The sequence below is a fragment of the Lolium perenne genome, chromosome 4 (genome assembly GCF_019359855.2).
Source record: "Lolium perenne isolate Kyuss_39 chromosome 4, Kyuss_2.0, whole genome shotgun sequence".
Taxonomy (NCBI): domain Eukaryota; kingdom Viridiplantae; phylum Streptophyta; class Magnoliopsida; order Poales; family Poaceae; genus Lolium; species Lolium perenne.
The window spans coordinates 293,787,307-293,858,883 of record NC_067247.2 but is presented as its reverse complement, the minus strand read 5'-3'; the positions used below and the strand labels follow the sequence as shown (position 1 = coordinate 293,858,883).

The window sequence follows — 71,577 nt, the reverse complement described above, 5'->3', positions numbered from 1 at the left end:
AATGAATCTTCTTGTGAGCAAGCATCTATTCTTGAGGAAAATGTTAGGCTAACAAAGGGAACTTGCAAAGTTCACCACCGCCAAGAACAAGATGGGATTGGATGACCTCTTGAGTAAGCAAAGGTCAAACAATCAAAAGTATGGACTTGGATATACTCCCAAGTCCCACAAGAAGAACAACTACAAGAAGGAGAAACCCGCTCAAGATAAGAACAAGAAGGTCACTAACAATGGCAAGGCCTCAAAGGGCAAAGCCACTAGTGGTGACCGCACGGGGCCAAACGATCACTATGCATTATTTGTTGATTATTATGGTGATGTCTATGCTAACTATGTTGGCCCTCCTAATGGCTATGCTTATAGAGAGTACTCAATTTGGGTACCAAAAGATATTGTTGCCATTGCAAAGGAACCCATTAATCGATGGGTTCCTAAATCCTCTACTTGATTTTGTAGGGGTATTCCTCCGGTGGTCCAAAATGGGTGTTTGATAGTGGATGCACCAATCATATGACCGGAGGAAAAGGTGTGCTTGATCAATTCATTGAAGATATCAACAAGAAGTCAAGCATTACCTTTGGTGACAACTCAAAGGGAAAGGTACTTGGGTATGGCAAGGTAGCAATCTCTAAGGACTTGTGCCTTGAGACGGTTATGCTTGTTGAACACCTTGGCTATAACTTACTTTCTATATATCATCTTGCCGATGCCGGTTACAATTCATATTTCACTAAATATTATGTGCAAGTCTTTAGGAGTGACAATCTCAAATTGGTCCTTGTTGGATATGTGGAGAACAACCTTTACGTGGTTGACCTCTCGAAGAGAGCCCCTCCTTCTCCACATGTCTAATGGCGGCCAAGCATGACGAAGGATGGTTGTGGCATCGCCGCCTTGGTCATGTTAACATGAGGAATCTTAAACAACTCCTAAAGGGTGAGCATATTGTGGGACTAACCGGCGTTTCTTTTGAGAAAGATCATGTTTGTAGTGCATGTGTAGCCGGAAAGCAACTCAAGAAGAAGCATCCCATCAAGAGTATTGTTACCACATCTAGGCCTTTGGAGCTCCTTCATTTGGACCTCTTTGGGCCATCACATTATGATACTCTTGGTGCGAGCAAGTATGGACTTGTCATTGTTGATGATTACTCAAGATACTCTTGGGTCTTTCTCCTTAAGTCTAAGGACGAGACCCATAGAGAGTTCATCACCTTCGCCAAGAAAGCTCAACGTATGTATGAATCCGAGATCAAGGCAATTAGGACCGACAATGGCACCGAGTTCAAGAACTACACTATGCAAGAGTTTGTTGATGATGAGGGCATCAAGCATGAGTTTTCGGCGCCATACACTCCTCAACAAAACGGTGTTGTTGAAAGGAAGAACCGGACTATCATTGAGATGGCAAGAACCATGTTGAGTGAATTCAACTCACCCCACAACTTTTGGGGAGAAGCCATCTCTACGGCCGTTCACTACTCCAACCGGCTCTTCCTCCGTCCCCTCCACAACAAAACCCCATACGAGCTCCTTACCGGTAACAAGCCTAATGTCATGTATATTCGTGTCTTTGGATGCAAATGCCTTGTTAAGAACAACAAAGGAAAGCTCGATAAATTTGAAACTAGAACCATAGAGGGTATATTTGTTGGATATGCGGAGAACTCTCACGCCTATAGATACTACAACCGGTCCTCCGGGACTATTGAAGTATCTTGTGACGTGGTGTTCTTGGAGGATAATGGCTCCCAAGTGGAGCAAGTTGTTCCATGTGTTGCAGGTAATGATGATGATCCATCTAGTGCCATCAAGCATATGGGCATTGGACACATCCGGCCCATGGAGGTTCATAATGATGATCAAGATGATGGAGTAGATGTTTCAAGCACGCCACAAGTGGAGCCTAGCTCAACTCAAGCCGAATCATCAAGTGCAACTCAAGAACCATCCTCTACTCAAGATGAGTCTCAATCCGAAGAACAAGAAGAAGATCCTCATTCCATGGAGCAAGATCATGATGACGATCAAGAAACATCCTCAACTCATGATCAAGCTCAAGTGGTCCCTCATGATCAAGTACTAGCAAGAGATGAATTCATTGATCATGAAGGAACCGTTCGGAAGATCAAGGCCGCTACAAGGGCAAGTGACATGAAAGTGGATCAAGTCCTTGGTAGCATCTCAAGAGGAGTGGTAACTCGTAGACACCATGCGTTACTTATCACTTATTGTCAACATCATGCTTTTGTGTCTAGTTTTGAACCACTTAAGGTACATGAAGCCTTGGTCGATCCGGATTGGGTAATTGCCATGCAAGAAGAATTGGTGTGTTTCACTCGTAATGAAGTATGGTCTCTAGTTGAGAGACCCAAGGATCATCGCATCAATGTCATTGGGACCAAATGGGTATTCAAGAACAAGCAAGATGAGAATGGCATTGTTATACGAAACAAAGCAAGGTTAGTGGCGCAAGGGTTTGCCCAAATAGAAGGTATGGATTTTGAGGATACCTTTGCGCCGGTAGCCCGTCTTGAAGCTATTCGTCTTTTGCTTGCATTTGCATCTTTCCACAATTTCAAATTATATCAAATGGATGTGAAAAGTGCATTTTTGAATGGTCCCCTAAAAGAAACCGCATATGTGGCTCAACCCCCGGGTTTCGAAGACCCATGCCGACCCAACCACGTGTATTTACTCCATAAGGCACTCTACGGTCTCAAGCAAGCTCCACGTGCTTGGTATGAGTTCCTTAGGGATTTCTTACTACATGATGGGTTTTGCATGGGTACGGTCGATTCCACCCTTTTCACCTAGCGGGTTAAAGGGGGTGGCCTCTTTATATGTCAAATATATGTTGATGATATTATCTTTGGTGGAACTAACCCCAATCATAACAAAGCTTTTGAGCTATTGATGACTAGGAAATTTGAGATGTCCATGATGGGAGAGTTGAAGTTCTTTCTAGGCTTCCAAGTGAGGCAACTTGCAAAAGGCACCTTCATCTCTCAAGAAAAGTATGTGAAGGACATGCTCAAGAAATTCAACATGACCAATGCGAGTCCAATGAAGACACCCATGCCCGTAAAGGGGCAACTTGGTTCATGTGGCGGTGAGAAGGATGTGGACATAAAGGTATACCGCTCCATGATAGGATCCTTGCTCTACCTTTGTGCCTCTAGGCCGGATATCATGCTAAGTGTAGGGATGTGTGCTCGTTTTCAATCCGCTCCCAAGGAGAGCCATTTAGTGGCGGTCAAACGGATACTAAGATACCTTGTTCTCACTCCTACTCTCGGGCTATGGTATCCAAAGGGGTCAACCTTTGAACTCATTGGCTATTCGGATTCCGATTGGGCCGGTGATAAGGTTGATCGGAAGTCTACCTCCGGGGCTTGCCAATTTATTGGCCGGTCATTGGTGAGTTGGTCATCCAAGAAACAAAACTCCACCGCCCTATCCACCGCTGAAGCCGAATACATATCCGCGGCATCTTGTTGCACTCAATTGTTATGGATGAAGCAAACCTTGAAAGACTATGGTGTGTCTCTTGGTACGGTGTCTCTTCTTTGTGACAATGAAAGTGCAATAAAGATCGCCAACAACCCGGTTCAACATTGTCGCACCAAACATATTGACATTCGCCATCACTTCCTACGTGATCATGTTGCCAATAAGGATATTGATCTCACTCATGTGGGAACAACCTACCAATTGGCGGATATTTTCACTAAGCCTTTGGATGAAGCCCGCTTTGTTAACTTGAGAGGAGAACTTGGTATTCTTGATCCTAAAAACTTGGATTGATTAACTTCTTGCACTATATTCTTGCATTTATCTTGCTATCTAGCTTAGAGGCATAGCACATATGGGGATAGTCATTCTACCATATCTTGGTATGATGCATACCTATGTGTGCAACATAAATAGACCCAATGTCATTATATGGACCCAAGCATGTCTTTTCGAGGTCTCATGACATTTGCGCTTTCACATAGGGGGAGTAATCCCCCGCCCCTCATTGAGCCTTCATTACAACTTGATTTGACTATATAAGGCCAAATGATCTTATTGCAAAAACTATTTCAAAATGCTCTTATGATTCTTGATATACTTCGAATCATGCCCATTGTAGCTATTTGTATCTTGTTTGCATTTTCACTCCAATGGGTATGCCTAGAGAACTTTTGTGTTTTCCAACCCCATGTCTATGCTCATCTCATCATCTTCTATCTATCTATATGTACATGTCATCATCTGAGCATTCATACACATTTACACAAAGAATAGGGGCAAAAAGAGGCAAACTAGACAAAACTGGGCAAAAAAATGCCTCAAGCCGGTCTCTGGCCCGGTTGGACTGCCTTTGCGCCAGACGGCCGGCTCAGCCCGATCGGCCATCGGCGCCACCGGCCGCGCGGCCTGATATGTGTTTGAGGGGGATACCCCTTGGGGTCATCTTCCTCATTCTTCCCCAACTCCCACACCTCCATGGCCGGCGCCCTCAGCACCTCCACCATGATCTAGGCACTTCCCACCACAAGAACCTCCCCAAACTCCACCACACCATAGATCGGGCCCCTTGGAACATCTCCACCGAAGGATTTGGTACCTCTCCAACTAGTTTGGGAATTTTTGGAGTTCTTGGTTTTCAAGCCCTACCTCGTGTTCTTCTTGCTCCCTTGATCAAGGAGGACAATGTCTTCGGGTAATGTACTCTCCTTTCCTCCCTAATCTCTAGTCCTCCTCACACATTGCAAGTTCTTGCCAAAATTTGAGGAGATCTTAGGGTTAGGGTTAGGGTTTGCAAGTCCTCATGCCTTTAGAGTGTCTCTCAACACAAAGCACATACACCACTCTACTGCTATAGCATGTACTCAAGTTTTTCGAGTTTTTGCATGAATTTGTGGTAGAAAATCTGGGCAAACATCACAAATCATCACCACCCGGTTCACAGCCCGGTCAACCGGCCAATCAACCAGCCGGTCCGGCGCGCGGCCCGGTCAACCGGATTTTCGACCGGCTCGCCCGGTCTGAAGTCCGGTCGGACCGGCCTGTGCGCCGGCCTGCCCAGTTTTTTCGCACAATCTCATCAATACACTTGGATATATGCTATGCTTTCTGGTTTCTCACTCATTGATGACATGTACACTTACCTCTTTGCTATCCTCGCTCTATTTTGCTGATTCACAGGTGATGAATGGAGTGATGAGAACCGTGGCACTGTTGCCAAGCGAGGGAGGCACTCAGGGGTTCCACCACGGCGCTCTACTGGTCGTGCTCCTCAGACTACTGGTGGCAGCTCAACTGGAGGCCGCACCAAGAACACTGCCCAGAAGAGGAAAGATAAGCATGCTGTACAAGGAGATGATGAGGAATTGCCAGACTTCAATGTTGGCGATGTCCATATTGGTGCATGGAAAAGGCTTCGAGAAACCAATCACTATCGCTTTGAGGCTCCCACTTACACCGGGGGCGACAAGTTCTTCTGGACCCAGAGCCAGCAGAGGATGTGGAATGAGTACTATGACTCCCGAGAGCACATGAAGAATGGCTGCATTGTTATGCCCAAGGCTATCAAGGATGTTATTGAGATGCATGAAGCCACCACACATCGGTTTGTGGTTGAGACTTTGAAGAACATGGGGTTGTATGAGCTTGTATGTCTGACGCCTTCTGATGGATGCTATTGCCCACTCTTGGTAAGGCAATTCCACTGCACTGTGTACTTCAATGATGATCCAGCCCGTACCATGACATGGATGACAGGCAGAGAGAAGTACTCCTGCAACTATCTTGACTTGTGTGATGCTCTTGGGTTTGGTGGAGGTCGTGCTCACGGTTTCAAGCTTTACTCTTAGCAGAAGTTCAACAAAGGAGACATTGCTTTCTGCTATCCTCGGGAGCCCACCGCTCGTCCTCCCACCATATCTGGCATGTTCTACTCCTATCTCCTGCTTGCCAAGTTATTCAGAGAGTCTCTCATCAGCAAGTCAGGTGATACAAGTGAATGCCGAGGATATCACTTGAACTTGATGTACTATGATGCTGTCCAGGACTGGCGCGTGGTTGACGAGGGAGGAAATTCCTGTTGTGTAGCTTTCTGGTCCCCGGCAACGGCGCCAGAAAATAGCTTGATGTCTACTTCCCCCTCCTTTTCCTGTAGACAGTGTTGGGCCTCCAAGAGCAGAGGTTTGTAGAACAGCAGCAAGTTTTCCCTTAAGTGGATCACCCAAGGTTTATCGAACTCAGGGAGGAAGAGGTCAAAGATATCCCTCTCATGCAACCCTGCAACCACAAAGCAAGAAGTCTCTTGTGTCCCCAACACACCTAGTAGGTGCACTAGTTCGGCGAAGAGATAGTGAAATACAGGTGGTATGAATATATATGAGCAGTAGCAACGGTGCCAGAAAATAGCTTGCTGGCGTGTAGTTGATGGTGGTAGTATTGCAGCAGTAGTAACGCAGTAAAACAGTAAACAAGCAGCGATAGCAGTATTTAGGAACAAGGCCTAGGGATTACACTTTCACTAGTGGACACTCTCAACATTGATCACATAACAGAATAGATAAATGCATACTCTACACTTTTGTTGGATGATGAACACATTGCGTAGGATTACACGAACCCTCAATGCCGGAGTTAACAAGCTCCACAATAATGCTCATGTTTTAGTAACCTTATAGTGTAAGATAGATCAACAGACTAAACCAAGTACTAACATAGCATGCACACTGTCACCTTCATGCATATGTAGGAGCAATAGATCACATCAATATTATCATAGCAATAGTTAACTTCGCAATCTACAAGAGATCATGATCATAGCATAAACCAAGTACTAACACGGTGCACACACTGTCACCTTTACACACGTGCAGGAGGAATAGAACTACTTTAATAACTTTGCTAGAGTAGCACATAGATAAATTGTGATACAAACTCATATGAATCTCAATCATGTAAAGCAGCTCATGAGATCATTGTATTGAAGTACATAGGAGAGAGATGAACCACATAGCTACAGCAGAGCCCTCAGCCTCGGGGGTGGATTACTCCCTCCTCATCATGGAGGCAGCGATGGCGGTGAAGATGGCGGTGAAGACGGCGGTGGAGATGGCTCCGGGGTCAATTCCCCGTCCCGGCAGGGTGCCGAAACAGAGTTCTGTCCCCCGAATTGGAGTTTCGCGATGGCGGCGGCGCCCCTGGAGTCTTTCTGGAGTTTCGTCAATTGGTACTGCGTTTTTAGGTCGAAAGGGCTTTTATAGGCGAAGAGGCGGCGCAGGGGGGCACCTAGGGGCGCCACACCCTAGGCCGGCGCGGCCAGGGTCTAGCCCGCGCCGCCATGTGGTGTGGTGGCCCCCTGGCCCCTCTCCGACTATTCTTCGGTGTTCTGGAGCCTTCCGGGAAAATAGGAGGTTTGGCGTTGATTTCGTCCAATTCCGAGAATATTGCCCGAACAGCCTTTCTGGAACCAAAAATAGCAGAAAACAGCAACTGGCCTTTCGGCATCTTGTTAATAGGTTAGTTCCAGAAAATGCACGAATATGACATAAAGTGTGCATAAAACATGTAGATAACATCAATAATGTGGCATGGAACATAAGAAATTATCGATACGTCGGAGACGTATCAGCATCCCCAAGCTTAGTTCTGCTCGTCCCAGCGGGTAAAACGATAACACGTATAATTTACGGAGTGACATGCCATCATAATCTTGATCATACTATTTGTAAAGCATATGTAGTGAATGCAGCGATCAAAACAATGTATATGACATGAGTAAACAAGTGAATCATAAAGCAAAGACTTTTCATGAATAGCACTTCAAGACAAGCATCAATAAGTCTTGCATAAGAGTTAACTCATAAAGCAATAATTCAAAGTAAAGGCATTGAAGCAACACAAAAGAAGATTAAGTTTCAGCGGTTGCTTTCAACTTGTAACATGTATATCTCATGGATATTGTCAACATAGAGTAATATAATAAGTGCAATAAGCAAGTATGTAGGAATCAATGCACAGTTCACACAAGTGTTTGCTTCTTGAGGTGGAGAGAAATAGGTGAACTGACTCAACATTGAAAGTAAAAGAATGGTCCTCTATAGAGGAAAAGCATCGATTTCTATATTTGTGCTAGAGCTTTGATTTTGAAAACATGAAACAATTTTGTCAACGGTAGTAATAAAGCATATGCATCATGTAAATTATATCTTATAAGTTGCAAGCCTCATGCATAGTGTACTAATAGTGCCCGCACCTTGTCCTAATTAGCTTGGACTACCGGATCATCACAATGCACATGTTTTTACCAAGTGTCACAAAGGGGTACCTCTATGCCGCCTGTACAAAGGTCTAAGGAGAAAGCTCGCATTGGATTTCTCGCTATTGATTATTCTTCAACTTAGACATCCATACCGGGACAACATAGACAACAGATAATGGACTCCTCTTTTATGCATAAGCATGTAACAACAATTAATAATTTTCTCATTTGAGATTGAGGATATATGTCCAAAACTGAAACTTCCACCATGGATCATGGCTTTAGTTAGCGGCCCAATGTTCTTCTCTAACATTATGCATGCTTAACCATAAGGTGGTAGATCTCTCTTACTTCAGACAAGACGGACATGCATAGCAACTCACATGAAATTCAACAATGAATAGTTGATGGCGTCCCCAGTAAACATGGTTATCGCACAACAAGCAACTTAATAAGAGATAAAGTGCATAATTACATATTCAATACCACAATAGTTTTTAAGCTATTTGTCCCATGAGCTATATATTGCAAAGGTGAATGATGGAATTTTAAAGGTAGCACTCAAGCAATTTACTTTGGAATGGCGGAAAATACCATGTAGTAGGTAGGTATGGTGGACACAAATGGCATAGTGGTTGGCTCAAGTATTTTGGATGCATGAGAAGTATTCCCTCTCGATACAAGGTTTAGGCTAGCAAGGCTTATTTGAAACAAACACAAGGATGAACCGGTGCAGCAAAACTCACATAAAAGACATATTGAAAACATTATAAGACTCTACACCGTCTTCCTTGTTGTTCAAACTCAATACTAGAAATTATCTAGACCTTAGAGAAACCAAATATGCAAACCAAATTTTAGCATGCTCTATGTATTTCTTCATTAATGGGTGCAAAGCATATGATGCAAGAGCTTAATCATGAGCACAACAATTGCCAAGTATCACATTACCCAAGACATTAATAGCAATTACTACATGTATCATTTTCCAATTCCAACCATATAACAATTTAACGAAGGAGAAACTTCGCCATGAATACTATGAGTAGAAACCAAGGACATACTTGTCCATATGCTACAGCGGAGCGTGTCTCTCTCCCATAAAGTGAATGCTAGGATCCATTTTATTCAAACAAAACAAAAAACAAAAACAAACCGACGCTCCAAGAAAAAGCACATAAGATGTGATGGAATAAAAATATAGTTTCAGGGGAGGAACCTGATAATGTTGTCGATGAAGAAGGGGATGCCTTGGGCATCCCCAAGCTTAGACGCTTGAGTCTTCTTAGAATATGCAGGGGTGAACCACCGGGGCATCCCCAAGCTTAGGGCTTTCACTCTTCTTGATCATAGTATATCATCCTCCTCTCTTGACCCTTGAAAACTTCCTTCACACCAAACTTCTCATAAACTTCATTAGAGGGGTTAGTACATAATCAAAAACTCACATGTTCAGAGGTGACACAATCATTCTTAAACTTCTGGACATTGCTCAAAGCTACTGGAAGGTAATGGAACAAAGAAATTCATCCAACATAGCAAAAGAGGCAATACGAAATAAAAGGCAGAATCTGTCAAAACAGAACAGTTCGTATTGACGAATTTTAAAATGGCACCAGACTTGCTCAAATGAAAATGCTCAAATTGAATGAAAGTTGCGTACATATCTGAGGATCATGCACGTAAATTGGCTTAATTTTCTGAGCTACCTACAGGGAGGTGGACCCAGATTCGTGACAGCAAAGAAATCTGGAACTGCACAGTAATCCAAATCTAGTACTTACTTTTCTATCAACGGCTTTACTTGGCACAACAAAACACAAAACTAAGATAAGGAGAGGTTGCTACAGTAGTAAACAACTTCCAAGACACAAAATAAAACAAAGTACTGTAGCAAAAAACACATGGGTTATCTCCCAAGAAGTTCTTTTCTTTATAGCCATTAAGATGGGCTCAGCAGTTTTAATGATGCACTCGCAAGAAATAGTATTTGAAGCAAAAGAGAGCATCAAAAGGCAAATTCAAGACACATTTAAGTCTAACATGCTTCCTATGCATAGGAATCTTGTAAATAAACAAGTTCAAGAAGCATAATGCAACAAGCATAGAAAGATAAAACAAGTATTGCTTCAAAAATTTCAGCACATAGAGAGGTGTTTTAGTAACATGAAAATTTCTACAACCATATTTTCCTCTCTCATAATAACTTTCAGTAGCATCATGAGCAAACTCAACAATATAACTATCAAATGAAACATTCTTATCATGAGTCTCATGCATAAAATTATTATTCTCCACATAGGTATAATCAATTTTATTAGTAATAGTGGGAGCAAATTCAACAAAGTAGCTATCATTATTATTCTCATCATCAAATATAGGAGGCATATTGTAATCATAATCAAATTCATCCTCCATAACAGGTGGTAACAAAAGACTTCTATCATTATAATCATCATAAATAGGAGGCAAAGTATCATCAAAGAAAATTTTCTCCTCAATGCTTGGGGGACTAAAAAGATCATGAAAACCAGCTTCCCCAAGCTTAGAACTTTCTATATTATTAGCAACAATGGTGTTCAAAGCGTTCATACCAATATTACTACCAGCATGCAAATAAGATTCCATAGGTTTTTTAATTTTCGCATCAAACAATCCATGTTTTAAATCAGGAAATAGAATAAGAAGATCATTCTTGTCCATTATGCCAAACTAGTGTAAACAAGAAACAAAAAGATGCAATTGCAGGATCTAAAGGAAATAGCTTTGAGTACTTACAACGACGGAAAATAGCTTAGTAGCCGAGATCCGGAGTGTGAGTACCTTTTACCTTTCCTCCCCGGCAACGGCGCCAGAAAATACTTGATGCTGTCCAGGACTGGCGCGTGGTTGATGAGGGAGGAAATTCCTGTTGTGTAGCTTTCTGGTCCCCGGCAACGGCGCCAGAAAATAGCTTGATGTCTACTTCCCCCTCCTTTTCCTGTAGACAGTGTTGGGCCTCCAAGAGCAGAGGTTTGTAGAACAGCAGCAAGTTTTCCCTTAAGTGGATCACCCAAGGTTTATCGAACTCAGGGAGGAAGAGGTCAAAGATATCCCTCTCATGCAACCCTGCAACCACAAAGCAAGAAGTCTCTTGTGTCCCCAACACACCTAGTAGGTGCACTAGTTCGGCGAAGAGATAGTGAAATACAGGTGGTATGAATATATATGAGCAGTAGCAACGGTGCCAGAAAATAGCTTGCTGGCGTGTAGTTGATGGTGGTAGTATTGCAGCAGTAGTAACGCAGTAAAACAGTAAACAAGCAGCGATAGCAGTATTTAGGAACAAGGCCTAGGGATTACACTTTCACTAGTGGACACTCTCAACATTGATCACATAACAGAATAGATAAATGCATACTCTACACTTTTGTTGGATGATGAACACATTGCGTAGGATTACACGAACCCTCAATGCCGGAGTTAACAAGCTCCACAATAATGCTCATGTTTTAGTAACCTTATAGTGTAAGATAGATCAACAGACTAAACCAAGTACTAACATAGCATGCACACTGTCACCTTCATGCATATGTAGGAGCAATAGATCACATCAATATTATCATAGCAATAGTTAACTTCGCAATCTACAAGAGATCATGATCATAGCATAAACCAAGTACTAACACGGTGCACACACTGTCACCTTTACACACGTGCAGGAGGAATAGAACTACTTTAATAACTTTGCTAGAGTAGCACATAGATAAATTGTGATACAAACTCATATGAATCTCAATCATGTAAAGCAGCTCATGAGATCATTGTATTGAAGTACATAGGAGAGAGATGAACCACATAGCTACAGCGGAGCCCTCAGCCTCGGGGGTGGATTACTCCCTCCTCATCATGGAGGCAGCGATGGCGGTGAAGATGGCGGTGAAGACGGCGGTGGAGATGGCTCCGGGGGCAATTCCCCGTCCCGGCAGGGTGCCGAAACAGAGTTCTGTCCCCCGAATTGGAGTTTCGCGATGGCGGCGGCGCCCCTGGAGTCTTTCTGGAGTTTCGTCAATTGGTACTGCGTTTTTAGGTCGAAAGGGCTTTTATAGGCGAAGAGGCGGCGCAGGGGGGCACCTAGGGGCGCCACACCCTAGGCCGGCGCGGCCAGGGTCTGGCCCGCGCCGCCATGTGGTGTGGTGGCCCCCTGGCCCCTCTCTGACTATTCTTCGGTGTTCTGGAGCCTTCCGGGAAAAATAGGAGGTTTGGCGTTGATTTTGTCCAATTCCGAGAATATTGCCCGAACAGCCTTTCTGGAACAAAAAACAGCAGAAAACAGCAACTGGCCTTTCGGCATCTTGTTAATAGGTTAGTTCCAGAAAATGCACGAATATGACATAAAGTGTGCATAAAACATGTAGATAACATCAATAATGTGGCATGGAACATAAGAAATTATCGATACGTCGGAGACGTATCATACTACTGCAACCCTGAGCACCGGCGACGCATTGATGGATGTGATCTCATCTACTCTGAGCTGAGGAGATGTGTTCGCGACAGGATGACCCCGAACTATGCTCAATACATCCAGCTCCTCATCAACAAGGTTGTGCCTGCTCCTCTCAATACGCATGGTGAACGGGTCAAGATGGAAGCATTCAAGGTTCCTGTCAAAGGTGATAGACAGGATGTTCCTGAAATGATGCCTTCTGAGCGCCGGTCCAAGGAACGCCATGACCCTACTAGCTCCAACTTCACTCGGCGCCCGCAGCATGGTATCTCTCGGTTCTTCTCCTCCATGTGGCAGATGTGCAAGAATACTAATGATGTTGCACATCAAAGCCTTGCTATGACCCAAGAGACGAGAAGGTGCCAGAATGAGTACATGGCCACTCGGAATGTCACCTTTCCTCCTCTCGGCCCTGAGTTGGAGCCTGTTCATGCACCTAACTGGGAGATGCCTCCTCTCACTGATCAGATGTTCCAGAACTTTGATCCTACATGGTACGGCTTTGGCGGTCCTCCTCCTCCTCAGCCTGCTCGTGTCCCTACTGATGATGATGATGAAGAAGATGAAGGTGCTACTGATACGCGTGATGATGGCGAGAGCTCATACTCCGCTGGGCATGAGATCTTCTGATGGGTGCGCTAGCATCTCTCCTCTTTTTCTTCGCCTTTTTGGTGTTCCGATGCCAAAGGGGGAGAAGAGAGTAGAGTCTAGGATTCACGGGGTGTTTTCTTCGATTGCCACAAGCCATGGGAGTTGCTTTATTTGGATTTTATATGGCTTGTGCTTGTTTACTTTGAGTTTTTCAAGAACCATTTGCTATTTCCAATAATTCGTGTATGGATGTGTATGGACGACTATTATGTGTGCTACTCTATGTTAGGATGATTATGTGTGCTATGCTTATATATCTTGATATGCACATCTCCATACCATGCTTGTTTCCTAAAGATATTGGGGGAGCTTCTCATATTTCACAAATGGTGCACTTTGCATTCAAACGCAAATTCTCCAAGTGCACACATTATGGGGGAGCTTTCGTAATATCTTATATGGAATCAAGGTTTAGAGCTTATCATAATATCTATTTGTGACTCTAGCTCGGTTTGTCATCGTATACCAAAAAGGGGAGATTGTAAGGGTATTTTACCCTTATCCATTATTTTGGTGACAATGACACCGTGCTAGTGTATTTGGACTAATACATGGCTACAAGATGATTCTCAGGTATTAGCCAAAGAGGTATAAAGGTGTATCAATGGAAGAAGAAGGCAATGGAGACCCCCCCAATTCGACGAAAGAATCAACAGGATTTTCCTGTGTCTGGCCGGTCACTGGCCCGGTCGGACCGGCCCTGGCACCGGCCAGCCCGGTCAGGACCGGCTCCGGCGCTTGTGCCATCCGGGCAGGATCCAGTAAAGGGGGCAAGCCCTCCGGTCGCCGCCCGGTCACCAGCCCGGTTAGGACCGGCCCGTCCGGTCACCAGCCCGGTTGGACCGGGCTACCGACCGGCTGCCCCGGCGCCAACCGGATTTGGCGCTTGTGCCATCCGGGCGCATTCCAGTATGCCCAGAAGCTCCTTCGGTCAAGCTCCGGTCCCTGCTCCGGTTGAAACCGGCCGGCCCGGTCGAGAGCCCGGTCTGACCGGCCTGTGCGCCGGCCGGCCCGGCGCCAAACCCGGTCAACCGGATTCCTCGAAGAAAATCTGATGTGGCAAGTTGACCAACGGCCATTTTTCGAAGAACACTATAAATAGGCCTTCTCCTACCTCTGAACAGTTAGGCAACATACTACAAGCTGTTCTTGAGCTCTCTCTCTTACTCCATTGCTAGAAACACCAAAAGCCTCAGATCTCCCTCCTCCTCCACCCAAACTCAAATCCCTCCGGGGAATCATTAGAGGAGGACCCGATCTACCGTTCTACCAAGCCAAATCTCATTCCCCCTTGTATTCATTGAGAAGCTTGCTTCCTAGGGTTCCTTGGAAACCCTAGGTGGGCAAGAGGAGTCCGGAAGCATCCGGGCTGTGGATTTGCTCCGGGCAAGATTGTGAAGGTTTGGAGGCTACCTCAAAGTCTACCACAAGTGAGTGAGCTATTCCTTCGTGGGATAGGCTCCGGAGAATAGGGTGAGCCTTCGTGGCGCGGGGAATCCTTCGTGGGACCTCCACTCCTCCAAACGTGACGTACCTTGTTGCAAAGCAAGGGAACACGGGAATACATCCTCGTCTCCGCGTGCTATCGGTTATCTCTAACCGAACTCCTTACTTGTGATTTAATCGCACGTGAGAGCCTTCGTGCTCGAGTTAGTTGTATCCTCATATAGGTTGCTTCACCTAGTTTGCATTAGGCTCATCTTTATATTCCGCAAAGCCTAATATTGCAAAGAAAGAATTAAAATTTGTAGAAACCTATTCACCCCCCCCCCCCTCTAGGTTTACCATCTCTATACTTTCAAAAGTTGATTGTACATAGAGGATGACATGCGGGTCCCATGAGTCAGCAGCTTACTCAACGTTTCCAAGGCGGCAGGGGATCAAAAGGAAAAGGAAATAGCCAAAAATCAGAGGGTGAAAAAAACCCAAGAAAATAAACTTTTATAGCACATAGAGGATGACATGCGGGTCCCATGAGCCAGCAGGTTCTTCAACGTTTCAAACGTGGCATGAGATCGAAAGAAAAATGCAAGTGACCAAATATCAAGAGCCAAAAATAATTCAAGAAAAGAAACTTGAGTGTACATAGAGGATGACATGCGGGTCCCATTTAGCAGCAGCGGTATCACCGTTTGAGAGGCTGCACGGGATCGAAAGAAAAAGGCAAGTGACCAAATATCAGGAGCCAAAAAGAATCCAAGAAAAGAAATTTTATTGTACATAGAGGATGACATGCGGGTCCCATGAGCCTACAGGGTCCTCAACGTGGCATGAGATCGAAAGAAAAATGCAAGTGACCAAATATCAGGAGCCAAAAATAATTCAAGAAAAGAAACTTGATTGTACATAGAGGATGACATGCGGGTCCCATTTAGCAGCAGCGGTATCACCGTTTGAGAGGCTGCACGGGATCGAAAGAAAAAGGCAAGTGACCAAATATGAGGTTCCAAAAAAAATCCTAGAAAAGAAAGTTTTATAGTACATAGAGGATGACATACGGGTCCCATTTAGCAGCAGCGGTCTCACCGTTTGAGAGGCGGCAGGGGATCGAAAGAAAAAGGTAAGTGACCAAATATGAGGTGCCAAAAAAATCCAAGAAAAGAAAGTTTTATAGTACATAGAGGATGACATGCGGGTCCATTTAGCAGCAGCGGTATCACCGTTTGAGAGGCGGCAGGGGATCGAAAGAAAAAGGCAAGTGACCAAATTTGAGGTGCCAAAAAAAACTCCAAGAAAAGAAAGTTGATTGCTCATAGAGGATGACATGCGGGTTCCAATTAGCAGCAGCGGTGTCAACGTTTCCAAGGCGGCAAGGGATCAAAAGAAAAAGGAAGTAGCCAGAAATCAGGGGATCAAAAAAATCCAAGAATAGAAAGAATTTTGGTTCATAGAGGATGACATGCGGGACCCATGATCCTGCATCGTAAACGGCTCGATCGGAGAGCGTTGAACGAGATGGCGCGATCGAGAAAAAAAACAATGCCAGAGAGGCTGCCATCTGGGTCCTACATCCCTCGGCGGTGCGGATTTGCGTTGACTCGGCCGGCGAACCCGAGAATTCGAGATGCACCACGTCCCGGGCCACCATACGCAACGTTTTGGCCGTTTTCGTCGGGCTAGGTGGCCTCAAAAACGAGAAAAAAAACGTTTTGACATGCACAACGGACAGACCTAAAATCGTCGACCATGGTACACCAGCAACCACGGCGCGACTTCAACTTCGTCGGCCATGGCAACTTTTCTTGTAGTGGTGTATGCCTGTAAGACACTAAATGTGAAGCTTTTTGCTAAAACTAGTATGGTTCATCTTATGAATATTATCTCCTGGTCATTCTTTATGTGGTATCAAATTCCCTGCATGTCCATGTTTGGTTGTCCAATTTCCTTGTAGCTTGTGCCTTGTTGTGTTTTGGTGAAATGAATTGAAAAATGCATCTTGTAGAAAAGATGTATTGTTGAGAAAAATCAAAATGTTGGTGTTTTGTGATAAAAAAAAGTTTTATCAAATGGGTTGATTGGCTGTCAAACCAGCTAATTACAACAAGTGTGTTCTATGCATTGTGGTTGTGTGATAAAAAAATCCTCAACTAGTGATGTTAAGTGATAAAATATGTGCCTAGGAGCATGTGCTATAGGTGGCTACTACACCTCCGTCCCAAGAAATAAGTCGCACGCGTATTCTAAGGCGAACTTTGATCATAAAAATTAAGCAACAAAATTTTGGTTATATTAAATGTAATTAGTATCGTTGGATTCGTATTGAAAAACACTTTCTAATGTAATTTTATACAAACAATCTTTATATATTTGAAGTAATTCTTAGTCAAACAAAAAGCACGTAAAACAAGGACGCCTTATTCCTTGAACCGGAGGTAGTATTAGATAAGAACTCACTTCTCTTCTCTATCCTAATCTCTCTCCAACTAAGCAAATTTATAATATTTTATCTTTTATACTAGCTAATTGTACCTTATTATACTTGCTCTAACAGGCAAAAGAGCACGTGTACAAAATTTTAGGCATTCAAGGCGTGAGTTTCTGTGAAGAAATCTGGTCGATTCTCTCTGCTCTGACAAGGTTTCACCAGTAGTGCAGTACAAGCGTCGGGTGATTCACCATTTGTTTTAAGATAAACGAATCAAAGAACAGCTAAGCAACTCAGTGTTCCATTAAAATAACAAATCCGAGCGCACAACCGTACCACTAGATCACTAGTCTATGCCACGCGAGGATTCAGTATTCAGTTGCCCGCCCAACTCACCGAACTGAAACGAGGGCGGCAAATTTCGGCGCGACAACAAATTGTTTGTCCAAAATTTTCAGGCGCTGAGTGCGCGCAATAAGTATGCCCCTATTGTCGCCTGTCGACTCAAGCCAAATTTTCACAGCGCATTGGCACTGCTCACTGGGCAAATTATCCAAAGCAAAGCGATAGCAGGGGCAAAACGAAACACAGAACACCGATCTTTCGGACTTTGCAATTAACCGCGCAAGCTTCTGGACAAAATTATCAAAGCACAGCGATACCAAGGACAGACGAACCACAGCACGCGATATCTAAGAAACTTATTCTTCCATTAAAAACAACAGATCAGAAGATACAAGGACACCACCAAACGAGAAACAATCTACTCTGAAGAACACCTATCAATCCCAGCTACTCCAACCTACACAATGCAAATGGCCTCTACGCCTTCTTGGGGGACTTGGGAGTCTTCTTGGGCGACTTGGGCTCCTTGGCCGCCTTTTCGGCCGTCTTCTTGGGGAGCAGCACGGGGTTGATCTTGGGGAGCACGCCGCCGTGCGCGATGGTGACGCCGGCGAGCAGCTTGCCGAGCTCCTCGTCGTTCCTCACGGCGAGCAGCAGGTGGCGCGGGATGATGCGCGACTTCTTATTGTCCTTGGCGGCGTTCCCGGCGAGCTCCAGCACCTCGGCGGCGAGGTACTCGAGGACGGCGGCGAGGTACACGGGGGCGCCGGTGCCGACGCGCGGCGCGTACCGGCCCTTCTTGAGGTACCGCCCGACGCGGCCGACGGGGAACTGGAGCCCGGCCTTGACGGACCTCGTCACGGACTTCTTCCTGGGGCCTCCGGCCTTGCGCCCGGCCGCTCCCTTCTTGGCCTTGCCGCCGGCTGCTGTGCTTGAGACGTCCATGGCGAGCTGCTGGCTGGGCTTCGGAGAAGAGTGTTCAGATTTGTTTGGGGATTGCGAGGTGCGTTGGTGATGGAGACGGCGACGAGTGGGGACTTAAAAGGTGTTGAGGGGAAGGGTGGTGGGCCAGTCGATCCGCGTGAAGAGGTAACGTGCGGCTGGATCCGTAGGGGTTGGACGGCTGCGATCCTTCAAGCTGCCCCGCACGTCGGATCGAGTATCTCTCTCAAGTTGGACTGCGAAATTTAGCGCAAGCTGCGGGACGACAAAGGCGGGAAGCGAATTCCCTGGAAAAAAAAGGCGGGATGCGAAAAAATTGTACTCCGTGCTAGTTATTAGAGTTAGTGTCATTTTGGATACTACAATCTCCAGACTTGCATTACATATTTTTGTAGTATTTCAATATAGTATTATAACTAGTACACCGTACTACACTAGAGATACACAGAAATGGTAGTATTGATTGTTCAGTTGCATCACGGAAAAAACACAATATTTTTTTGAGAAAGTCATGTGCATTACATAATTTTCATTAAAACAAAGGGGAATATAATTTAGTTTTTTTCACGCAAAACCCACAAACAGTGGGATCGATATAACGGAAACAACAACCAAAAGCATCTAGAGGTGCTAAAGCGAGAAAGGAAACGCCGCCTACTGCTAGCGTAGCAAAGCCAGGCTCCCGGTGAGTTCTAGCATTACGAATTATAGCAAGAGATAGTAACGACAACACCCAAATCTTAGCAACAAAGCAAGTGAATAAAAGATGGTGGATTGTTTCATCAGTATTGCAAAACTAGCGTCTTGTATTACCTACCCATTTCCATTTTCTTCTGGTCCTATTATCCTTTCTTGCAATGGCATTATGCCGAATCAGCCAGAGCCGCACCTCAATTTTCAAAGGATTTTTTTGCCTTCCACAAACGTTTAAAAGATCTATCAATACCACTGTTGCAGAGTTTGTATGTAGATTTGACACGAAGGAACCATCTTTTGACCATTTCCATACATGTTTATCTTTGGTTCTGATTCAATCTAACAATGCGTAAAATCATGTGCAGATCTCTCATTTGATTTTGTAGATCAACAGGTAACCATCCTCTGAAGGTGAACCTCCAACTATTGGTAGCTTCATCAACCACCGAAAGGTCTTGTTCATTGCAAATTTCAAACAAGTCTGGGATTTTTTCTTTCAGTGAAGAGAATCCACACCAGGAGTCACACCAGAAATATGTCTTGCACCTAGTACAAACTTTCATTTCCCTCCTCTTGAGATAAATATCTTTAACCTTCAACATATTAGACCAGAGTGCAAAGTCTTTGTTGTAGCGGCTCACCTCATCTTCGATCCATGGCGGCTAGTGTGGTTTCTTCTCTCTTAGGGTTAGCTCTCCTCCAGCTCCCTCCTTTTATAGGTCAGCATACACATGGGCTTGGGCCACTTAGGCCATAAACATGTCCAGTGTTCAACATCCCCCCTTCAAGATGGAGATATCTATCAATCTCATCTTGTCACATGCCAAGTTGCATTCCCTTGTTCCTAATCCCTTTCTTAAGCAATCAGCAATCTGCTTCCCATAACAGGCATGAGTAAGGTTGATGATCCTAGCATCAAGTTTCTCCTTAATGAAGATGCGATCAATTTCCACATGTTTTGCCCTATCATGTTGGACTGGATTTTTTGCAATACTTATGGTTGACTGATTGTCACACCAAGCTCTCAAGGGCCCCTTTCTCAGAAGCTTCAACTCGCTCAAGAGATGCTTCACCCAAAGCATCTCACACACCCCTTTAGATAAAGCTATGTATTCAACTTCTGTCGTTGATCTACACACAACTGTATGTTTCTTGCTTCTCCATGACACCAAATTTCCTCCCACAAACACGCAATAACCTGACGTTGATCTTCTATCATCTCGACAACTAGCCCAATCAGAATGTGTTGACTGCCAATACCCACCGGCGGGCAGCGGCCTGTCAACACAGTGGAGAGCCGGGAAGAGCCTAGAGCTGCGGCTGGCTGAGACCCCTCCGAGCGACGGCCCGCAATGCTCTTCTGGTCACACGCGGCGATGCGAAGTGCAAGGGCGTGCCACCTGACCTATACCTGGTCAGGAAGGTGATGGGGATGCCTCGCTTAGTTCCTGCATGGCATACACGTAAACATTAAATACGAGCCTCGATCGGCTCTCAGGTTATCCTGTGAATCGGCTCAAAGAGCCGATTCACCCATGATTCGTACGGGGTGCACGAATACTTGGTGATCCTGCTTGATCAAGATATAGCTAATGAGATCTACGACGATTTAGGGTTTTCACCGCATAATCGGATCATCCTACTCCAGGTTGGGCCTCGCGGCCACGCACGGTGCTCATAAGCCGATCCTAAACAAGGCCTAAAAACCAACATGACGTTGATCCTCGGAACATCCTGCTTAGGACTTGCGAACGCCACCCTACGTGCCGCTGGATCCTCCACCCCTTTGTAAGGCCTAACTATTGCAGATATTAAACTAATCCTTGCAGAGCAAGGAGCAACCGTAACGGATCAGATCTACTAGATGATGAACAAGCAGGGTGCCGCCCCCACACCTGAGATAGGCGTGAGGGCGGCTAGACATGCAAGGGTTGCACTACGTAAGCATGTTATACGAAGAACTATGCTAACCCTAACACATCTATGATAACTACGTTGCTCGCCATCAAAGACGCTTCAGTACGAGCAACGCGTGAACAACGTGGAGCTTGTGCTGCCTAGATCGCAAGATCTAGGCAGCATGTCGCTTACCTGGTTGAAACCCTCGAGATGAAGGAGTTGGCGATGCGCCGAGATTGGTTTGTTTTGGGTTGAACGTGAGTTGTTGTTTATTCCATAAACCCTAGATACATATTTATAGTCCAAATGGACTTTCTAATCGTGGGAATAGTCCCAACCGGGCACGGGCCCAAATCTAACTAACCGACACGTATCCTACTATGTTACAGATACAAGGGCAAACTAGCCCAAACTTGCTAAGCAAGGCCGATTCACGTATATTCTTCAACATAAAATCTTCAAGTCCACCTTGGTCGCGGCCCACCTCTGACTCGGTCAAATTCTGGTGATAACACATGCCCCCCTGGTTTTGGAATTGGTAATTCCAAAATCACTCCTTCGTCGGGTCATGTCGTGGCAGAACCGTCGCAGTATCCTTCATCATGATGTCCTGCCTTCTCAACTTCTCCGCGTGATCTGGCAGTTTTTTTTTTTCTTTAGGCACCACTTCCTCGGAAACTGCTGTGGCATTGAATTTCCACTATATCCCCCTTTTATTTAACCGCCATGAACAGTTCTCCTCTGCATCTCCTCCGCATTAGCACTCCAAAAGCCCTCCTGCCACCATGTCTTCCTCCTCCTCTGCCCCATCGGATCTTTCCAGCCAGTCTTCCACATCCCGTGAGCCGACGCCGGAGTACAGCCCGGCAGAGGTCCACGCGGCGAACACCCGCCGCGCCATTGCGGCCGGGGAGGAGTCAGACCACGACTTCTCCATCTGGTCCGAGGGCGACCAATCCTCGACGGACGGGGAGAGCGACCTCCGCTTCCTCGCCGTTGGGGAAACGGAGGAGGAGAGTGACGACGACTCCTGCGACTTCACCTCTTCCGGGGGAGAGGAGCAGGAAGAGGAGGAGGAGGACGACGACGAGAGCCCCTCCGACGAGCCACCGGCCAAGCGGTTCTGCCCTTGGCCGGGCAATCTCAGCGACTTCGACAGCGACGAGGACGACGCTGACGAAGAAGATGAAGACAACGAGGGCCCGGTCGGCGGCCATTGGAGCGACGACGAGCCCGCCGGGAGCAGCGCCGATAGTGGCGACGACGGCGACGACGAGGGCAGTGACGGCCCATAGATAGGGCCTCTAGAATAGGGCCAGTAGTAGTAGATGGGGCAATGGATCCCCTAGTATTTCCCTTTTGAGAGCAATCAGCTCTTTATGTAAGAAATCTCATCTAATCAATGAAGAACTTTTCCCCAATTTTGATTTTGCCGATTCCTTCTGAGTTTAATTGAGCCGATTCCCTCTTCTACTGACCTTGCCGATTCGTCCCCTTTGCCAATGCGTAATGAGCCGATCGCACCGCATCGGTCCTTTGAAATTCACCCTCCTCTTCTTCAGCCGATGCTTTTCTGAATCTGGTAGAAAGTGCAGGATCTTCAGGAAAACCTTTAAACTTTTCCAACCAAACCCAATAATCCTTTTCAGTACCCATCATTGTGAAGAAGGTTGTAATGAAGGACCAGCCGATGGTATCCCCATCGGCTCTTTAAACAAAGTATCCACTAGGCCTGCTGCCCCCCGAGCCTTACTCGAGGCGAGAATGTCAGAGAGAATGCGCCAAAGCCGATCCTCTTCCTTCCTCAGACAGCCGATAACCTTCCGTTTCAGCTAAACTAGCCCCAGAGAAAAGGTTCAGAAACCCGGATCGGCTCGAAGCCGCTGAAGAAATTCTCATTGTTTTATTCCCTCGAAGCAACAGAAGGCACCACCGTTGGCCTGGATTTGGTGGAGACTCGATAAGCATCGCATGATTCCACTAGAGTCGATGGCTGCGCATCGGCTGTTTCTCAATTCTAAAGTCGATGCCCTTGCATCGGCTATAAAATTTTGTTTTTTTTTTTACCGGCCGATTTTCTCCTATCGGCCCCCAGTATTTCATTGCACAGCATGTACCCCTGCACATGTACCCCTGTTTAGGTGCCCCCCGAGCCGGAGCTGTCAAAGAATGGCAGATATCGGCTCTGTAACTCGCACGTCGGCTCCTGATAGGGTCGAGGGTGAACACAAGCAGAACATGTGGTGAGGATAATTTTGGCCGATTGCTGGGATCGGCCTCCACAATGATTGGAGCGCTGACTGAAGGTTCTGTAATGTCCCTTCATAGACCTTTGGGGCCGATCACAAGGATCAGCCTCGCCAAGTTGCACATCGCTTCGCTTCAACTATATGGTCAGGCCAGTGGATAAAACCAACTTAACCCTTCCCTTTGTCACATCGATGCGCTCGCAGTCGTCCAAGTTGATGCCTGAAAGGGGTTCTTGGCCTGCTGCTTCCCATGCGTTCATGCCAGCCGTTGAAATTTCGGCTGAGTCATCGGCCTGGACGACCTCTACCTCATCTCCATCCCACTGTATTATGCATTGGTGCATCGTGGAGGGAATACAGCAGTTGGCGTGGATCCAATCTCTTCCCAGAAGACAAAGATAATCGCTCGTGCTATCAACAATGAAGAACGTTGTAGGGATAGTTTTCCTTCCTACGGTCGGATCCACGTTCGTAACTCCTTGTGCTTCAGACGCTTGGCCGTTGAAATCGCTCAATGTCACGTTGGTCTTGATTAAATCCGAGCTAGAGCGTCCCAGCCGACGTAGCATAGAGTACGGCATGATGTTAACTGCCGCTCCGGTGTCCACCAGCATCTTATTTACAGGCCTCCCATCGATATATCCTCGCAAGTACAGGGCCTTCAGATGCTTGTAGCTCCTATCTCGTGGCTTCTCAAAGATAACCGGCCGTGGGCCGCAGTCAAGTTGTGCCACGGATGTCTTATCTAACCCTGGAGCACTGAACTCTGAAGGGAGGATGAACACCATGTTCGTGCCAGCCGATGTTTCATCATCGGCTCTCCTTTGTTTGGGGCGCCACTCCATTTTCCGTGGACGACCCTCTTCATCCAGGGCTCGCTGAACCTTTGCAGCCAGATCAGGCCGTGCCTTCCTTAGCGTATGCAAGTATAACCTTTCGGCTTCCTCCAGGCCGCGCAACCGCTGAACCCTGCGTTTTTGTGAACGGCTGAGTCCGTCAGGGCACCACCTTGGACGGTGGTACCTGTCTTCTTCTTCTGGTCCCTCGTCCTCGGAATCCTCAAGATCTGCCCAACGAGGTGACTCAGCACGTTTGCTCTGTGGCGGGAGAGGCCCTAAGCACTCGAACACAGACATGTTGGCTGCCTCCTTCTTCTTCTGGTTGCATTCTGGGCAATTGCCGATTGTGGGCAATCGGCTCATTCCTGAATCCCAGCAGTGTCTGAAGAAAGGGCAGTCCCAGTGTCTGGCGTTGTCATCTTGCTCCCTTGACTTGTCCGCGGCACGGCGCTCGTGCTCCTCCTCATCGCGATCCTACCGACGATGTCTTCTGGCTTCTCTAGCCAGACGATCTCCCTCATCATCATAGTTGGACCGTCGGCGTTGGTCATACTGACTCACATATTTTTTGAGGAGGTGATCAGAGAGAGGTCGTTGATATCTTATGTTCTTCACTTCTCCCTCTGTGACGTAGCGCTTGCCATCATGATGGAGCCGATCGCGTGGAGCGGCCTCCTCTGTATCCTTGCTATGAGAGCAGCTGCCCTCATCTCCATCTTTGCCAGAGTGGTTCCCAGGTCCTACCATGTTGATGCTGAACGTGGGACCTGGCTGGCAACCCTCAGGGTAGATGACTTCTACCATGTTAACGGCGGGGAAGGGTTGGGTGTCGACCTTCATGGCGTACTGGTTGAAAATTAGACGCCCCTTCTCTATCGCCGCTTGGATGTGCTGACGCCACACCCTGCAGTCGTTGGTGGCATGGGAAAGCGAGTTGTGGAACTTGCAGTACGGCTTTCCGTTTAGCTCTTGCGCCGTGGGGAACTTGAGACCTTCAGAATCGTCAATCAAGCTTCTCCTTGAGCAGGAGGTCGAAGATTTGTTCAGTCTTGGTCACGTCAAAATCAAATCCCCTGGGCGGCCCTGGTGGCTTTACCCATTTGCAGGACACGGGGGCTCCTCCCCGAGTCCACTCAGCCACTGCTACTTCTTGGTCTCCCGCAGGCACCTCATCTTCCTCTGTATCGACCATGACTACTGCACGCTTGAACTTGTCTTGGTACAGGTCTGGGTGGCGCTGTTCATATGCTGATAATTTCTGAACCATGTGCGCCATCGAGGGATAATCTGCTTGGGAGGCCATGTCCTTGAGCTGTGTTGCAAGGCCAGCTACTGCCAACTCGACTGCTTCCTTTTCAGTTATACGAACCGAATAACATCGGTTCCTAAGATTCCTGAAGCGCTGGATGTATTCTGTCACCGTTTCTCCGCGCTTCTGACGTAGTTGTGCTAGATCGGCAATGCTAGACTCGGAAGCTTCTGAATGGTATTGCGTATGGAATTGTTCTTCCAATTGCTTCCAAGACTGGATGGAGTTTGCTGGCAGAGAGGTGTACCATCCGAAAGCCGATCCTGTGAGGGACTGTGAAAAGAGCCTCACACGTAGCTGATCCGACACTGAAGCCGGTCCTAGTTGCGCCAAATATCGGCCGACGTGCTCGATGGAGCTGGAGCCATCTGATCCACTGAATTTGGAGAAGTCAGGGAGCCGATATTTAGGTGGCAGCGGGATCATCTCGTACTCGTCGGGGTACGGCTTGGAATAGCCGATTGCCCTTCTTTTCGGCACCATGCCGAACTGGTCTCTCGCATGGTATCGATCGATCCGCTGTCTTTGGCTGCAGAAGTTGCACTCTGAAGGTTCGCCGGGGTGGCGTACTTAGCCAGCCATGCTTGCTTTTCCAGCTCTGAGCCAACTGCAGGAGCTGGGCTCGGGAGTTTCATCGGGGTGGCGTACTTAGTTAGCCACGTCTGCTTTTCAAGCTCTGTCGCTGACGTTTCTCCTGTTTTCGCCGGAGTCCCTGATGTTGTGGCCTGGTTTGAGAGTGCCCAGTTGCCACAATCTGGCACATACGTGCACGCGTATCCTTGAGGGATCTCCTTAGGCGCCTCGGTCAAGAACTGGTAGTCACTAGGGTCACCACCAATCTTGTAGACGACGAATGCCGGTGTAGCCGGCACTTCAGGTGGTGCTGCCAACGCGTATGGCAGCGGTGGACGGGACTGGAGTGGCAACTCTCCTTGATGCATCCCGAGAGCTGGTCCTGACGGCGAGTACTGGTGGCTCATGATCTCCTGGATCACGCGCAGAGCAAGACGCTCCAACACGTTGACCAAGTTTTCAGAGTGGCGGTGTAGTGAGTGAGCCACCAAGTAGTTGATCTCCTGCCGTAGGCCCATGGTGCGTTCCTCCGACGGGGCAGAGAGATCTATCCCATCGAGTGCACCTTGCGGCGAGAATCCCTTCCATCTGATGCCATGGGAACGGGTTCTCTGAAAAGAGCCGATGAGGTCGGCTTCGAGGGTGACCTTGATCTCGTCATATTTCTTCTTGAGCTCGGCAGGCAGCTCCTCGTAGGTGACTGGCGTGCCGTCCGCCGCCATCTCAGATGTAGATGGCGATGTGGTTGATGTAGACGATTGTCCCACCGGGCGTGCCAGAATGTGTTGACTGCCAATACCCACCGGCGGGCAGCGGCCTGTCAACACAGTGGAGAGCCGGGAAGAGCCTAGAGCTACGGCTGGCTGAGACCCCTCCGAGCGACGGCCCGCAATGCTCTTCTGGTCACACGCGGCGATGCGAAGTGCAAGGGCGTGCCACCTGACCTATACCTGGTCAGGAAGGTGATGGGGATGCCTCGCTTAGTTCCTGCATGGCATACACGTAAACATTAAATACGAGCCTCGATCGGCTCTCAGGTTATCCTGTGAATCGGCTCAAAGAGCCGATTCACCCATGATTCGTACGGGGTGCACGAATACTTGGTGATCCTGCTTGATCAAGATATAGCTAATGAGATCTACGACGATTTAGGGTTTTCACCGCATAATCGGATCATCCTACTCCAGGTTGGGCCTCGCGGCCACGCACGGTGCTCATAAGCCGATCCTAAACAAGGCCTAAAAACCAACATGACGTTGATCCTCGGAACATCCTGCTTAGGACTTGCGAACGCCACCCTACGTGCCGCTGGATCCTTCACCCCTTTGTAAGGCCTAACTATTGCAGATATTAAACTAATCCTTGCAGAGCAAGGAGCAACCGTAACGGATCAGATCTACTAGATGATGAACAAGCAGGGTGCCGCCCCCACACCTGAGATAGGCGTGAGGGCGGCTAGACATGCAAGGGTTGCACTACGTAAGCATGTTATACGAAGAACTATGCTAACCCTAACACATCTATGATAACTACGTTGCTCGCCATCAAAGACGCTTCAGTACGAGCAACGCGTGAACAACGTGGAGCTTGTGCTGCCTAGATCGCAAGATGCGATCTAGGCAGCATGTCGCTTACCTGGTTGAAACCCTCGAGATGAAGGAGTTGGCGATGCGCCGAGATTGGTTTGTTTTGGGTTGAATGTGAGTTGTTGTTTATTCCATAAACCCTAGATACATATTTATAGTCCAGCGGACTTTCTAATCGTGGGAATAGTCCCAACCGGGCACGGGCCCAAATCTAACTAACCGACACGTATCCTACTATGTTACAGATACAAGGGCAAACTAGCCCAAACTTGCTAAGCAAGGCCGATTCACGTATATTCTTCAACATAAAATCTTCAAGTCCACCTTGGTCGCGGCCCACCTCTGACTCGGTCAAATTCTGGTGATAACAGAGTCACTATAGCCATCCACCTCAAGGTGTCAACTCTTTGCAAACCATAACCCCTTTCCCGGAGTTACCTTCAAGTATCTCAAGATTGTGTGCACTATAACAAGATGTCCACTCCTTGGTTCATGCATGTATCTGCTCACCACACCCACGGCATATGTAATGTCAGGCCTGGTATGACACAAGTATAAGAGTCTTCCAACCAATTTCTGATAATTTTCCTTATTCACTAGCTCACATGATTGTGCATTCACTTGATGATTTTGTTCAATTGGGGTAGGGGCTGTACGACATCCCATCATTCCCATGTCACTCAAGAGATCTAAGGTGTATTTTCGTTGACATAAAGATATTCCCTTCTCTGTCCGAGCCACTTCTATGCCAAGGAAATATTTTAGGTTGCCCAAATCTTTCACCTCAAACTCCTTGCTGAGACACTCATTCAATCTCTTTATTTCCTCTTGGTCATCTCCAGTGATGATAATGTCATCCACATAAACTGCAAGAATGGTGATCATCCGCGCAGTGTGTCTATAGAACACCGTATGGTCACCATTGCATTGACCATACCCCATACCACACACAGCTCGTCTAAACCTATCAAACCATGCCCTTGGAGATTGCTTCAGACCATACAAGGATTTCTCCAGCATGCATACTTTTCGCTTGGTCAGTGAGGTACCAAAACCTGGTGGTATCTCCATGTACACTTCCTGCAGGTGACCATGTAAGAAGGCGTTCTTGACATCTAATTGATGCAACTTCCACCCAAAGTTGGCAGCACATGAAACCAATATTCTTACTGTGTTCATCTTCGCCATTGGAGCAAACGTCTCATCATAGTAAATTCCATAAGTTTGACTAAACCCTCTAGCGACCAATCTGGCCTTATAACTTTCTACCTTCCCTTCAGGATTCTGCTTCACGGTATAGATCCACTTACAACTTACTGCCTTTTTCCCTGCTGGCGGTGTGGTTAGCACCCATGTCCTGTTTTTCTTCAGTGCAACTCTTCTATCGCTTCGCGCCACTTCGGATCTTGCTTTGCTGTCTTCTAATCGTTTGGAATTGACACGGTTTGTAGAGAGGCCACAAAAGCTCTATAGGAACGAGACAAAGCCTTGTAAGAAATAAATTTGCTAATGTCATGTTCATCTGATTCACCCTTCCTTGCCACTTCACCCTTTCTAGCTGCTTCACGTGTCTCCTTTCGCAATGCAATTGGCAGATCCACTGTGTCGGATGAGCTGCTAGCACTGCCTTATTGCTTCCCTGCACATGTAGCTGTTGTCCCACTGTGTCAGATGATCTCACATCACTACCTTCCTGCTCCCCCTGCACATGTGGCTGCCGTCGAGTGTACACTTGGAGATTTTGCGGCCACCGATCCTGAATAGGAACCTGGGGAGAATCAAGCGGAATTGTACCCACTACTGGTTGGACCTGAACCTGCACATCAACAGAGTACTGGGTGGACAAGGTCTTCCATATTTCAGTAGCTGTGGACAGCCCCTCCACAGAACGCCCAATGGAGGGCACCACCGAGTTTAACAACCACCCAATAAGCAGCGAGTTGACGGTTTTCCACTTCTTTCCCTCAGCACTAGTCTTGTCTCCTGGTTCTTTGGCAGTCCCCAATAAGTACCCATCAAGATGTTTCTGATCCACAACCAACATTGCCCTCCGAGACCAACTCAGATAGTTGGTAACCCCCTCTAGCTTGATGTCCGTGGGTGACAGGTCAATCTTCTGAACCACTTCTTGTCGAGGAACCATGGCCTAAGAGCCACCCCCTTTTGAGAGAAACAACGTGAGCTGCTCGAGAGCCGCCGCAAGGCCTTTGGACTCACCCATCCGCACTCTCACCTTCACCCAACAAAAACAAGAAACAACTTCGAGGCACGCTTACCAGCAACCTCCCTTCACCAGCAGCATGCACACATAACTTGAGAAACCACCACCCCTGCTTCACTCCTTGACGAGCAGCAGCACGCAGCAGCAAGAACCACAATCCAACTTGTCCTTCTCCTTCCCCTTGCACGCAACACCACCTCGTGTCCTCTCCGCCGTGTAGAACCACTGTTGTTCCCTGCCGAATCCGGCTTCCCTTCAGGCCCCACTGTCGCCTTGCTCTGATACCATGTTGTAGCAGCTCACCTCATCTTTGGTCCCTAGTGGCCGGTGTGGTTTATTCTCTCTTAGGGTTAGCTCTCCTCCAGCCCCCTCCTTTTATAGGTCAGCACACACATGGGCTTGGTCCACTTGGGCTAGAAACATGTCCAATGTTCAGCAGTCTTTATGCTTATGAGAAGCAGAAATGACAAATGAATTTGGAAGGTATTTCTTCCACATTAAGTCTTGCCAGGTCCTAGGTCATTCTCAAGTTTGCACCACCACTAACACATCAGGCTGATGTTGAACTTGGTAACATTTTTAAGTCCCAGACCACCCTTAGCTCTAGGTTTACAAATAAGCTTCGAACAAACCAAGTGATATCTTGTTTTGCCCTCATTGTCAGACCACAAGAAACCCTTTGTTGCTTCTTCTATCCCTTCTATAATGGTCTCGTGGAGAAGTCTAAGTGACATCTGATAAACGACACTGTTAGCCATGCATGCATTATTTTTTGTGACTCTGCCTCCTAAGGGCATGGCCGCACCCATCCAATCTTCGATCCATTTTCTTATATTTTCTCCCACAAAGCTCATCTGAGCTACACATGTTTTCCTGTCACAAAACATGAGTTCCCATGTATTTGATTGGCCAAGTGCCAGTTTGATAGTTAAATAAGGTTGCATAGTTTTAAATCTTTCCATCATCAATTTGAATGAGTAAAAAATCACTCTTCTCAAAGCTTATCTTGAGACCAGACATGCTTTCAAAGATGTAAAGAAGGATCTTGAGGTTTCTAGGACTCTCCATACTATCTTTGATAAAAAGAATAGTAGTATCATCAACATATTGCAAAATAGAACCCCCCCCTTCAATAATATGATATGCCAAACCCTCAATCAGATCAGCTTGATGTGCCAATTGGATCATTTTTGACAGAATATTAACATCCAAGTTGAACAGAGATGGAGCAAAAGGGCCACCTTGTCTAACCCCTTGTGACTAGTGAAATAAGGGCCCACCACATCATTCATTTTAACACTAAGTGTCTCCTGCGTGATGACCTTTTCGATCTAGATAAGCATATCAACACCGAACCATTTTTTCCTGCAATAGTAAAAACGGAATTCACAATTCACCTTATCATATGCCTTTTCGAAATCGATTTTCAGCACCACACTTGTTGTTTTATGAATTTGGTCTATCTCGAAATTTCCTGGAGCAACATTACCCCACCAAAAATGCATCTTCCTTTGATAAAAGAATTTTGGCAGTTGTCAATGATTTTCTGCATTGCTGGTTCAGCTCATGTGATGGTTTGAGTTTTTGTTACAATCTTAAAAAGCACCTGTAATAGATAGATGGACATGTACTTTTGAATTATTGTTTCATCATCACACTTGGGGATCAGATTTATTATCCCATAATTATGCCTACATAAGTGAATTTTATGTTGATGAAAGTCCTTGAACATTGACATCAAATTCACTCCGTAATATCTTACCAATGTTGAAAGAATTCAATTGGGAAACCATCATGACCAACAACTTTGTTTTTTTCCATCACATCAACCGCATTTTTAAATTCTTCTTCAGTAAATTCTTTGTCCATAACTGCCTTATCTATATCAGATAATTTTTCATCATATGTCCACATATCATCTCTCAGTCTTGTAGAAGCAGCCAGTTTTGGACCAAACAAATTTTAATAAAAGGAAGTAGCATGCTTAAGTAGATCTAGGATTCCTTGAATAAGAGACTGGCCCATCTTGCATAGAGAAAATGGTTTTGTTCCTATTTTGTCCGCTTGCAATCCTATGGAAATATTCAGTATTATTTTCCTCTTTGAGTAACCAATTTTCGCTGCTCCTTTGATGCCTGTAATATTCTCTAGATTCCCATATCTGCATTAGGTTCTCTTGAATCTTACTCTTCCTCATAGTTTGCTCATTGGAGAGGGTAGAAACTTCTTCAAGATCTTTCAGATTTTTCCACTCTTGTGACAATTCCATTTTGACTTTCTTCTCTTGTCCCCTCAAATTTGTCCCCATCCTTTGAGATCATTTCTTACTTTTTTCAGCTTGATCTGAAGGATTTCTATACTATCTTTTGCAATGATTGGTTGATTCCAAATCTTGTGAATCCTTCCCAGGAAGCTATCGTCTTTTATCCATTTCTTATCAAATCTGATTTTTTTGTATGTTCCCTACCTTCCATAGTATCTTGAATTATAGGATTGTGATCAGACGCCTCTCTTGGAAGTTTACGGATAGTAGTAAGAGGGAAAAGACTTTCCCAATTTCTACTAATCGGGAATCTGTCAAGCTTCTCCAGGGTAGGAGTATGTTGATTGTTTGACCAGGTAAATTGGCCACCAGACATCTCCATTTCTCTGAGCTCGTGAGTATTAATAATGAGATTGAACATGTTATTCCATTTGTTGAGTCTCAACAACTTGTTCTTGTCAGCAGCAAATAAAAATCACCTCTAACAAGGAGGGGAAGAGATTGATCACTGCAAATTGTACTCAAAGAAACAAAATAACCTTCCCTTCTCACTTTTCAGGCACCATTTTTTCGGAATCTTTAGATCCATCAAAGTAACTTTGATGTAAAATTTGTCAATCATCACATCAGTAATATCAAATCTAGCAATTCTAAAACCTCCAAGAATTCCTCCTGATCTCCCTAAGGATGAGGACCATTTCCAATTGAATTTATTCATAGGATCAATTCTCTTGAAAACGGTAGGGGAGTAATGTTTTTTGATAGTTTCTTGTATCCCCACAAAATCAAGCATCTGGTCCTTGATCAAATCCTGAAGGGAAGTACCCATCCCCTTCTTACCAACACCTCTGCAATTTAGACTTGCTCCTATCATATATATTTGGGATTTTGTTTTCTGTTTCTGAGATCCATACACAATTCTACACAAATGATAGTTATTATGAACTTTCACCGAGGCAACACTTGATTTTGATTGTGCTCCCCGCAGAGAAGATCTTGAATTGTCTTGCCTCCCAGATTTCTTGAGGTTGACAACATATTTGTTCTGTTTCCTAGTTTCGGTTCAGGGGGCTTCACCGACACCTCCCCCTGGGGCGCCGAGCTCTTCTTCCGCTACGATGGCCTCGGCGTCGCGGTCGTCTTCACCGTCGCCGATTGTAATGTCCCAGGTTTAGAGACGAACGAGGGGTAGATTTTAGAAAGGGATGTGCATTGCATTGTAAATTACGGGGAAATTTCGCGCTTTTAAAACAAAACTGCATCGAAGGGGGACAGGTTTCTCTCTCGACATCCTACAGGGTTAGGGTTTCGAGAGTGCGATGAACTTGTTCTTACTTAACTAGATTAGGGTTTTGAGAAGAGAGAAGAGAAGATGCATCACAATCTTAAGTTGCATGATTGAATTCTAAAATTAAGTTGTATGATTGAATTCAAACCAAATTTGAATTTGAATTTCAACTTCAAACATCAAATGGTTATCACATAACTCAAACTTGAGATAATTTAACAAACAATTATCATTAATCAAGATTATAAGTAATACAACAATTACATAAAGCTCATTAAGGAAAACTTGAGCTTTATTGATAATCACACACATAATACAATGTCATTACAATATCCAGAATAGATATATGAATTTACAACACATTACAAGAATTGAAGAAATAGAAAAAGAAAAAGGAAAATTACAAGTCAATTCAATATCCTAAACTACATTGTTGATCATCATGTAATTTTTGCTCAAGAAGATCTTGAACTTCATCTTGATCAGCACATTGTCCCTGCACACACACACAAAGACCAAACAAGGATTAAGCCAAGTGGCAAAGCCACTTCGCAGGTTAGCAAATAAAATGAGATGGAAAGGATATGAACAAGGTTCAGCCGAGCTGATCCTCTCACCAGCCCAAGTCCCAAGCTTGTACACTCACACACACAGGCTGCACACACAGCATGTGTGCATGCAGCACACACACACAGTGAGTCACCAGGGTGAGATGTGGAGCTGTCGACCAGGGAAGCAATGGCTGGCCATATATAAGCTTTTCACAGCCAAAACCCTAGTCATTTGCTTCATCCATCGACAGGCATCAGAGTAAGTAACTAGCTAGCAAGAACAGCAAACCAAGACCACAAGAACAGGAAGAACAGCTTCACTGTTCAACCTGCTCAATAACACCACTGAATCAAATCAAGTACCACCAGCTTGCAAGGAGGAGCAGGGCAAGCATAAGATCAACACAGCAGCTAATCCTCTACACCAACCACAATTCTTGGAGCTGGAGTGAGGTATACCAGAAAAACATGAGCAAACCATGGTTTTGCTCATAATTAAGCATGTGCATATGTCACAGAAGCAAAAGAGGGTAGATACCCTATTTGTGTCATCATCTGGCTACTAAGCCATATGGTGCAAGCAAAGGTAGTAAAGGCCATTAGGAAATCATCTTATGGGAACAGCAGCTATGAAAATTAATGCATAACTGAAGAAATCCAGCAAGAGATGAAGACACAACTAGCCTAGCCACATACTTAGCACCTATAGCTACTGATACCATTAGACTGATAGACACTCTGTGTCTATCCAAGTTTGTCAACACCAAAGCCACTGGGAATCCATCAAGTGATTAGCCAGTGAGCATCTATTCACCACAGAAAGCCAACATAGGTGGGAGCTACCCTAACAGCAATGATTTACTGTCAGGGCCACCTCAACCACTATACCAAATCCCACAGATAAGCTAAGCCCATATATCATTACCCAAAAGGGGTTCAAATGGAGCTAGGGTTCCCAATTTCTTATTGGCATCCCTCTAGCTCTACTAAATCAACTCATATGATCATCACTGCAAGGCAGTTCACATCATTTATCCATCCAATAAAGCAAGGTAATACAGATAAATGAATTACACAAGTAATCAATGCACCAGAACCTTGCACATGATCCAGAGGATCACTGCAAGCAACAGATGATACTTGAGCAAGCAGCAAATCACACTAGCACAAGTGCATGTGTCACACAGACACCAGAATGAGCACCGGATAGGCACAGACAGAAGCATAACAATTAATCATCAAGCAACTGTTGATCATATGATCACCAGAGCTTGCTAACACTTGATACAGATGGCTATAGTCAAGCATAGCACCAGAAATGAGCCAGCTACTGAAGAATTACACCCAAGCCTTAACTGAATTAACAGATACTGAAGTAATAATCATATGATTGTACCCAGAAGCACATCAAAGGCTTGGTGAACCACTGGATCATGATAAACAAGTAAAGCACTTAGTACTTATCACTGAATCACACCATTAAGCCAACAACAATGCTCAGATGAGCATGCTCATGAATTTGAGCACAAGAATTAGCCACAGTAACTCAGGCACTTGCAAATTTGCAAGAATTGCATACTGAAATTAAGCCAAGGAAGCATATATGAATACACTTAAGTGTCTGGCAAGCATAGTAACAAGAACAGAGGCACATGGAAGAATTCTAGCAAGAAATGCAAGCTTTAACAAGCACATAGCTTAGTAATTTTGCACAGAACCATGCACAACATAAGCAGCACAGCAGCACAAGCAACACAGCAGCAGCGCAGCAGCAGTAAGCACAGCCACAGAGCAGCATAGGCACAAGGAACAACAAGCAATGGCCAGAGCTAACATAGAAGAAAAGGAAGAGAGGTAGAACAGGTAACAGAGGAAGAAGGAGGAGGGGAGCACTTACAGGCGATACGAGCGAAGAAGCACGGCCGTGGTGGCCACAGCGGCACACGCCGGGCGAACGGCGGCGCCAGCCAGGCCAGGCCGCAACAGAGCCGCAGCTCCAGCACCACCTCGGCGAGGCTCGCGGTGGCGACATGGCGCCAGGGGCACCAGGAGGAAGAACCACGGCGTCTCCAGCGCACGGCGACGGCGAACACCGAGAGCCAGGCGTACTGGAGGGTCGAGGGCGAGCAAACGAGGGCGCCAGTGTCAGATCGACGCGGACCATTTGGTCCGCCGTCGAGTGGCGGTTCAGATGCGCCATACCTCGCCGGCGGCGACGACCGGAGATGGCCGGAACAATTCGGAGAAGACAGCGGCGACGCGAATCGCCAGAGAGGGGTTAGGGTTAGGGTTCGGACACGCGCGAGAGAGAAAGGGAGAGAGTGAGGTGGTCGGGCCGGACCAGGTGGGTCAGCCGACCTATCCCGTTGGGCCACCCTGACAGGTGGGGCCCAAGGGGCAATTTGGTCTTTTCATAAATCCATTAAAACCAGAAACTTTGAAATTAAGTAAAAATTGTTTAAAAGCTCTAAAAAAATAATTAAAAATATGAAAACTGATCAGCATAAAATTCTCTATCTAAATAAAATATCAAAGAGAATTTTTGAAGACAATTAAGAATAAGTCTCAATTTGATGATTTAAATAATCATTTAAATCACACCTATTATTTTCAACAATAAAAATAAGTCCATTAATGCATTTGGACTTTAAACACACCTTGACAACATTTCAAGAATTGTATTTACCCTAAATTAAGTATCTCCAAATTGTTCTTAGTATTAACCTCTCACATGAAATAATAACGACATCGGAAGGGGGGAACAAACCCTAAAACTAGAATCATGCATAATTGCTTCTTTAACCATTGCCCTTATCGGACAATGATGCTATTTTTCAGAGACAGAGGACAAGGGTCAGTCCACACCATCCAACTGCAAAACTTTGCAGTGTTCAGGCAAGTTCATCACTTGCTCATGTCATTTGAGTATTTCTATCAAATTACTTGCAAAGTACTATGGTTATCACTATTGCATAAAAACCAAAACCACTATTTTCATAACTATGAATATGACTATGTGGTTGGCAATGGAACCATGGATTGTGTTGATATGGTGGAGGTTCCATTGCAAGGGTTTATATCCATCTAGGATTAAACAACAAATGTCGCCAGTGATTCTTGTGCCGTAATACCCGTGTTAACCATAAGATCCGGAGTGGGACGGAGTAGTCAAAAGTGTTTCCACCTCTCGTTCATCAACGGATGCGCTTTACCGTAGACACTTGTATCTGTCAGGGCAAGCGGTTGGCTGGGGAAGCCTTAAGTCCCCACGGCATAGTCCGTAGACACTTGTCGCTCGAAGAGCAAGCGGTTGGCTGGGGAAGCCTTAAGTCCCCACGGTATTGCGGTCTATGATGGGTTGCAGCTACCGGCGAAGGAGTTTGGTTAACGAGTCCCAAACTGTTGTCGTGGTCGGGGTCCACCCGTGAGTGGGAATAATGGGACCGGCGAGGACCCAGGGTCGGGGCATGCAACAAAGGGTGGGTGTTCGAGGTAGCGGAGGAACATGATTGGCTAGACCTTATACCGGGCCTCACACCGAAGGAAGTGTGGACGGGAAAGCTGCCCGGTTGGCACCAAGGTTAAGATCTCTTATGGGTAAAGCAACACACCTCTGCAGAGTGTAAAGAACCGTGACCTGTCACTCCCTGTTCCGGGATATGGAATCGCGAACGCGCCGGAAAGGAGCTCCATGAAGTTCTAGTAAACCGGTGAAGGCTGACGGACATAGCTCTTTGAAATAAAAGCAATCTCTTGAAGAAATGTTTATCAAAACCTGCATTGGTATTAGACTTTCTGGTCTAATATCGTAGCTAGTGCATTAAACACCTCTTATCTATAATGAACTTGTTGAGTACGCTCGTACTCATCCCACTCTTAAATCCCTTGCTTAGATTGTCTGAATCGTCTGGAGGAGGACTATGACAACACTGAAGGAGCCGAGATCATCGGCTATGAAGAACCAGACCTCTCTGGAGGTATTGAAGGCGTAGACTACCTCATAGTCTACGGAACCGGGGAGGCTTCCGGAGGAAATCAAGCCTAGAATCATCAAGTAGTAGTAGTAGCCGAGCAGCCCGAACTCTTAATACTTAGCTGCTCGAGAGAATAAATGTATAACCTAATGAGACTTTTATATTGTAAGCTAAGTTGGGTTCGCCTCGAACCCAGGAGTATTCCTCTTAGGACCCAAGAGGAGCTCCGAGACGATATGTGTATGATGTTTGTAATATTAAATGAATGAGTTATGGACCTGCTATGTTCTGTTGTACTACTCTGAGGGATGTAATATTTGCGGAATGGTACTTCGTGAATGTTATGTCAACGACTGGCATACTACAACATGCAGTGGTATGCAGGGTCACCACACCGATCCCTTCTTTGCAGCAGCCTCCTCCTCCTCCTCCTCCTCCTCCTGTCGTTCGACCGATGGTGAGAAGGAGCGGGCGACATGCTCTTGCGGAGGATGGATCGGGGGGCTACGGACGAGGACGTCATGCAGCGTGCTATGAGACGCAAGGCGGAGAAGAACCTCGACACGACCGGTATGAAACTACCTTCCAAGTCCTTTATTTCTTTTTCCGATTCACGTATTTCATCTAATTTGAGTAGTCTTGGGGTCTCATTGGGTAATACATCTGATGAGATCTCGGTTTCGGCTAATGTGTTGAGACAGACGGAACTTGACCGTTTAACGGTTGTTTTGAATGTTTCCACTGGGCCTGAAACTTCCATCGTAGTCGATGATGAAGAGGATGACATCCCAGATGGTCAGCTTCTCTCGGCTATCATTGGTACTATATCAGAGGTCGACTTAGAACACTCGGAGCTTAGTTCAGTTTATGACCTAAAAGCTTCAGCACGTGGTTCTAGGTCGTCACCTGGTAAGAAGTCTCGTAGATATTGTAAGAAGTCTAAATCCAAAATAGTTTCTCAATGAATGGCATGTTTCGAAATAGCAGAGGTCTTGGTGACTTGGCTAAACATTCGCACATTGCCGATGGTTGTAGAGAGTATGCTTTAGATTTTATTGCAATATCGGAGACGGGTAGGCGGAGTTTCTCACAGAGTTTCCTCGACCGTTTATCGGGAGGGATTAACTTTCAGTGGTTTTCTCGCCCACCTCGTGGTAGGTCTGGGGACATTTTACTTGGCGTCCGCATAGACACCATGACGATTTTAGCTAATTCTGATGGCGAGTATCACATTAAGCTCGATATTCAGAATAAAGCTGATGGGTTCATGTGGAGTCTGGTTGCTGTGTATGGTGCTGCCCAAGACGCTTTTAAGGCTGATTTTTTACGTGAGTTGGTAAATCTTACTAAAGATAATCCATACCCGATTTTGATCGGTGGTGATTTTAATTTACTAAGATTTCCTCATGAAAAAAGTAAAGGCCTCTTTGATGGACATTGGCCTTTCTTATTCAACGCTGTCATTGATAGTCTTGATTTGAGAGAGGTGTTTATGTCAGGTCGATAGTTTACTTGGGCCAATAGCTTGCCTGAGCCCACATACGAAAAACTAGATCGCGTGTTGATGGATACTGAATGGGAGAACAAATACCCCATGGTGTCTGTCCGTGCACTAGAACGTATTGAAAAACTGTCTGACCATGCTCCTATCCTCTTAACTACTGGGAATCCTCGACCTGTTTGTAAGCAGCCTTTCAAATTTGAACTTGGCTGGTTGCAGAGAGAAGGGTTTCATGAGATGGTTAAGACGGTTTGGGAAAGGCCTGTTGGTGGTGGCACTCCAATCTTGAGATGAAATAATAAGATGCGTGCAATGCGCAAACATCTCTCTGGTTGGGCTACCCATATGACAGGCATTCTTAGAAAAGAAAAGGCTCGCTTATCAACAGTAATTGATGAGCTCGAGGCTTTTGCTGAGGTCAGACCATTGTCTGCGCACGAGCTAGATTGAAATGAAGAATCAATCCAATGCACAGATGGCGAGTCTTCTTCGCGAAGAGGAACTCAAATGGTACCAACGATCCAAGGCCCAATTCATCTTAGAAGGAGACTCTAATACGCGATATTTCCATGGTATAGCCAATGGGAGACATCGGAAAAAACGTATTCATTCTCTTATTCAGGATGAAGGGTTGATTGAAGGTCATGAGCAACTCAAATCGTACATTACTAATTATTATAAAGGCTTGTTTGGTCCTCCAGATGAAAGCTCTTTTTCTTTAGATGAGGACTTAACAGCCGACATACCCCAAGTTTCTATTGAGGAAAATGGATTACTTACTGTACCTTATTCAGAGGAGGAGGTGCAGAAAGCTATTTTCCAGATGGAATGCAACAAAGCACCGGGTCCTGATGGTTTTCCAGCAGAGTTTTACCAAACCTTCTGGGATACTATTAAAGGGGATCTTCTAGATTTGTTCAGTGCTTTGCATATTGGACAACTAGAATTATTTCGTCTAAATTTTGGTGAAGTAATCTTGTTACCAAAAGTTAATGAGGCAGAAAGGATTCAACAATATAGACCTATTTGCCTTTTAAACGTAAGTTTCAAGATTTTCACGAAAGTGGCCACCATTAGACTTAATACGGTTGCGGATCATGTAGTTCGGCCATCTCAAACAGCCTTCATGCAAGGAAGAAATATCCTAGATGGAGTGGCGGTTTTGCATGAGACGGTACATGAGATGCGTACTAAGAAATTAAATGGGGTTATTTTAAAGTTAGATTTTGAAAAGGCTTATGACAAGGTCAAGTGGTCTTTCCTACAACAGACACTCAGGATGAAAGGTTTTTCTCCTGAATGGCGTGCTTTAATTAATGATTTTGTGTATGGAGGTAGTGTGGCAATTCGGGTTAATGATGACACCGGCCATTATTTCCAAACACGAAAAGGGTTACGCCAAGGGGATCCGCTATCACCAATGTTATTCAACATTGTGGCGGATATGTTGGCTATACTCATAGAGCGGGCCAAGTCTGATGGTCAAATTGAAGGGGTGATTCCACATCTGGTTGATGGTGGCTTATCTATCCTTCAATATGTCGATGATACAATTCTGTTTATGGATCATGATCTCGAAAAAGCTCAAAACCTGAAATTAATTTTGGTGGCTTTTGAGCAGCTTTCGGGATTGAAAATCAATTTCCATAAAAATGAATTGTTCTGTTTCGGTGATGCCCAAGATGATACAGCTCTCTATACAGAGTTGTTCGGTTGCGGGCAAGGCCAATTTCCCATTCGCTATTTGGGTATTCCGATTCATTATCGGAGACTCACGATCGCTGAATGGAAAATAGTAGAAGAAAGATTACAGAAGCGCCTGAGTAGTTGGAAAGGCAAGTTGCTATCCCTGGGAGGAAGATTGGTACTCATTAATTCGGTACTAACAAATATGGTACTGTATATGTTATCATTCTTCCTTATACCAAAAGGAGTTCTGCACAAACTCGATTATTATCGATCCAGATTCTTTTGGCAAGGGGATAGCGAGAAAAAGAAATATCGACTAGTTAAATGGAGTGTAGTTTGTAGTCCTAAAGATCAAGGCGGGCTTGGTGTTCATGACCTGGAAGTCAAGAATACAGCCCTGCTGGGTAAATGGCTTTTTAAGCTCCTTACCGAGGATGGGATTTGGCAAACCATACTCCGGAGAAAGTATATAGGCTCCAAGACGTTATCTCAGGTGGTTTGGAAACCTGGAGATTCACACTTCTGGGCTGGTCTAATGGCGTCAAAAAATGTCTTTTTTCGTCATGGTACTTTCTCAATTAAGAATGGAACACATATACGTTTCTAGGAGGATGCATGGTTAGACAATGCCCCTCTAAGTGAACAGTATCCTGCGTTGTATAGTATCGTTCATCGCAGGGGAGATACCATTGCCACAGTAATGGCTACCTCTCCTCCGAATGTGACGTTCCGACGTGTTTTGCTAGGACAAAGGCTAGCGGCATGGAACACTTTAATTCAGAGGTTGGGGGATGTTATCCTATCACCTGAACCAGATGAATTTAGGTGGAATTTACATGTAGATGGCTCTTTCTCAGTAAAATCCTTATACATCACCATAATCCATTCTGATTTACCGGTTGATAATAATAAGAAAATTTGGAAGATGAAGATACTATTAAAAATAAAAATATTTGGATGGTACCTTCGTCGAGGAGTCATCCTCACCAAGGACAATCTTGTTAAGCGGAATTGGCAAGGAAGCTCTCGATGTGTTTTTTGTCATCATGATGAAACTATTAAACACCTCTTCTTCCAGTGCCAGTTCGCGAGATCTATTTGGTCTGTCATCCAAGTAGCGTCTACCTTGTATCCCCCACTAGTGTGGCCAATGTCTTCGGTAACTGGCTTCATGATATAGATTCAAGGTTTAAGTTGCTTCTTAGGGTGGGGGCGCTGGCAGTTATCTGGGAGCTTTGGCTGAGTAGAAATGACAAGATATTTAATGACATTAACTCCTCTTTGTTGCAGGTCATCTACAGATGTACATGGATTCTTCGTTCGTGGTTACCTCTTCAGCGTATGGAGAACCGAGACCTATTTACGGAGGTCTGTACACGATTGAAGGCTACGGCGAGGGATACTTTTCCCCTACATGGGTGGCAGCATAGTCTACGGATTGAAGCCCAATCCACACCTTAGGCGTTATATGATTCATCGTTCCGATATGTATTTCGCCTAGATTTTTAGTTTGGCATCTTTTTTTGGACTTGAGACTCAATAACGGCTGTGTGCATCCTGGTTATGCAGAGGCTGGATGTAATTGCTTCCACAAAAGTAATAAAGCATCCTTTATTGAAAAAAAGTTCTCCTGGAGACAACTAGTGTAAAACCTTCTTCATCCGTTTCTTCTCCAAAACCAAGTAACAACACCTGTGTGGGGCCCAAACTTTCTGGTTCTAGAGTTTCACATTTTTTATGTTCAAGATTATCTCTAGCAAGTTCTAGATCTTTCAAGCAGTCAATTTTCTCAAGAGAGAAAGAACTATGATCAACACCCATCTCAAGAGCTCTAGTATAAATATCATCATTCTCAAGGACAGAAATAGAATTATAAGAGTCAAGATTTGTACCTTCCAGGGGCCTGGAGCTTGTTTGCCTGCTGGTTCTTCCTCCCACAGCCATATTATAGTTGGGATGTGTATTCAACGTTGAGCTTGTTCTGATGTTTGCAAACCTTGGTTCATTGAATGCTTCATTAGTTTCAACATCTAAACTGTTTGGAGACAACTAAACTGTTTCCTCTCTGATCTAAGTAATTCTGGAACGTTGGCACCACTTAATCCTGTCAATTGCCGTGATACCCAACAATTCGCTCTTTAGCAAAGAATGCAGATCGATCTCCCTCCATTGTCAGCTCTCTTTGCTTCTGGGCCACGCTCAAGTTGAAAATCACCTTGTCCCCCACCGAGGAAACAAGCTTGCCCATCTAATCTTGCCCTTGCTCCATAACTTGTGCCCTAGATGTTCTGCTTAGCTTTGTGTGCAGCACTCTGAGAGCGTCTCTACACCTGATCGGCTTCTCCCAAGATGTTGAACCATTGTCAGGAAGTTATCAAACTTGAGCTGGTGCATCTCGAATCTAAAACCTGCAAAGTGCTTCATTTGCATCTTGCTCAACATAAGTGTGGGCAGTGATCAGAAACATTCGAGGAAGCCAAGGTTGACTGAAACTGTGGGTGAGCAATGTCCCACTCTTTTGTGACCAGCAAGCACTCTGTCAATCCTGGCGCGAATTCTGCTGTTCGATCATGTAAACTTTCTCCCAATAAGCAGATAGTCAATCAGCTCCAGGTCTTGAATTAGGGCTCTAAACTATTATGCTGTCAATACTGTAGACAAGTTCGTTATATGCGGAATTCACTGGTACTAACATGCTGTGAGGCCATAACTTTCATCTCTGATGAAATGCTGCCTGCCAGTTTCTAAATGTCAGTTTTATCATATATGAGTAGGAGTAACTGCAACCAGTAACTCCCTAGCGCATCTGATCTTCCAGGTTCTAAGAACCTCAGCAGCCAGGGATCAGCGTTCTCTCTGGATCAACATAGCGCGGCGCCGACGTCTGACCACAAGCAAAAGAAAAGGGATGAAAGCAGCTTGGGCCACTCGAACGTGTCTGCGAAGTCCTCCGAAGGGTCCCATGGTCGTGATAGAGAAAGCAACACAACCTCTGAGATGCTCCAAACGTCGGTAGGGAAATCCAGGAAGGAGGTTAGAATTGAAGAGTAGCAACAAGCCAACAACAGTGCCATCAATCAGCCACCTTGTAGAAGAGGTACTAATTCGGCCCTGAGCTATCAAGGCATCTCCAACGGGGCGAAACATTTTAGCATCCGAAAATATCCACGCGCATCCGACCGTTTACGTTAGCCGAAATGGTCGAAATCGACCGCGTGTCCGTTTGCGTCGGGGTGGCTCCAGCGGCACGACGCATTTTTCTCCCGAATTTCCATTTTTATAACATGAAAACATAATTTACATAGTTGAACACATGGAACGCCTGCGCCTACTGGTTCTCCTCGTCGCTGTCGATCACGACGAGCTCCGGTACCGCCCACGACCAGTTGGGAACCGACGGAACGTACGCCGGGCACGCCGGCGGTGCTGGAGGTGGAGGAGCCCAGGCTGTGGCGGAGGTGGATGTGGAGGCGCCCAGGCCTGGGGCTGGGCCCCCACGGGTTGTACGGCGGAGGTGGAGGCGGCGGTTGTGGCGTGGCCGAGTCCTGTAGCGCCAGTCGTAGGGTTTCTTCCTCCGACAGGCCCGGCGGCATGATGCCGGTGGCGTACCGGGGCAGCGGTGGCTGCACATGTCGGTCGTTCTCCGAGATGAGGACGCCGAGCCTCGCGATCTCGTCGTCTGTCATGTTGTTCGGGTACTCAAACTTCCGGCCCTCCGCCATGGCCAGCTGCCATTCCTGGAAGATGCACGCGACGTAGTCGTCACTGTCGTCGTTGGCCTCCTCGTTGTGGTACGCCAGCGCCTCGTTGTAGTCGTCCTCGTCGTCGTCCTCGTCATGGTCGTCCTGCGCAGGCGTCGGCGCCTGCTGCGCACGCGTCGGGGCCAGCTGTCTTCGACGACGAGGCGTCGGTGGACGGTCGAAGGGAAAGTCCCTGCCGCCCATGAAGCTCGCCCTCCTCCTCGGATCCCTCTCGGACACGAGATACGTGCGCCAGCTGTCGGAGTCCATGTCGTAGGCGAGATCGGCGCGGAGGTCCGGTGGTAGGTATCGCCTCCTTCGCCGGATCTCGACGCTCCCATCTGGCTCGCGCGCAGGCACGGAAGGGACGGGCACCCGGCGGTAGCTGAGCCGCCAGGCATGTGCACGTCCCCCCAGGCCTCGCACGATGTCCAGTTCCGGTGCATCAACCTCCCCACGCACGCTGACGGGCAGCGGCACCCTGTTCGGCCGCTCCTCCTTCTTGGTGCCGCTGCCGGACGCCTCGAAGTCGTTCTTCTTCTTCCCCATGGTGCTGCGGCGGTGGTGGTGGGAGTGGAGGTGTGGGCGATGGAGGAACGATGCTGGTGGACTTTTAAGGCCGGCCGCACGCGGGAAACGATGCCATTGAAGGAGGCGCAGAAGCCTAGCCGCCGCCCGCCAGTGCACGCACAGAAGAGGCAGCCATGACATTGATGGCGAAGGCTGCGGCGCGCACTGACCGCGGAAGCGATGGCCGCGGAAGCGATGCCCTCGATACAGGCTCGCTGCCAGGCGGGCCCGGTGGAGATGCGAGCGGTCACTTGGTGCGTCCGCGCAGCGCCGCCGCGACGCATTTCAGGCGCAAATATGCGCCGGGTTTGCGTCGCCGCAAACGGCCAAGTCACTTTGCATCGCCCCGCTGGAGGTGGTACCAGACGCATTTCGGCCGGAGCAGACGCAAGTGGTCGCTCAACGTCCGTTTGCGTCGCCCCATTGGTGGTACCTAGTGCTTGGGCATCCTATATATTATCTATATATTATCTGGCTGAACCTTGTTACCGTGTCGTCTTTCATTGCGGCAACAATACAATTGTGTATCTCAAAAAAGAAGAAAATACGATTGTGAAAGTTTTCATCTGAGTAAAAGCTGTGGCGAAAATATACGCGTGTATCCTCTGTACTTTACTTTCAATTGCCCGGACGGCATATTCAAGGGCGTCAGTTTCTGTGAAGAAATCTGGTCGATTCTCTCTACTCTGACAACGAACAACGATCTACCAGTAGTGCAGTACAAACGTCGGGTGAAGCACCACCCGAACCTGTCACCAGAAAAAAGTAATGCACCCAAGGTTTCTTTCTACAGTCGTTGCTATCCCAAGTACAATCCATCAACCAACGCCAAATGGCTGTGGAGTGAAACTTACTTTCACCCTGGCAACTGGTAAGTATCAAGTCGCCTTCACCGACATAACAATGTTGTTGGTAGAACATCTCATGACGCAAGGACAGCGAGCTACTAATAAAACGTGCGCCTTGGCATAACAACTTGTGTGGATGCGCTTGAGAGTCTGAATCATCTCTAGATGAATGTATTTGCTACATCTAGGCATGCACAACACCTTCAAGATGTGTTGCTAGCTATTGTCGATTCGGCATTGCATAGCTCAAAACTCGGTAAAACAATGATTAGCCTAGTGCGGCACCCGATGAACTAATCAATTTTATAAGTTTTTTGTTGTTGTTCTGTAGCTTGCATTTAGAATAATTGCAAATGACTGACAATGATCACTCCCACTCCCAGATAGAGTTGCAGTACCTACGGTCTAGTTCCTTACATTACTGAATGCTGTCGGTACAACATTATGCGAACTGTTACATGCAATCGGGACTCTCCATTCACAGATCTTGATGAAGTATCTTTCACAGCTCAAGTTACCACACTTCAGATATTTAGTATTTTCATAAATCAAGTGCTGAAAAAGGGAGAAAATACATCAAGCTTCATTACAAGACTGACCCGGTAGTCAGTTTCTTCGGCTACATCTGGCTTCCTATTCTCAGTGTACTTGTTGCTGTGTTATCATCTTTAATAACAGTTTCTTCCTTTTGTTTGATAACATTTTCAGAATCTTGATACATAGGGACACATCTGTCTAAACCTACTGATATGTCGTTTTCAGGGTTCTGCTACCGCCTATATTTGGTGACATAAACATATGTCCAGTTGTCCAGACAGGTAGAAAGAACTTCCACATGGCTTACGGTTGCTACAATAAGAGCTATGCTGCTACATTTCCAAGGATTGTAACACCTGTGTGTGTATAAGATAAAAACATTCAGATCTCCTTTACTTTTTTGGCCGGCTTTCCTTTTGTTTCCTTTTCTCCCTCTACTTTTCAAGTTTTCACTTGGTCTTATTATTAACCAAAGATGTCCTCTGGTTGGTAAAGGAGTTCCATCTGAGTCCCTTTTGCACAACTTGAGGCAGAAGAAAGCTTACTACCAAGCTTCACGGTAGGAATCTTTACAAAAAGAAAAAAATGTTTTGTAACTAGAAGAAATTAACCACCACCCAGGATAACGACATGTTTTTAGAATAAGAAGTGCGACCAAACAAGTTTTACCTCTTTGTTGGTGTAGAATAGAACACCGACCGCTGAAGGTAAAACCTAAAAAAAATACCACCCAAGTTAACTTAAAATAGGCAGCGGTAATTTATGTATGAAGGATCGTAAAATAGCTGTATACAGGAACAAAAGAAAAAAACACGTAAAGCTTGCATGACTCAATTTAGTGAACTTCGACAAACAAGACAGGTACTCCATAGCAATCACTTTAAGGACAAGCAATTAGAATAGCAACAGCAACGTATCTTACCTAACTTAGTGTTCCACCAGTTCTTGCTTGCACATATGTGAGTTCCTCTTGCCTAGGTTCAAAGAATTGAACAGAACATCACTTACAACTCCATGCTCCATGGAGTTATATTAGTGACGAGAGAGGAGATACATATAGACTGTAGGAGAGAAATCAGTGCCACCATATTGAAAGATCACCTCCCTTGACAAGGAAGAGATGATGAGGGAGGGAGATGCATGCGTTGCGCTTCTGAGAAGCAAATTCCATGGCCTGATCGAGAGGAACCACACTCTGGAAGAGGAGAACAAGCAATTGAGACATGAAGTCAGCCATCTAAAAGGCCAGGTCTCCTCACTTGAAGGGCAGCATACTGATAGAAAGATGATGTGGAAGAGGCTGGAGAATTTTGCCACCAGCAACAACTACATGGAAAGGCAGTTTGTTCACAACAATGATGATGCGAAGGAAGCTATGGATCTCAACAACTCGGCATCTTACAGCAGGCAGAGACTCTTTAGGACACCAGTAGTGAAATCAAGAGCACCAAGGGTTCCAAATCCACCACCAAGTCCGACGTGCATCCAACCGATCATGAAGGTAAATAAGGAAGGATCCATGGCTCCTCCTCCTCCTCCACCGCCACCTCCCCTACCTTCGAAATTACTGAAGAGCACTAAGGCAGTGCAAAGGGTGCCAGAGGTAGTCGAGTGGTACCGGTTGTTAGTAAAAAGGGAAGGCAAAAATGATGGGAAGTCAGGATCTACGGGAATTCCAGTAGCCACTAACAGCCGAGACATGATCGGGGAGATAGAGAACAGATCAGCCTATGTTATAGCTGTAAGTGCATTTTTTTTTTCTATATTTTCCAAAGAGACATGCATGTAGATATTGTTTATTTAGCTGCCAATTCCTTGATCTTTTTTCCATCTTTCTTTTGTTTCTGAAACAACGATTGCAAACAAGAGCCTCATAATTGCAGAATATTCCCACCTACACCATAGTTATCAGTTCTTTCTTGGATGATAGACAATATTTTCACCGCAGCAGATAAATTAATTTTAAACATCTCTTCCATTTCATACATAATTAAGGATTTATTTGCCGCATAAAATGTTCCTTCATCATTCAATGCTACACACCTTTAACTAAAAATCGAAAGCAACTTATGTGTTAGTTTAAAAGCATGCAGGTTTTTCTGATTTTTTGGTCTTGTCCCTCCTAGATGATAATACTAAGTACATAACTCATTATATTTAATGACACAACAGTTAAACTACTTAGTGGTTGATAATTCTTTTCTATGAATAGTGGTTGATAATTCTTTTCTATGAATAATAATTTAATTTAGAACACCAGAGGAAATCTGTATTCATATTTATTCTCTCAGATCAGTGATTTCCTCCTGAAAATGCTTTTAAAACCAGTAAAAAATATCCCCGTACAATTTTTGTTCCAACAGATCAAATCAGATGTAGAAAATCAGGGTGACTTCATTAACTTCCTGGCAAGGGAAGTTCAGCATGCAGCATACAAGGATATAGCCGATGTTGAAGAGTTTGTGAAGTGGCTTGATGGGGAATTATCATACCTGGTTGACGAAAGGGCAGTGCTCAAGCACTTCCCTAACTGGCCAGAGAAGAAAGCAGATGCCATGAGAGAAGCAGCATTCACTTATCGAGATCTGAAGAATCTGGAAACAGAAGCATCATCATTCCACGATGACAGGAGAGTGGCTACACCAATGGCTTTCAAGCGCATGCAAGATCTACAGGATAAGTGAGTAGATGAATATAATGCATTTCATAAAAGAAGGCTGTCTCATTGTTAAATTTTCAACAATATGATATGACTCATACTTTCCCTTGTAGAATTGAACAAGGCATTCACAATACCGAAAAAATAAGGGATAATGCAAGTGCAAGATACAAGGATCTTATGATCCCATGGGATTGGATGCTTGACTCCGGAATCATACGCCAAGTATGTACTATGTAGTTCCAAATTTCTAATTTGCAGCTTTACCCTCAGTCTGATGATAATAATACAGAAGAGATAATTAACTTTGACAAACTTGTATTCATGTTGAGCAAACCAATATATGACTTAGGTCAGGTGGTACATAGTGGAACTATCCCACTAAGTTTTCTTTTCTCCTGGCTATAGATTATAGGCATATCATAAATGAAGCATACTCTTACTACCTTGACAGCTAAAGGCCGCTTCATTGAAGCTTGCAAAAGAATACATGAACCGCATTATGAACGCACTGAAGTCAGATCCATTTGCAAATGACGAGGAACTGATTCTGCGGGGTGTCCGCTTTTCCTTCAGAATACATCAGGTAGTTTTGCCGCAATCATGAATTACTTTAGAATGGTAATGTGAGTTTATACTTACAAATTATTTAACTACATTAATTGCACCAACCAATTCGCAGGTTGCGGGTGGCTTTGATGAAGGTTGCAGGAAAGCATTTCAAGAACTGAAGACATATGCAAACAAGTCAGAGTGATCTGCACATGGGCTCAAATAAGCATCATTCGTATAGAAAGAACATGACTAAGTTTTGCCGAGGTTGGCTCCAGAAGGACTCCACTAGTCTTGAGGATGCTTTTGGGACAATTATCTTATTTTGGTCTGCATCCAAGTTGCTGATCTCTTGGATACAAGATAAAGCCTGACGTTCCAAGTCCATCTTCCCACAAGTCTTAATTTAAGTACACCTGATAGAATCATTCTAAAATTTCATTAGACGCCTAAATTTTAGCTTATCTGGTACTCTGTTTTCGCATATATCAACGAAGATAAGAGTACCCTATGATTATTAGGTGGTTTGTACCATGAAGTAAGTAACAGTGGGCAAACGACATATTTATGGGTAACCCCATTATGCAGACAGGACACCAGTAAGTGTCCTTTATTCCTAAAGGGTAAGATTCATAATTGTTCCAAATTCCGACCCACTGAATACATTTTCTCATGTTCAAATTTTCTACGAGGTTTGTAAAGAGCAAATTAGTTGAAAATTATCTAAAACTGGAGCACTGTGCAAATCCGCACAAAATTTATGTGAAAACTGAAAATGAGTATCAGAGATTCAGTTTTCCATGAAAGAAGACACATCCCCTTTAGCTTTGGAACATCCACATCCTTTGGGCGCTAAGGTGGGTTGTAACCTCTCTCTCCCCACATAGTACTATTATTACAACCATTGGCCCTGCCTTTAGATATGAATTATTGCTCCAGCAGCTAGGTTGCGCGTCTTGGTCGTGCTACTAGTTCAAAATCTCTTATAAGTGTCGATACCAGCTAACCCTTCTATCCTTTGGTTTCCCGTTACACATCAGGGGATGCAGATGCTGTTAGTATAAACACAGAAAATTTAAGAACTGGTATCATCTCAAATCATGCTTTAGATCAAATGTAGCAGGATCATGTGGTTTTTCGGGCGCCAAAGATGCAGAGATGAGGAACTTTTACAGAAAATCTACAAGGTTGCTGTCAAGACAAAAATATGGGCACCTATCAACTTAGCTCTACGGTTTCCAGTTACGGAAAACTTGCTACATGGCGCCTACCTTTTCAGATTCTCCTGTTGATTGCTGCATGTTTCGTCCAAGAATTTGTTCAACTGATCATTGAATTAACACCATTTCTACTTTATTAGGAGCTCCAATCTGTAACTGTAAGCAATAGAAATGATTTGCACAATCCCCGAAGGTTGGAAATAATTTGCGCGGTTATTCCTCATCTCTGACCAAATCTCAAATCCCGGTGGAGCAAAGAACCACCGACCCAACAGAAATGCGTGGAGCATTACCAAACTAAGCACGAAGGCCAATTGCTTCGCAAAATCTACACAGAAGCGAGGGAGAAGCGATCTCTCCTCCCATCGTAATCAAGCGCCAAATACCTGGATCGTGTAGCCCTTGTTGCTGCAGCGGAAACATCCGGCGGCGGCGGCGGCGGATCGCCGGCCGAACAGCCACAGGCAAGTGAGACGCTACTCCCGCCGTCGCCGACGACGGCGCCCCTGGCCTGTGGTAGCACTGTTGCTACCAGACGTGTGAGACTGACTAGTGGGCCACATGAATTTCCGGGGCCCACCAGCTTTGGGCTTTGCGGATTACGGACGGATCTACCACTGTGAAGCTACCCTCGTGGCCCCACATGACAGCCGCACGGTGGAGCAGTGCCACGATACACAGGCGCCCGCTTCCTTCCGGCACCTTCCAAGTTCCCCTTCTGGCCTCCCCGGCGATGGCGACGGCGGCGAGCTCCGGCGGCCATCAGTATGTCTCGGTGAAGTTGGAGAGCCCGCGCCTAGCGGCGCTCGACCTCGCCCCCCACCTCTTCGGCTCCCACCCCGTCGCCGGCTCGTGGGACCCTTCCAAAGCCGTAAGCGTCGAATCCCCCCAAGTTCGCGTGTATGTTACTCGTCCGGGGATTGATGGTTGTTTTATTGGTGGTGTTCGCAGCTGCCGATGGAGCGGGCGGCGGATGCCATTTGGGAGCTCAGCTGCGTCCTCCCTTCTCGCCACGGTGAGTTGGCTGACTTTATCGTGTTGTTTGATGGCTCCTCGTGATACCGAGCCTTCGTGGTAGGCTTTGGGGGAGGATGCGCTTAATTGCTGTGTCATGCTGTTGGGATGCGCTTGCTTGGGTTGAAATTTATTTATTTATTTATTTGTGATGTCTGTCGTAATAGTGTGTGCATATTATATGGCATGGCTTAGTGATTCCACATTGCCGAGGATAACCAATTGACAATGTAGTAAAGTGGGTTTTCCATTTCGAAATGAAAATAAGTGGTTACTTAACTGACCATTTTGTCTGATCTGGTCAGTTTATTCCTTGTTTGTACGTGCAGCGAGTTAGATTTTATTCAGTTCTCTGAGCATCCTAACTAGCTTTTATGACCTTTTCAGAAACAATGGATTTCAAGCTAGTGTTGAAACAAAAAGCCGATAGCTCACAGTGCATTGTTGAGGAGGGGCCGAACCGGCCGCTAGCTTGCGGGAGCAATGAAGTGGAAATGACAGATGCGGTCTTTAAACTCAGTGAGAAGGATGCACTTGAGTGTAAGGTTTGGGTTGAGACGGAAATGTTGTCCCCATTTGACCTGGCTGCAAGCTGGAAGGCTCATCAGGAGAATCTTCAGCCCTCAAGGGTGCGAGGGACGTATGATGTCGTTATGGATGTGACTGAATCCAGGCCCAAGGTTTGGATTTCTTTTGACTGATTTATCTTACTTCCGTAATATGGTGTTGCTGCACGAAATTAGGAAACTGTAAACCTACTAATCCTCCAAAATAATCTTTCAATGAATAGTGTAGTTGCTTATTTGGCAAAAACTCACCGGTCACAGCATCTGGCTTCCAGCCCGCTCTTTGTTGTTTACAGTTCAATACCATAGAGAGTGTTGTGGAATATGTTGATAGCTTGAGTTTTTTTGTTTTATTTTTTTGGAAAACTTACAGCAGGAGATGTAGTGAAACTGTAAACGATATTTAGCTTGATACTTGGTTGTAGAACTGAACATTAGGGGATGTAGTGAAATGATTTGTTTGCTCAAAAGGATAATGTGAAACTGACCCAGTACCCACCAGATATCACAACCTAGATTGACAGTATCTCTTGTGTCTTACTTTGGTGTCTCAGTTCTTGTGTATCTGTACACTGTAACCTCTGGCCATCACGCTCTTTGAGATTCTTGACCATTAGCTTCTGTTACAATATTTAGAGTTTATAATATTATGAAACTATTTTTTATAAGGAGTTCCAGTATTACTCTTGTGGTCAAATGTCAAAATGTTAGCATGCTTTCCATGGTCACAAGAAGTCATGACCAGTAGAAGTATTTGAGTAATGCCTTTGCTGACAAGTTTTACCTTCAGAAGATGTGCAAACATTTAAGTTGTATTAAGACAAGCAGCAAATAATGGTAAAAAAAACTTGGTTGCATAGGACTGCAGGCAAAGACCAAATGCATTTGATGTAAGGTATTTATTGAGTATGACAAAAATATTTATGACCTAAAAGCTTAGCTGGCCTAACTAATGAAGACAGCCCCACTCTCATGTCTGAAGCTGTCTTTCTGTGAAGTGTGACAACCAGATTTGGCAAAAAATATCAAAAGTGTAAAAAAATAGGTTCAAGTGTCCTGAAGGCTGGAACAGTGGGTGTTCATGTCTACTTTAAAAAAAAAAATCTTCCTGCAAAGCTATTGCCTATATTTCTATTTGCATAGCAGGTGGTGCTTTCTTTTCTATTCTGCCAATTTATTTTTCCTTCAAGCAGAATGACTTTGCTTCTGGTCTGGACCTTGATTGTTCTGTTCTGCCAATTTTTTTCCTTCAAGCAGAATGACTTCGCTTCTGGTCTGGAGCTTGATTTGGAGAAGTATGTAGTTCCAACAACACCCAGCATGGGCTCAGGTGTTTATGCAGCTAACTTGACTGAGAATCCCCGCTCTTTATTGAACACCGGTATGTCCTCAAACAATGATACCACATTGGGCATTTTGCACAACTTGGTCAAAGGCGATGCATCCCCGGACCATTATGCTAACACGAAAAAGGTATAACTTAGTTTTCTCTGTTGAATTGACAATTGGCTGACAGATAAAAAATCATGTAGCATTGAGATTTGTTCGTTTATACAGTACATTATCGAATGGTAGTTGCTACCTTTTATACTAAAGTATGTGATAATTTAGGGAGCTTGTAATAGAAGTCATAGTGTCATCATAACACTCAGATATCTAACAGATGAGCTACTTTCTGTTCGGTCCCCGTTCTTTCAGAAAATAGAAAAAAGGAGAGGTTTAATTGATTTAGATAAGATTATGATCCAGGAGAAAATGTCTATTATTAACTATCATGTTATATGTACTGAACTACAAAATGTGATTGGATACCAGCATGCTTGGAGCTTTTTCTTGGGGTCATGAAGCTACAAATTTTCTTTACTTGTTGAACTTAAGCCGTATCAAATGTATATTTCTTGATGAGGTCTCTCAGCTGCAACATTCAAGTCACCAGATAATGGATGTGCATCTTAGGAATAGATTTATCTGTATGTGTTGGCTGAAACTCGTTTTATGTATCGGAAATACTTTTGTACACCCACGCATGGGTGTGGGTGTTTCCGTCAGGTCTTCTCCTGTAGATTTGTTGCTTTCCATGTCCATAAACTGAAACATTGCAATTGTTTTCTGTAGCAACTGAAGAAGCTATTGTTTATTAAATATACTTTAGAATTGTTGTGATTTATGTCTCATGGGGGATGCAGGACTAAATGTGACCATGATATGACATGCGAGAACTAACCATGCATTTGTTAGGCTTCCGGAAGCTAATGGTCTGGGGAAGCCCAGGGGTTGTAGGACCATAGCAAGTACGTAGTATTTCCGTTAAGAGGCTGACCCCCTGTTGCATACACCATCGATTGTCTCTGGTAGCATGGCAATTTGCTGTCAATAGCTCACGGTGGCAATGGCATCCTATCCAGATTATAAAAGAACTCTTCAAATATATATTTCTAGTTTTCTACATTTTCCTGCATTTTGGATAGAGGGGCTCTATCAAATCAGTACCAATCAAAATAACAAAGAAATAGTTTTTTTTTTTGCATAACAAAGAAATGAATAACTGTGCAAAAAATTATTTATAACTTATGCCTCAGGATGTTGATGGAAGACATGCACCACAACAGGAAGGAAATAGGGTGGTCTTTGTTGATAGAGGTGTTGGTTCACCAAGGTTTGCTAGACCAAAAAATGAAACCATTTCAACAAGCAGCATCAAGCAGGATTGTGAAGGAAAGGTTGTACCACCACACAATATAGAAAAACATGGAAGTGTGGTATGTATTGTTGATTTGTTGAGCTATTTGAAATGTGCTAATTAGGTAGTGAGTTTTAACATAGTGAAACTTCCATATCTTCATTATTGTACTTTATGCAGAGGATGCACTGAGTAGTTTTCTTGAGTCTTAAACTACAGTATATGAGTAACATTTTAGATATATACATATATACGCATTATTATATTTGTTTCAACTTTCAACCTATTAGAAACCCCATTCATTTGCTATTCTTTTAAAAAATAAATTCATACCGTGCCATGTATCTTGTACTTTGAAGTTTCTTCGTGTGTCAAAAATAGATATTTTCACATCTGTCATCTGAAGTTCTGTCAACTTTGGCTATCAGGGCATGCCAGCAGCAGAAGGAGCTGTTGCAGCAGCAGCTGTAGCTGATCAGATGTATGGACCAAAAGAAGACCGCAAGTTGGTCATTGTCCTGGTAATTTTCAAACGTTCAAATGCATCGCTTTACTTAAAACATCTACTTTGTTATTTGTTTTGGTTATTACTTGTTAGATGACTTTACTTAAGCTAGATATGTATTTGTTTCCATACAAAAAATTATAAGCCTCTGAGTTTCATCCTGTAATTATCTAAGGAACTCACCAGGCAAAATTTGTTGCTACTATTGAGTGATGACCACGTGTTTTAAACTGGTTACTAACTGATTTGACTTGAAAGGTTTATCCTGGTCTGTCTGCTTTTCATTTATTCTAATCTTCATAAGTCAATGTAGTACCCTGCCACTTATGTTCGACAATGTTATAACACAAAAGAAGGTGCAGCACTACTTCAGGATTTCCTTTGTGTGGATCATTGCTCAGTGCCCCAGTTATATATATTTATGTATGAAGAGATATGAATATAGTTAAATATGGTTATACTCATTCCTCTCAACTCCTTGCAGCATTTCCTTTGTTTCAACTTTCAACTATCATGGCTGTCCTTTTGTAATCCTATGATGACATTCTAGGTTGGGCTGCCAGCTCGTGGTAAGACCTTTACGGCAGCTAAGCTTACAAGGTATCTCCGATGGTTAGGTCATGAAACAAAGCACTTCAATGTCGGAAAGGTGAACATTTACCTGAAGCTTGTTTTTCAGATAATCACACATATTCATGGTGATAGTCACTAATCCTGTGTATCTGTTTGACATTTCAAATGTAGTACCGCCGGCTGAAGCATGGTACTAATCAGGTACTTTTTTTATGTGCCTAATCACCAACTGGTACTGTGAACTGGCTACTTAATTTCTGGTAGTTTTCTTGAGAAATGAGGAACTTATAATCTTTATTCCAATAAGTCTAGCATATTTGGCATGTGTTCCAGAAAAAAAAGTCTAGCATAGAATTTTATTGCTCATGTGGTATTTTGAATCTGAATGAACTCTGAAGTTGTGATCCTATTTATGAGTTTTGTTCGGGAAGAGTTCTCTAATTGCATTTTCTTCTTTTGAGCAGACTGCTGATTTCTTTCGTGGCGATAACAAGGAGGGTGTGGAGGCACGTAATGAGGTTGGTGCATTGCATCGCTATGTCGATAGTCAAAAGTAACATGAAAATTATAAGCATTTATGTTGAATCTTTAGCAAGGGCAACTGTACTCCCAAGTCCAAATGTGAGCTATTTTCGACAATGGCACAGCCCAATACACTACTTTGACTATAACTTGTACTCCCTCCGGTTCAAGGCTTAAGGCGTAATTTTTTTTGCACAGGAATTAAGAAAGTTGTTGGAGCGTGCAATGTTTCCACCATTGCCCCTCATTACGCATGTACCTCTCCTTAAATTTCTCTGCCCACAACTCCTCGTTTCTTGCCTTAATTTTTTCTCTCTTCCTTGGTTCCATAGGATAACTGACATGCAACCAATGAGCTCACATGATCCTCCAACGACTTCATTGCATGCCTCTTCGTTACTCCCTCCAATTAATTCGTTGTGCTGTTAAAAGCCTGGAGACGCATGCATAGCCAATTGAAGCGACATGCACCCGGTTTCAAAAAATAAAAGTTGCATGCATGTTTAAACACAGAGGGGTAAACTGGGAAGAACCGCACTAACTCTGCACCCACGCCTTAAGCTCTGGTGAAAAATGGAAAAAATATATACGCCCTAATCCATGGGACGGAGGGAGTATCTATTATGCCGTTACAATTATGGAAGTATGTTTCATGATGAAATAGGTAATACCAATTTCAAGTGGATAACCTAGAGTTCCTTCTATATATGTTGATGGTTAGATCCAAAAAATATTTTCCTGCAAGGGATACTTTACTTTCCATGAATATAGTATGCATGCATTTTCAAACATAGCAAACCTGTAGGCTTTCCATGAAAGAAGATTGCTGACATTTTCTGCTGAATTATGTCTTGCATTTTTCAGGTGGCAGCATTAGCAATGGAAGATATGCTATCTTGGATGGAAGAAGGTGGCCAAGTAGGTATTTTTTGTTTCTTTGTGTGTTATTCTCTTATTCGTTTTTTGGCAATTAATTATTTCTGCTGGTCTGCAGGTTGGTATTTGTGATGCTACAAATAGCACAAGAAATCGGAGGAACATGCTGATGAAAATGGCTGAAGGAAAATGTAAGGTACAATTAAATCAGAGGTGGCTCTTGGGTATCTTCTTGGTTGATTGAACCATTTGGATCCTGCTAGTAAATAGCTGATTGTCAATTTTTTTTTCTTGTCACTCCTGCACTTATCAGTGCCACTGGTCGCATCCCCTGCACTTAAAAAAACTGGCATGTCAAACCATTTATTATGTAGACATGTTGCAGATAAACTCCAAGGGAAAATGTTGCTCCATTCCTTGTTAGCATCTTTGTTCTTGTGGTGGGTCTTAAAGTAATAATTCTGTGTGCCCATTTAGTGAACACATTTCTCATTTTAAAGGGCGAGTTTCTGAAGTCATGCTCTTGAAAATTAAGTCAGTAGAGTAACAAATTTACTCAAGAGTTCTTACTCCTAACGAATAGTAATTAGGATTATTATCTGAAAGACTTAGTAATCACTATCAAGAGAGTAAATTGACACCACACCATCTATTTTTACTTGAGCTGCACCAAATGCTAGCTCTAAGTGACCTATTTCACATAGTGCTACTTATTTTGGCATTGTGCACACCTAACGTTTCACATAGTGTTCTGGTTTGAGTTGCATAAAAAGCACCATGCAGATAAAACCCGCCACACACATATGCACTATGCCAAACAACTGTACATTTTCCGATCTAATTGTCTGCTCTTTAACATATTGGCTGCTCCTTCTACTTTCCAGATCATCTTTGTGGAAACAATATGCAATGATCAGGATGTTCTTGAGAGAAATATTCGCTTGAAAGTTCAACAAAGTCCGGATTATGCGGAGCAGTGAGAAACATCTTGCCTAATTGCTTGTCGACATCCTATCAATGCATTTGTTATGTCAGTGATGTTTATGTTACAGGACGGATTTTGAAGCTGGTGTACGAGATTTCAAAGAGCGGTTAGCCTATTATGAAAAGGTATATAGCTGCTGAATTGTGCTGTGTGGGAAGCTTTCATGTATAGAACTTGGAAAGGTTATGCCCAACAGTTTGAAATCTCTGCAGGTGTATGAACCAGTTGAAGAAGGCTCATACATAAAAATGATCGATATGGTTAGTGGGAATGGGGGCCAATTACAGGTATGTGTAAACAATTAATCCCACACATGTTAAAAGGAGTCATAGTTCAGTTTCCATTTGATACCATAGTGGGATATTGGTGTTTCTTTTTTATTTTGTGACAACTGCATACATATTAAATATACAATCTAAGAGCTGGTTCTCTTCGTGGTTGGTTTATAAAGAGTAATACGTGGACTAGATGCAGTTATATTGTCATGGTGAAGACGGTATTGACTTGCAATACTCACAACTAGTTCCAAAGATCCTAATCTATTCACTACTTCTTATGCAGATTAACAATATAAGTGGTTACTTGCCTGGACGGATTGTTTTCTTCTTGGTATATATCTCCAAAATATCGAACCTTTTCTTACCACACATTAAGATTAACTGCTCTTTGAAGTTTATTATGATTATAATTTCTCATTCATCTAATGTTAGATCAAATTGTTATATGAGTTTTGTTTAGTGATTCAACGATGCAAGCGTCTATCTCGGGTTTCTCTAATTTCACAGCTTGATGTACTGTTTTTATCCTGCATATTTGTGCCTAGAATTTCCACACTGTACTCAGTACTTCGCAATTGATGTTGTGCAAGACCCCAGGGGACTTCAGTGGGGACATGTTTTGTTTTGGGTATCTTTCGGGCAATTGAGGACTACAGCTTGTTTCTTCCCATGTATACTTAATTTTTCCTTTGATAGTTAATCATAAGACTAATAGTGGTCCTCAACACCATGTTTATGTTTTCACTATATTGCGCAAGTTCCATTTTATGTCTGATATATTAGGTGCATGTAAATGTTGCACTACTGTTTTGGTTTTAATGCTACTTGTGTTGTTAACTGATACATTTTGTTGTTACAGGTGAACTGCCATCTTACACCTCGTCCTATCTTGCTAACTAGGCACGGGGAAAGTTTGGATAATGTCGGAGGAAGAATCGGTGGAGATTCATCTTTGAGGTTTTTATTATATTTGTGATTTTGTTCTGCAGTTTTGTCATTTAGCTTTAGCTGATACATAGTTAGATCGGTGCCAAATATTTGTTTGCTCTTTCTAGTTCTCGAATGGTTTTTGCTCTTTCTAGTTGAGTGCCTTAATGTTTTCTTAGACTTCTGTTGATGTGCTTTTCTCATATGGCACCTCCAGGGGGTTGATAATTATGTAAACTGGACTTGTGATTGATCTGGTGCTACATATCAGTAACCTCTATTGTATATAGCAAGATTGTGTCATTCATCTCTATTTACATTAAAAGGAAAAGTAAGAAGGAGAAAAATGATGGATTATAGCATGGGTAGCACTAACTTCATGCATAACGATATACCATTCAGCAACCTGGTCATTGCATATCTGGGCACATTAGTTTTCCACGTATGCTTTTTTTTCGTCAATCCTGTATCTATACTATCGCCTCACCTAGCTGAAAATAATTGGTTTGCAGTGAGGCTGGGCAGATTTATTCAAGGAAACTTGCAAGCTTTGTGGAGAAGCGACTGAAGTCTGAGAGAACTGCCTCTGTTAGTATGTCTTTTGTTACTACCGTTGAGAAAGAAACCTAGTTGCTAACTTATGTGCAACATCCGATTCAGATATGGACTAGCACACTCCAGAGGACAATATTAACAGCACATCCAATCATTGGATTTCCAAAGGTAGGTTATGATCAATAATTAACAAAGTCCAGCAAGATTTATCTGCCCCTACTTCTACCTCAGAAAACTGAACTGTTTCGCCACATTTGTTGTAGATACAATGGCGTGCACTTGATGAGATAAATGCTGGCGTCTGTGATGGGATGACATATGACGAAGTAAAGAAAAATAAACCTGAAGACTATGAGTATGTAAACCCATTCGTTCCATTACTCTTTCTCTTCCTTGAAACAAGGCATGTCACAAGTTGTTGACTGATGCACCTATAATGTTAGCAACTCCATATCAGTAAAATAGATCCTACCATGCTAAGCTTACACAACTGTGAAGTGTACACCAGTAATATAACTGGTGAACTATACAAAGTATACCTTTGCTTAGCTAATCAAGACCTCAAGAAGCTCAGTGATTTGTAGTAACAGTCTGAGCAACTCCAAACTACAGATTGTTCTTTTAATCATGCAATCTAGGTTTCGAGAATCATACTTTACTTATCGATTTTATTATTCAGTATTTTAGCCTGCAATATTGCACTTAAGTCTCTTAGATACTGCAATGAAATGATTCATTTGTGGAACAGCTTACTGTGGTATATGGACGCAGCATGTGTCAGCCTATACAATCAACAGTCCAGGAGTCCCTGCACATCCTGTGTCTCGGAAACTCTGTCTGATATCTTACCATTCCTGATTTTCTTGAAAATGTATTTACCTGTATGTTAGATCGCGTCGCAAAGACAAGCTGAGGTATCGTTATCCTAGAGGAGAATCCTACCTGGATGTCATTCAGAGGTTAATCCTGGTTGCTTAATACTATCACATGCCTCTTCAGATAATATAACTAGTGTCTCTCTTAATCTTGACAATTTTCTGTGTTCAGATTGGAACCTGTAATAATTGAGCTTGAAAGGCAGCGTTCGCCAGTGGTAGTCATAGCTCACCAGGTAAGCAAGTCCAGTCTTTTCAGCTTTCTGAACATTTTGTACTCCAGTATTAAGGATGCATGAGAGAAACTCTTGCAGGCTGTGTTAAGATCACTATATGCGTATTTTGCGGACAAACCACTGGAGGAAGTTCCTAAGATTGAAGTAAGCACGTGTGGTGTATCTTATGATATCATTGCTGCATTTGTTCATCGTGACTGAAATCATTTGTTCATGTAGATACCTCTTCATACAATTATCGAGATAAAAATGGGCGTCACTGGCGTTGAAGAGAAGAGATACAAACTCATGGACGCAGTAAACCCCACCGCAGGTATCTAAGACGTGGTGCTTGGAGTTTGTCTTCTCAAAGCAAACTGCACAAATAAATCTTCCGATGACATTATTTTTCGTGTAGTCTGTGGATGATCCTCGGATGTATAACTAAAGTCTATCAAATGAAAGCGAAGCTATAGTGCAGAGTGAATTATTCTCTGACAGGTTTAGCTCATAGATGACGGTTGAACTTTTCAAATTTTGGCTGGCTATGTAAAGATTCGCTCATTGCAATCCAAACGGATTCAGTATTTTTCAGTTACGAATTCTTTTTGTTCATGATTTGCATGTAGCGCCTGAGATGGTCGGATTCAGTCTGTAAGGACAAATGAGCACTCCTTTAAAAAATAGTTGGTTGCGCGTAAAATGTCCTACATGGAATATATCATATGCATGGGAAGTTCGAGAGGTTGGCACCTACTGAGAGTATGGCAATAAATCTTGGTTCATGTGTAGATCGGTGGTGATATCAAAGCTAACACATGTCATTCTCTGAACGGCAAGCATCTTATCTCTACTACTCCGTATTTTGGTTGAGAAAGACGGCATGAGGGGTGTGTGCATTCTTGTAGGTTACATCGTACCTGTAGTGTATGATCTTGTTACTCCTGCTAAGATTACATCATGTGGTATACTGATACCCTCCATAGTACGAGCAATTTTTGTTTGTTTTCTGTCGGCTGGTTCTTCTAGGCGCAGTTCATTTCAGATGCCATATGCATGCCAATCTTCTCCACTCAACGCCAGCGAGCCAGAACGCTACTCACAAAACGGCCTTCACATCAGAACCAGTAGAATAATCGTCAGTCATCCACAGATGACAGATGGTTTTTAGAAAACTTCTGTTGATGCTGTAGTTGAGTGACTAGCTGGGTTCAGTACCTAGTTCCATTATAAGCGCAGCCGTTCGTCATGACACTCCACACCACAGCAAACAAACCTGCCACCTTTCACTGAACACCAGACAAAGCAGCCCCTCAATCGCCAGTTCCGCAGTTCGGCCCAGTGCCCCGCCGTCTTCGCGGCCATGTCCACTCCGGGTGCTCGCGGGTACTGGAGCGACGGCGAGACGTCGGCTCTGGTTGAGGCGTGGGGCCAGCTGCACGTCGGCCGCATCCGAGGCCCGGTCCGTGACGCCGAGTGGCGGCAGGTGTGCAGCGCCGTCAACGCCCACCGCGCAGCCGCCGGACACCGCTTCGACCGCAGCATCGCTCAGTGTCAGTGGCGCATGTACTCCTTCAAGTCGCAGTACAAGAAGGAGCTCGCCAAGGGACAGCCGACGTCGGGGTGGCGCCACTTCGCCCAGCTCCGGACCATCCTGGCCGGCCCCGACGACGGCCTGCCTCCCAGTTTCGCCGCCAAGATGCCGGCGGCTTCCGTCGTCAAGGAGGAGGCGATGGTGGAGGATGTGGAAGAAAAGGAGGAGGAGGCGATGGTGGAGGAGGTGGAAGAAAAGGAGGAGGCGAGTGGCGGTGCGAGTGGGTCGGTCGGGAGGAAGACAGTTCCGGCGAAGCGCCACTTCTCCAGCCTCGAGGACATCCTGGACAGATCGGGCGGGCCGCCTCCCGGCTTCCCGCCCAGGATGCCGGCGACTGCCAAGAAGGCCAAGAAGGAGGAGGTGAAAGATGAGCATGGGGCGCCGAGCGCGGATTGGTTGCCGGGGGCCGTGGTGACGAAGCTAGCGGAGATGTACTGGAGCGTGGAGATACAGAGGCTCCGCGTGGAGATGGAGAGGCTCCGCGTGGCGAAGGAGACGATGGCGATGGAGAGGGAGAGGGAGAGGAGAGCCGCGAAGGTGGAGGACGAGAAGCTGGGAGAAACCGACGAGGCAACGATGACTGACTAACTTCCGGTAAAGAACAAGCCTCGCTGCATGCGAGCTATAGATGTGTTTTCATGTGTGCTCATTTTCTTCTGAAGTTTGATTTCCTTCTGTTTTGCTGGCGCAGGCCGGGATTTCATCTGCCGGCGATGGGAGAACAGAAAACAGTAGTGTAGGAAGTCTGAAGTAGCTAGAGTAGTGTTGCTTCATGTATCTTGTTTTAATTACGCTTAGTTAGTTCTGCTGCCGCTGACTGACAGACAGCACTGTACCGCATCTACTATGTACTGTACTAGTAGTAGTTCATTAGTAATCAAATTGTGTACCCCAGAGATTTTAGAGGTCATGATCAAACTGTGTTTCTTCTGTAAGATCATCATCGTCATTATGGGCCGGACGTGAGCAGCTATGGTGAACTGCGAATGACCGGACTGCTGACCTGAAACTATTCTTCAGATGCTTGAGCATGACCGAATTGTAACCCCTTCTACTTAATAAAGTTCCTATTTTACGGATAAAAAGAAAGATAATACTTCCTCCGTCCTGAGTTCCTTGTCGCATATTTGTCTAGACTAGTTAATGTACACGTGTCACACATCTCATTGTAATGAGATCAAACCCATCGCCATCATCCAACAATCAATAAGGCATGTTGATGAACACCAATAAGATTTTTCCCTTGCTGGGACAATAAATAAAATAGCATGTTAATTCCAAAAGCTTTTCTGGGGGATACCAGATTAACGTCAACTCATCGCATGCACATATCTAAGCTGCCAAAATTTCTCATTTCAGTTTAACCAAATAGATCCAAATATTTGTTTCCCCAATTATATATAGTTTCAGCTAAAAATAACAAAATTATATATAAAATATGTAACGGTAACGAGAATATTCGTATTGTTTTATACATTCTGCATTGTAAGATGGTGAGGTTTGAATAAATCCACAATGCAATATTTGCACCTCAAGAATAGCTAGGAAGCACTCGGACAATGGTGAAAGAAAATAACAACACAAATAGATGAGATGCTCCCTCCGATCCATATTGCTTGTCGCTAATGTGGATGTATCTAGAATTAAAATGTGTCTAGATACATCCATATTAGCGACAAGTAATATAGATCGGATAGAGTAGTATATTTCTCAGAATAAAAATACGCACATACGATACACATGAGAATATATGTAATGTAATTGGAAGCAACAAATGTTGCAGATATTCTTGACGTAAACATGATATAGCACAGGAGCAACCGGATTGTATTTATCACTTGTTAAAGTTAAAATGTGCAGGTATCTAAAAGTACCAAGCACACGGTTTGTTTTGTTATAAATTCTCATGTGCTAAGTTTGGTGAATAATATGAATAATAAAAAAATCCATTTTATGAACTTCATTTACTCTCAAGATAACATATTATTTTCAATATGCAACGAAGCTACTTTTTTATAAATCTCCACAACAAAACAAATTATGTACAACAACAATGAAGATTCACGAAACAAAAAGTGGATAAAACTTATCCATCATTGGAAATGACTGCAAAGGTTAATGGTATTATAAAGATTGCAGGGGATAATTAATTAAACTAAAAATGAAAATATAAAGGATACATCTCAAAAGGTAAAAAATGGCGTTCATCAACATGCATCAGTCCAATATTTTTCATGAGGAGCATCATGAGTTAAACCTGAGTGCATGAATTACAGAATATGATGTCGCGGGACTCCTGAAATCACTTGTTGCCAGACATGCTCATATAGAATTTGGCAATATTTTGGCTCAATGAAACATTCCACATGCATACATTGCAGATGATTCATTCAAAGAAAGAGAGGAAAAAAAAGTGGGAATGATTTAGAAGACACCTATGGATAAGGCAAGAAACTGTAGGAATATCCGAACAATCACCCCACCCTCCCCCCCCCCCCCCCGCCCCCAACCCCACCCCCACCCACTCACCCATGCACACACACGATTTGGCCGAGAACACTAATTTTTGGTCCTCATCGCACACATGAACGAGGAACTGGACTCCCGATGTTCCAAGTCAAGAACAATTGTCTTACGTGAGTGGTCCTAACTCCAATACCAACAAAGGTTTTCTTCGGAAAACACTTATACACTTTCCCTAGTGGATCCTCTCCATTGATTGATAAACTGTCTACATCTAGAGAGGGATCGTGTGCTCGTGGGTACTTCTGCATTCGTTTGATCTCCACTAGCCTTTTGTTGACCATGTCTGAAGTCTGAAGTGGGGCGGTTGTGGTGACCCGACATACCACTGCATGGTGTAGTATGCAAGTCTGATATAACACCAATGAAACACCGTTCCACTAGTATTATATCGCTCAGAGTGGTACAACAGAAACATATGCGGGTCCAAGGCATGTCTATAGAATAACACACAGAGTCTCTTACATAAGATCATCATAGCCTCCTACTTTACAATGAGGTAAAACTGCAAATAAACTCCAGAAGAACGACTCGTAGTCTAAACCTATCACGAACTCTATTTGTAGAGTAGCTAGCTACAGAGGCTATGAATAGATTCTAGCTAAATAGGAGCTAGGTTTAGGAAGCTAGTTCCTTTCTATTGCTAATCTAGGTTTTCTCCTTGGTGGATGGGGTATCTGACTCTTCTGACAAGGTCATGTCCCTTGAGGTAGTGGTTGACTCCTCGGCTTTCGAGTTGCATTGTAGATCCTCCTTCGATGCCTCCATATCTAAGCAGGGGATTTAAGAGTGGGATGAGTACGAGCGTACTCAACAAGTTCATTATAGGAAAGAGGTGTTTAATGCACTAGCTACGGCATTAGACCAGAAAGTCTAATACCAATGCAGGTTTTCATAATCATTTCTTCAAAAGGTTGCTTTTATTTAGAAGAACTATGTCCGTCAGCCTTCACCGGTTTACTAGAACTTCATGGAGTTCCTTTCCGGCAGCGTTCGCAGTTCCATATCCCGGAACAGGGAGTGCCTGGTTGATGGCGTGTATTTCACACGTTCGTTGGGCAACCCCAAGAGGAAGGTATGATGCGCACAGCAGCAAGTTTTCCCTCAGAAAGAAACCAAGGTTTATCGAACCAGGAGGAGCCAAGAAGCACGTTGAAGGTTGATGGCGGCGGGATGTAGTGCGGCGCAACACCAGGGATTCCGGCGCCAACGTGGAACCTGCACAGCACAACCAAAGTACTTTGCCCCAACGAAACAGTGAGGTTGTCAATCTCACCGGCTTGCTGTAACAAAGGATTAACCGTATTGTGTGGAAGATGATTGTTTGCAGAAAACAGTAGAACAAGTATTGCAGTAGATTGTATTTCAGTAAAGAGAATTGGACCGGGGTCCACAGTTCACTAGAGGTGTCTCTCCCATAAGACGAACAGCATGTTGGGTGAACAAATTACAGTTGGGCAATTGACAAATAAAGAGAGCATGACCATGCACATACATATCATGATGAGTATAGTGAGATTTAATTGGGCATTACGACAAAGTACATAGACCGTCATCCAACTGCATCTATGCCTAAAAAGTCCACCTTCAGGTTATCATCCGAACCCCCTCCAGTATTAAGTTGCAAACAACAGACAATTGCATTAAGTATGGTGCGTAATGTAACTAGTGACTACATCCTTGAACATAGCACTAATGTTTTATCCCTAGTGGCAACAGCACAACACAACCTTAGAACTTTCTCACATCGTCCTGTGTCAATGCAGGCATGAACCCACTATCGAGCATAAGTACTCCCTCTTGGAGTTACAAGCATCTACTTGGCCAGAGCATTTACTAGTAACGGAGAGCATGCAAGATCATAAACAACACATAAGCATAACTTTGATAATCAACATAACAAGTATTCTCTATTCATCGGATCCCAACAAACGCAACATATAGAATTACAGATAGATGATCTTGATCATGTTAGGCAGCTCACAAGATCCGACAATGATAGCACAATGGGGAGAAGACAACCATCTAGCTACTGCTATGGACCCATAGTCCAGGGGTAGACTACTCACACATCACACCGGAGGCGACCATGGCGGCGTAGAGTCCTCCGGGAGATGATTCCCCTCTCGGCAGGGTGCCGGAGGCGATCTCTGGATCCCCCGAGATGGGATCGGCGGCGGCGGCGTCTCCGGAAGGTTTTCCGTATCGTGGTTCTCGTGCGGGGGTTTCGTCACGGAGACTTTTTATAGGCGGAAGGGCAGGTCAAGAGGCGGCACGGGGCCCCACACTACAGGCCGGCGCGGCCAAGGGGGGGCCGCGCCGCCTATGGTGTGGCCCTCCGTGGCCCCTCTTCGTCTCTCCTTCGGACTTCTGGAAGCTTCGTGAGAAAATAGGCCCCTGGGCTTTGATTTCGTCCAATTCCGAGAATATTTCCTTACTAGGATTTCTGAAACCAAAAACAGCAGAAAAAGAATCAGCGGCACTTCGGCATCTTGTTAATAGGTTAGTTCCAGAAAATGCACGAATATGACATAAAGTGTGCATAAAACATGTAGATAACATCAATAATGTGGCATGGAACATAAGAAATTATCGATACGTCGGAGACGTATCAGCATCCCCAAGCTTAGTTCTGCTCGTCCCGAGCAGTAAAACGATAACACGTATAATTTCTGGAGTGACATGCCATCATAATCTTGATCATACTATTTGTAAAGCATATGTAGTGAATGCAGCGATCAAAACATTGTATATGACATGAGTAAACAAGTGAATCATAAAGCAAAGACTTTTCATGAATAGCACTTCAAGACAAGCATCAATAAGTCTTGCATAAGAGTTAACTCATAAAGCAATAATTCAAAGTAGAGATATTGAAGCAACACAAAAGAAGATTAAGTTTCAGCGGTTGCTTTCAACTTGTAACATGTATATCTCATGGATATTGTCAACATAGAGTAATATAATAAGTGCAATAAGCAAATATGTAGGAATCAATGCACAGTTCACACAAGTGTTTGCTTCTTGAGGTGGAGAGAGATAGGTGAACTGACTCAACATTGAAAGTAAAAGAATGGTCCTCCATAGAGGAAAAGCATCGATTGCTATATTTGTGCTAGAGCTTTGATTTTGAAAACATGAAACAATTTTGTCAACGGTAGTAATAAAGCATATGCATCATGTAAATTATATCTTATAAGTTGCAAGCCTCATGCATAGTGTACTAATAGTGCCCGCACCTTGTCCTAATTAGCTTGGACTACCGGGTCATCACAATGCATTGTTTTTACCAAGTGTCACAAAGGGGTACCTCTATGCCGCCTGTACAAAGGTCTAAGGAGAAAGCTCGCATTGGATTTCTCGCTATTGATTATTCTTCAACTTAGACATCCATACCGGGACAACATAGACAACAGATAATGGACTCCTCTTTTATGCATAAGCATATACCAACAATTAATAATTTTCTCATTTGAGATTTGAGGATTGTTGTCCAAAACTGAAACTTCCACCATGGAGCATGGCTTTAGTTAGCGGCCCGATGTTCTTCTCTAACATATGCATGCTTAACCATATGGTGGTAGATCTCTCTTACTTCAGACAAGACGGACATGCATAGCAACTCACATGAAATTCAACAATGAATAGTTGATGGCGTCCCCAGTGAACATGGTTATCGCACAACAAGCAACTTAATAAGAGATAAAATGCATAATTACATATTCAATACCACAATAGTTTTTAAGCTATTTGTCCCATGAGCTATATATTGCAAAGGTGAATGATGGAATTTTAAAGGTAGCACTCAAGCAATTTACTTGGGAATGGCGGAAAAATACCATGTAGTATAGGTAGGTATGGTGGACACAAATGGCAGAGTGGTTGGCTCAAGTATTTTGGATGCATGAGAAGTATTCCCTCTCGATACAAGGTTTAGGCTAGCAAGGCTTATTTGAAACAAACACAAGGATGAACCGGTGCAGCAAAACTCACATAAAAGACATATTGAAAACATTATAAGACTCTACACCGTCTTCCTTGTTGTTCAAACTCAAAACTAGAAATTATCTAGACCTTAGAGAAACCAAATATGCAAACCAAATTTTAGCATGCTCTATGTATTTCTTCATTAATGGGTGCAAAGCATATGATGCAAGAGCTTAATCATGAGCACAACAATTGCCAAGTATCACATTACCCAAGACATTTATAGCAATTACTACATGTATCATTTTCCAATTCCAACCATATAACAATTTAACGAAGGAGAAACTTCGCCATGAATACTATGAGTAGAAACCAAGGACATACTTGTCCATATGCTACAGCGGAGCGTGTCTCTCTCCCATAAAGTGAATGCTAGGATCCATTTTATTCAAACAAAAAAAAAACAAAAACAAACCGACACTCCAAGAAAAAGCACATAAGATGTGATGGAATAAAAATATAGTTTCAGGGGAGGAACCTGATAATGTTGTCGATGAAGAAGGGGATGCCTTGGGCATCCCCAAGCTTAGACGCTTGAGTCTTCTTGATATATGCAGGGGTGAACCACCGGGTGCATCCCCAAGCTTAGAGCTTTCACTCTCCTTGATCATGTTGCATCATACTCCTCTCTTGATCCTTGAAAACTTCCTCCACACCAAACTCGAAACAACTCATTAGAGAGTTAGTGCACAATATAAATTGACATATTCAGAGGTGACACAATCATTCTTAACACTTCTGGACATTGCATAATGCTACTGGACATTAATGGATCAAAGAAATTAATCCAACATAGCGAAAGAGGCAATGCGAAATAAAAGGCAGAATCTGTCAAAACAGAACAGTTCGTATTGACGAATTTTAAAATGGCACCAGACTTGCTCAAATGAAAATGCTCAAATTGAATGAAAGTTGCGTACATATCTGAGGATCATGCACGTAAATTGGCTTAATTTTCTGAGTTACCTACAGGGAGGTGGACCCAGATTCGTGACAGCAAAGAAATCTGGAACTGTGCAGTAATCCAAATCTAGTACTTACTTTTCTATCAACGGCTTAACTTGGCACAACAAAACACAAAACTAAGATAAGGAGAGGTTGCTACAGTAGTAAACAACTTCCAAGACACAAAATAAAAACAAAGTACTGTAGTAAAATAACACATGGGTTATCTCCCAAGAAGTTCTTTCTTTATAGCCATTAAGATGGGCTCAGCAGTTTTAATGATGCACTCGCAAGAAATAGTATTTGAAGCAAAAGAGAGCATCAAGAGGCAAATACAAAACACATTTAAGTCTAACATGCTTCCTATGAAAAGGAATCTTGTAAATAAACAAGTTCATGAAGAGCAAAGTAACAAGCATAGAGAGATAAAACAAGTGTAACTTCAAAAATTTCAGCACATAGAGAGGTGTTTTAGTAACATGAAAATTTCTACAACCATATTTTCCTCTCTCATAATAACTTTCAGTAGCATCATGAGCAAACTCAACAATATAACTATCACATAAAGCATTCTTATCATGAGTCTCATGCATAAAATTATTACTCTCCACATAGGCATAATCAGTTTTATTAGTT

At 44.3% G+C, this 71,577-nt stretch overlaps 4 protein-coding genes and 1 long non-coding RNA gene across 6 annotated transcripts; 3 read left to right on the top strand and 2 right to left on the bottom strand.

The window, feature by feature from the left end:
* Positions 1-17,961: 17,961 nt before the first annotated feature.
* Positions 17,962-18,623, bottom strand: LOC127295798 (histone H2A). Its single transcript, XM_051325798.1, has one exon. The coding sequence runs from the start codon at positions 18,558-18,560 to the stop codon at positions 18,093-18,095; it is 468 nt and encodes a 155-aa protein (XP_051181758.1). The 5' UTR covers positions 18,561-18,623; the 3' UTR covers positions 17,962-18,092.
* A 28,184-nt stretch (positions 18,624-46,807) lies between these two features.
* LOC127295797 (uncharacterized) lies at positions 46,808-51,820 on the bottom strand. 2 transcript variants are annotated; one of them, XR_007848097.2, is made up of 4 exons: positions 51,708-51,820; positions 47,813-49,559; positions 47,560-47,604; positions 46,808-47,457 (listed from the first exon to the last, which is right to left on the bottom strand). It is a non-coding gene; the product is annotated as an uncharacterized lncRNA (long non-coding RNA). The 2 variants fall into 2 exon arrangements; XR_011743703.1 differs by lacking the exon at positions 51,708-51,820 and adding an exon at positions 51,373-51,701.
* On the top strand, positions 48,011-50,755 carry LOC127295794 (INCREASED PETAL GROWTH ANISOTROPY 1-like protein 1). The gene is made up of 5 exons (XM_051325794.2): positions 48,011-48,631; positions 49,254-49,570; positions 49,663-49,774; positions 50,004-50,135; positions 50,232-50,755. Exons 1-5 carry the CDS (start codon positions 48,011-48,013, stop codon positions 50,304-50,306), a joined length of 1,257 nt encoding a protein of 418 aa, XP_051181754.1. The 3' UTR covers positions 50,307-50,755.
* Positions 51,821-51,964: 144 nt separating the features above from the next.
* On the top strand, positions 51,965-62,494 carry LOC127295792 (6-phosphofructo-2-kinase/fructose-2,6-bisphosphatase). Its single transcript, XM_051325791.1, has 23 exons — positions 51,965-52,192; positions 52,273-52,336; positions 52,723-53,015; positions 54,159-54,374; positions 55,481-55,660; positions 56,010-56,102; positions 56,637-56,735; positions 56,831-56,860; positions 57,124-57,177; positions 58,046-58,099; positions 58,176-58,253; positions 58,942-59,033; positions 59,110-59,167; positions 59,255-59,329; positions 59,604-59,651; positions 60,180-60,277; positions 60,760-60,835; positions 60,908-60,970; positions 61,066-61,157; positions 61,693-61,761; positions 61,850-61,913; positions 61,992-62,057; positions 62,133-62,494. The coding sequence occupies exons 1-23, from the start codon at positions 51,965-51,967 to the stop codon at positions 62,232-62,234; spliced, it is 2,292 nt and encodes a 763-aa protein (XP_051181751.1). The 3' UTR covers positions 62,235-62,494.
* Positions 62,495-62,851: 357 nt separating this feature from the next.
* Positions 62,852-64,389, top strand: LOC127295795 (uncharacterized). The gene is made up of 2 exons (XM_051325795.2): positions 62,852-64,080; positions 64,178-64,389. Exon 1 carries the CDS (start codon positions 63,256-63,258, stop codon positions 64,072-64,074), a length of 819 nt encoding a protein of 272 aa, XP_051181755.1. The 5' UTR covers positions 62,852-63,255; the 3' UTR covers positions 64,075-64,080; positions 64,178-64,389.
* The last annotated feature ends 7,188 nt before the right edge of the window (positions 64,390-71,577 follow it).

What these genes read in the sequence shown, in the direction of transcription:
- LOC127295798 (XM_051325798.1), bottom strand. Translation starts at nt 18,560, where the DNA reads ATGGACGTCTCAAGCACAGCAGCCGGCGGCAAGGCCAAGAAGGGAGCG.
- LOC127295794 (XM_051325794.2), top strand. Translation starts at nt 48,011, where the DNA reads ATGATGAGGGAGGGAGATGCATGCGTTGCGCTTCTGAGAAGCAAATTC. An exon ending in GATCAGCCTATGTTATAGCT is followed by an intron (nt 48,632 to 49,253) that starts GTAAGTGCATTT and finishes TTGTTCCAACAG; the next exon opens with ATCAAATCAGATGTAGAAAA. An exon ending in ATGCAAGATCTACAGGATAA is followed by an intron (nt 49,571 to 49,662) that starts GTGAGTAGATGA and finishes TTTCCCTTGTAG; the next exon opens with AATTGAACAAGGCATTCACA.
- LOC127295792 (XM_051325791.1), top strand. Translation starts at nt 51,965, where the DNA reads ATGACAGCCGCACGGTGGAGCAGTGCCACGATACACAGGCGCCCGCTT. An exon ending in TGGCTGAAGGAAAATGTAAG is followed by an intron (nt 58,254 to 58,941) that starts GTACAATTAAAT and finishes TCTACTTTCCAG; the next exon opens with ATCATCTTTGTGGAAACAAT. An exon ending in AGTCCGGATTATGCGGAGCA is followed by an intron (nt 59,034 to 59,109) that starts GTGAGAAACATC and finishes TTTATGTTACAG; the next exon opens with GACGGATTTTGAAGCTGGTG.
- LOC127295795 (XM_051325795.2), top strand. Translation starts at nt 63,256, where the DNA reads ATGTCCACTCCGGGTGCTCGCGGGTACTGGAGCGACGGCGAGACGTCG.